At 46.5% G+C, this 60,948-nt stretch overlaps 1 protein-coding gene across 3 annotated transcripts; it reads left to right on the top strand.

Annotated features, from left to right (window-relative positions):
- Positions 1-1,136: 1,136 nt before the first annotated feature.
- FKTN (fukutin) lies at positions 1,137-34,042 on the top strand. Of its 3 annotated transcripts, XM_054031279.1 has the most exons (10): positions 1,137-1,169; positions 4,704-4,892; positions 7,322-7,381; positions 15,972-16,175; positions 18,789-19,066; positions 21,493-21,625; positions 24,117-24,246; positions 25,480-25,613; positions 26,769-26,896; positions 31,089-34,042. In XM_054031279.1, exons 2-10 carry the CDS (start codon positions 4,788-4,790, stop codon positions 31,300-31,302), a joined length of 1,386 nt encoding a protein of 461 aa, XP_053887254.1. In that variant the 5' UTR covers positions 1,137-1,169; positions 4,704-4,787; the 3' UTR covers positions 31,303-34,042. The 3 variants fall into 3 exon arrangements, with proteins under 3 accessions (XP_053887254.1, XP_053887256.1, XP_053887257.1); XM_054031281.1 differs by lacking the exon at positions 7,322-7,381; XM_054031282.1 differs by lacking the exons at positions 1,137-1,169; positions 4,704-4,892; positions 7,322-7,381 and adding an exon at positions 9,005-9,135.
- Positions 34,043-60,948: the final 26,906 nt, after the last annotated feature.

The following is a 60,948-nucleotide window of genomic DNA, read 5'->3' as shown; positions in this document are numbered from 1 at the left end:
ACAGGCATAGAACTGTGTGTGTCATGTACATCTTGATAGAACTACAGCCAACTTGTTTCATTTTCCTCAGCATGACATACAGGAGCAGCACTCAAAATCAGCCTGGCAGAACATGTATGAGAACTGTATCTGGACAGATAAGCAATTGATCAAAGTCACATTCTCTGATCTCTTGGGGCCAAATCCTGTTCCCATTGAAATCAGAAGTTCTGCTATTGAGTTCAATGGCAACAGGCTTTGCCATTTGGAGAGGAAAGAACAAAACCACTCAAGGAAGGGCTGTGTTGCTTATACCACAGGTAGCAAAGACTGCTGACTCTGTGAGCAAGTCAGCAGACATCTGGTGCTAGAACAGTCTTTTTACCATATCCAATTCATAATCCATCTGCAAAGGATCAAGGAAATACAAAGGCTCCAGAGTACCTCAGTATTTGCTTAGAATGATCCCATGGGTATATTATATGCTCATAGGCCAGAGGTTGGAGCAGGAATCAAAAACAGTGTTTAAACACCGAAACAACAAGGGGTCTAGTAGCACCTTAAAGATAAACAGATTTATTAGCGCATAAGCTTTTGTGGATAAAAAACCTCACTTCTACAGCTGAATCAGATGTTTCAACACCTTCCATCCCCCCAGCCCTTCTGCGGACTCTTCACCACCTTAACAGCACAATACAGCTGCTAACAGAGGCTTTAAGTTTAATAGCTCAATGCATATGCTAACAAACTCCTCTAAGGAACTGGGGGGGAGAGGGACTAGCCTCCAAGTCTCTCCGGTACCCTGTACCCCCTAAAAAAATCTCTTGCATGCGTACCCCCCTCCTTGCCCTTCTGCTTGCACGGATACAAACGCTATATCCCCGGCCGCTCGCACACACGCTCCGCAGGGCTCTCTAGAGGCGGGCAAAGGCCATGTCCAGCGCGCCTGCTTTGGGAGGCGAGCTTACCCCGGGCCTGCTGCCCATCGGGAACCCCCGTTCTGCGTCCGGCTCGTGCTGGCGGAGCCGCGCGCAGCGCTCACACGGCCCCCGCCCACCCTGCTCGCCGGCCGGCCGGCCTCGCGCCCTTCCTGGCGCATGCGCAAACTGTCCCACCGCTCTACCAGCCGCAGGCACTCGCTTTACGGCTGCTGCAAACCACGCCCCCTGGCAGACGCGGCGGCGGCCCAGGTAACGGAATGGCGGCCGGCGGGGGCTGCCCACGCCAGCCCGGGGCCCGTGCGGGAGTGGAGGGGTCCTGGCCGGGTCCGGCGCGCCAGGGGCTCCGAGCGACGGGCCGGGGCGGTGGGGGCGGATCCGGGCCCGGGCCGCTGGTGGGGGCAGGGCCCCAGGAGCTGCGGGAGAACCGGCCCCGGCCCCGGCCCCGAGCCGGGCTCTGCAGCCTGCCGGGGAGCGAAGCGCGCTCGCAGCAGCGGTCCCTGCCCGCCTGGGGGTGACTCGGGCAGCCGCGGGTCTCGGCCCGGAGCCGGGTTGCCCCAGTGCGGCTCGTCCCCCGAGGTGGGAAACACCCCCCCCCGCCCGCTCTTCAGAGACGGCTAACACTAGTGCTTAGGGCTGCCGGCTGTCTGAGCACAGACACCCATTCCAGGTCGGCCCCCTGCCCGGACCCCTTCCCCGCCCCCCCCCGAATCTCGCTCGCCCCCCCCCGCACTCATTGGGCTGGGGCAGGGAGTTTGGGGGGAGGGGGCTATGGGTTGAAGCAGGGGGTTGGGGTGCAGGAAGGGGATGGGGCATGGGCTGGGGCAGGGGGCTTGGGGTTCAGGCTCTGACCTCAGAGGGCTCCCAGAAGCAACAGCAGCTCACAGGCGGCCCTGCAGCTCTGTGCCTGTAAGCAGTGCCCCCGCAGCTCCCATTGGCTGCGGTTCCCCATTCCCAGCCAATGGGAGCAGCAGAGTTGGCGCTTAGGGCAGTGCGCAGAGTCCCCCTGGCCGCACCTCCTGCTAGGAGCCGCTGGACATGCCGGCCGCTTCCAGGAGCGGCACAGAACCAGGGCAGGTAGGGTGCCTGGCTTAGCCCCGCTGAACTGCCGGACTTTCTAGCGGCCTAAAATCTCCCAGATTAGTTTCCGGGAGACTCCTGGCCAAAACAGGAGGGTTGGTAACCTTAAATATGCTTAAAGTGCTTTTCAAAGATGAACTCTTCCCCAGAACTTAGAATTCCTCAGAACATAGAATTTAAGGCAAGAAGGGACCATGAGATCATCTAGTCCAGTGCTTTTCAACCTGTGGTCCACGGACTCCTGTGGGTCTGCAGATTATGTCTAAAATTTCAAAAGGGGTCTACACCTCCGTGTGAAATTTTTTAGGGGTCTGCAGATAAAAAAAGGTTGAAAACCACAAATATGACCACCTCTAGATCACAGGTCACTACACTGTACCTGCACAGTAACCGATGACCAAAATGAGACCCAAGTATTACAGTCCACAGGAGACTAGCCTGTTACATGCCCCAGACAGAGAATAGAAGAGTGCACCAGTGTTTAAGGCCCTTACAATGGCAGGGATTACGTGAAATATGGCCAGATAATCTTGGCAAGTGACCTGCACCCACAGTTTGCAGAGGAAGGTGACATCCCCTCACCCCCAGTTACTGCTAATCTGATCTGGGGGAAAATTCTTTCCTGACCCCACATATGATGCTCAGTTAGACCCTGACTATGTGAGCAAAATCTAGCCAGCCAACCACCTGAGAGAATGCTCAGTGCTACCTCAGAGTCCTAGCCCTCCCTGTCCAGTGTCTGATCGCCATGATGCTTCAGAAGAATGAGATTTAAAAAAAAAAAGTAGTTCTCTCAGAATACTTTGGGTGGGGGAATTATTTACAACTGTTACAATAAAACTGACATGCTTAAATTACCTAAAACATAGTGAGTAGCTAACATAGATGAGACTAGAATTTGACTCCCTATCCTGAGCTCAGACCACTATGCCAACCAGACAAATCCTTTACTTTTGAAATCAGACACTGCTTTCATATCATAGGCCTGGTCCACACTAACCCCCCACTTCGAACTAAGATACGCGACTTCAGCTACGTGAATAACGTAGCTGAAGTCGAAGTACCTTAGTTCGAACTTACCGCGGGTCCAGACGCGGCAGGCAGGCTCCCCCATCGACTCCGCATACTCTTCTCGTGTAGCAGGAGTACCGGCGTTGATGGCGAGCACTTCTGGGATCGATTTATCGCGTCTAGACAAGACGCGATAAATCGATCCCAGAAGATCGATTGCTTACCGCTGGACCTGGAGGTAAGTATAGACCTACCCTGTTTGATTATATGCTGGTGTTAGTGCCAGAATAGAATCCAATTTATAAAGTAGCTGAACGCCTTACTAGAGAAGAACTGTAGGTGTTTCCCACCCAGCAGATTTCCCAAATTATGCCAGCTCAGAAGTGACAGATTGAGCTGGAGTTTCAAACTTTGATCCCCCGAATGGTAGTTGCGTTCTACTACTACTGCTATCATTCAATATTGGTGTTCAAACTCACTGTGTTTAAAGCTCTGATTTATGTTTGGTTGACTAGCATCATCAGTACTACTTTAAGAACATCTTATATCAGTTTCAGGGTAGCAGCCATGTTAGTCTGTATCCTCAAAAAGAACAGGAGTACTTGTGGCACCTTAGAGACTAACAAATTTATTAGAGCATAAGCTTTCGTGGGTACAACCCACTTCTTCGGATGCATATCTTATATCAGTGGTTCTCAAACTTTTGTACTGGTGACCCCTTTCACATAGCAAGCCTCCTGAGTGCCACCCCCCATTATAAATTAAAAACACTTTTGTATACATTTAACACTAGTATAAATGCTGGAGGCAAAATGGAGTTTGCGGTGGAGGCTGACAACTTGCAACCCCAGTTTGAGAACCCCTGTCTTATACGGCCAGGGAACCGGAAGCTATTTAGCTAAGGAAGAGCAGGATTGAAGAAAGGAAATGAACCAAATGTTATCACTGTGAACAACACAGTACATGAGACATAATCAGAGATGTAATCACAGTGTAAATGACTGTTCTAATGTCTGGTGTCTCCTCAAATGCAGGATTTTCTCTCACAGAATGAAGTTTCACTGCATTCTCATTAGATGTCCCAATTTCTGGTCAAGTGAAAGGAAAAATAAAACACAAAAGAGGAAAATGTTCTCTTTCCTATCAGTTAATCCTGGTTTCTTGCTCTGATTGTTGTGGATCTGTTTTTCCTCTTTCTCCCATTATAGTTAAATATTTTAAATAACAAAATGGTCTCAATATGAAAATTGTTCCTCTCCCCAGCCAATGAGTCTTTTTAGGTAGTCTCTCTTATTTAGTTGGCATTTCTTCCCCTTCAGTAGGTGATTGTTCCTTATTAAACATGATAGTTGCACTTTGATGGTATTCTCACTCCAGTAGCTTTCCTAGATGTCTAGCTTATATAGTTAGGATTGCATCTAGATTGGCTATAGTTTGAATGGGTTTTATTTGTTTAAAATATGTTTTTTCAAAGATGAGACTAGAAACCCAGCAGTCTCACTGATTAGCTCCCATTTCGTGTGGATTTACTCATAATTTGCATTACTCTTTTTTTCTTCTGTAAGTACTTTATGTTCACACAGTTTACTATAGTTTCAATTAGCTTTTCAGAACTGTTATACCTTGTTATTAAAAAGTAGATTTTGTATGTATTTTTTTTTTTACTTAAACTAAGTGACCTTCCTTTGCTCACAGAAAGCAAAGAAGTCATACGCAATCTGAAAAGATGAAAAAGACTGAGCTGCTTTCAAGTGATAATCAAGTGAGCGCCGAAGACTAATGCAGAGAATTAATAAGAACGTGGTTTTGGCTCTTCTTACTTTGACAAGTTCAGTGTTTCTCCTGTTCCAGTTGTACTATTATAAGTACTACTTATCTCCAAAGGTAAAAAAAAACACTTTAAAGACTTGAATTTGGCCAAAAAAAAAAAAAAAAAAATAGTACTTTTTATGCTCAAGTGCGTTACAGATATTAACTAATTATTACTCAAAAATCCCTGTGGGATTGATAGCTATTACCATAAAATGGACATGCAAAAATTCAATACGTTACCCAACAGGACACAGTGAGCAGGTAGCATAGAACAGATGAGATTAGAATGTTACTCTCAATCCTGAGCCACACTGCCAGCTAGACAAAGACTTTAACCTGTGAAATCAGACACTAGACGGAATTTCCGCAATTCCAGGTTTTGCTGCACATTTGAACTCAGTCTGGTACATCAAAAGATTTTTTTTAAACTTCCTGAGTGCATGCACTTTGACTTAACCCGGACTGATGTATGATTCTGTGTTGAAACTTGAGACAAATGGAGTTTCTGTAAGGCTGTTTAGGGAAGCAAAAAAGTAAAATGCAATTTGTTGTTTGCTGCATCTTCAACAGATGTGTTAAAATTAAAAGAAGCTACTGTTTCTGCAGAATCTGTCACCTTTAACTTGTCTCTGGGGTTCTGTTGTAAAGCTTTCTAGATACCAAATGTAAATTCCTGTAGTTATGATTCTGATTTAGATGTAATCTTTCCATAATGGGAAAATAAAAGCAATAATTAGCTAAAATGCTGCTCGAAGTGAAATCTTGCTTCATGAGGATTAAATGGTTTATCTCTAGATTTCAGTTCACACAGTACAAGAACTGAAGGCAACATTATGTCTTCGCTTTCTCCTTCTTTAGAAGGAGAGTCTGTTGGTATCTAATTTCCTGGCTTAGCTCTTTTGGTGGGGGTAACCCTTATTCAGTCTGAAGTCTTTTTAGTGTTACATGACATTACAGTCTGGCTTCCTCATATGCTGTCCACAGCAAAACTGTGAATTAGAAATCATTATCCACTAGGTAGCTAGGAATCTGAGGCTTTAACACAAATGTTTTCTTATGACACAAATATTTTCCTTCTCAAACTTATCCATCGACAGTCATATCTTTGACAGGCTGCACCACTGAACCTCATGTATGACTTTTCCCCAGTGTTCTGAGGCTACTGGCATTATTTCATCTTCTTTTTTCAGAGTGGATTAATTTAAATCACTGACTTTAATCATGATTTAAATCAACAAATAGGAAACCTTGATTTAAAAAATCAATTTGAATCGTGTTTTGCATTTTAGTTATTTTCCATAAGAGAGCTTGATTTTCATTGGTTAGTAACCATTCAAACATTGATTGCAACTAAATGTAGCCTTTTAACTAAATGTGGTGCTTCTTTTTGCTAACCAGGTGGGTACATTGTATTTATGCACATTTATTTAAGCAAGTATATTGCTTAACTTAAAAGAAGTTACTTAATTTTTATATTTTTTTATGTTAGAAAATGGTGAATGATGCATTTCTTATTCGCTAGATAAATTTTTAACTTGCACTTTGTGTCAAGTTCTAGTTGGATGGAAATTCAAATTAAATTTAAAATGCAGAAAACCAGCATTTTAAATTAAATAAAACTACCTTAAATAGCCTGGATGCATAAGAAAATAATTATCAAAACATATTTTGCCTTTACAACTAATTGATTTATTAAACGAGGTATTATCTGTAGTTAGTGAATTGAACTTATTGTTTCTGGTTACCATGTCTTCATTTAGAAGTAGTAGTTATCATCATCTCACCTTGTTTTTAATCATAGATTGAAAAGCAAGAAAGCTTGTTTTCCTTTTCTAACTCCCAATTACTTTTTTAACTTTGAATGCACTGAACTTGCTGAACAAACTGAAATGAAGGAAGTATTCTTGCTGCAACTGCAGAAGAGGATACTGCTGTCAAAAGCTGGTTTGGCACTTCAGCATACTCTGATTTCAAGTCCTTTGCCAGTGACTTCCACGAGTTCAGTAATTTGACTTTCTTTAATACTTTGGCAGCAAACATGTACCGCTTAATATTATTTTTTGTATTTAATTTAAATGATTTTAATATATTATAATAAGTTTAGGCCTAAACACAGGTTGTCAATTCAAAATGTAAATATGTATATTTTTAAAATAAACCTATATTTAATTTACATTTAAAAAAATTGTTTTGTTTTGATTTTTTTTTTTAATCTATTCTTACCTACTCTGTCCTTTTTTCTTTTACTAATTGGCCTATTGACTTGGAAACATAAGGCTAGATCCAGCAATCCTTGTATGGTCCTTCTAAATATATTAAGTGAATACTACTGGCCATGCTTTTTGCTCCATGTAACATATATAAGTAACTTAAAACTGCAATCCTTGAAATGTAAAGTGTTAATGAAAAAAATATGTAAAATTTCCTTTTATAAATCTAAACAAAACCACCATTTGGGACATCTTAGCTTTCAAAATATCTTTTGTCCTTCTTCTTGCTAGAATGGAGCTGTTTTTTCAAAAGTTAAAGGAAGCCAGTCAGGACAAGATGGCATACAATGGGTATGTACATTGTTACTTATTTATGCAGCATCTCGTGTAAGTATCAATGAACTCTTATAGAATTGCAAATTATGGGTCCACTTCTGCATCCAGTTTAGTCATTGGGAATTTTGTTGTTTTAAATGGAAGCAGCCTTGATCTTACCGCCCTGAACATGACCATTAAAGTAAAGGGGATTTCTGAGTGCTCAGCTGTCTCAGGATCGTGCCCTGTGTGCTGTACACATAGGCATCACTTCTGAAATGCACCTGTTTCTAGAGTGGAACTTAGCCTTGTAGTTGTGGCATCAGGATAACAAAATAGTTGAGATACAGAAAGTGAAGAATAACTTATCCTATTAAAACAGCAGGGACAGGTTAGACAGGCAGCATGTAATTTAACCTGATTAGAATTGAGCCAAAACACTAACACAGAAACTGGAAATCTTTAATTTACTTTTTTTTAAAGTGAATTTAGTGTTTGTGAAAGGTGTCAGATTGATGGATTTGAACACTGAAGTCTTCTGTTTATCCCTAGAATACACTTGGGCATGCTAATGGGAGTGTCTCCGAAGCTCCTGTGCCCCCATCTATAATATACTGGTTTCAAAACCTATTCCGTTGGAACAGTTTAAATTGTTCATTCAACTCTGTTTGACGCTTAATAGAAATGGTGCTTCAGGGCTCAGAGGGAAGTCATTTTCCATGTCTGTTCAATCCTTGGCCCTTTTGATATGAGAACCAGCATTGGTCACAGTTAGAGCCAATTGTGACAGTTAATTTCATGATGTAAACTTCTCTCTAATCAGAATTGGACTGAGGCACATACTCACTTACATACTCACCAACCAACAATTATTTTTACAGTGTGCTCAGAGACATAACTTTCATATTGATTATGGTGGTACCTAATGGGGAGAACAAAGCTGAAGAACTGAAAGTTCCTTACCACTGAATTCCACTCTCTACCATAAAGATTAATCAGATTAAATAGATCATTGGGAGGCCTTGCTCTCCACTTCTCCAGAGGACTTTTTGAACCTTAAAAGAAAAGGTTCAGATTGGTCACTTGCTATTTAAGAGCAGAAAAAATGCAGATCCGTGTGGTGGCATTGTTAAAATGATGGATCATCATCATCGTCATGTTCCTATTACACCTCTGGCGTTTAGGGCAGTGATGAAGTTCCTCCACTCCTGTCTGTTTCTGGTAAGTCTTTCAAGGGTTCCCCAGCTGTGGCCAGGGTTTTTCAGCTCGGCTTCCACAGCTCTTTGCCAGGTTGTTTTCGGGCGGCCTCATTTTCGCTTGCCTTCAGGTGTTCATCTTATTGCTACTCTAGTGATGGAATCAGTTTCCATCCGAAGCACATGACCAATCCGTCTCTGATGCCTCCTGGCAATGATGGTGCTCAGATCCTTTTGGCTGCACTGCGTCAATAGATCTTGGTTTGAAATTGTTCTGGTCCAAAAGATGCAGAGGATTTTTCTGAGGCAGGTTGTGTGGAATGAAGACAGTTTGGACATTTCATACTTTCTCATTCCCCAGGATTCTGCACTATAAAGTAGTGTTGAATGCATGCAGCTCCGATAAATCTTGAGTTTGGTTTTGGTGTTGTATTTTGATGATTTCCAGACTGTCTTTAAGCTCTTGAAGGTGTTCCTGGCTTTATTGATTTTGTTCCGGATGTCCTGGCTTGTTCCACTGTCCTGGCTGATGATGCTGCCCAAGTTATGTGAATGTTTCTACATTGGTGAGAATATAATCCTCTATCAGTGATGGTGAGGCAATATTAAAGTTCATGATATATGTCTTATTGCGGTTGATTTTCAGTCCAATTTGCTGGCTGAATGCGTTGAGTTGTTTTTTCTTGTATATGGTGTTGGGTATGTGCTAGGAGAATGACATGATCTGCAAAGTCCAGGTCTTCAAGGGGTGAGAAGAGTGTCCATTTAATGCCTCTTGGTATGTCTCCTGTTGTACATTGCGTTACCCAGTCGATGGCAATGTTGAAGAGGATTGCAGACATGACACACCCCTGAAGTATTCCTGATTTGACTCCAAACTGAGCTCACTGTGATCAACACTGCATGTAAAGTTGAAATAGAAGTTTTTGATGACGTTAATTATACGGAAAGGAATTCCATATGCCTGCAGAATGCACCATAGGCTGGTCCTGTGAATGCTATCAAAAGCCTTCTCAAAGTCTATGAAATTTATATAGAGTTGCCGTTGCCATTTTAAGCACCGTTCTGTTATGTTTCGTAGAGTGAAGATCTGGTCTGTGCATCCACACCCTTTCCGAAAACCAGCTGAGAACACTATCAACTGCCTCTGATATATGCTAGACTATGATCTTACACAATACTTTGCTTGGCACAGATAAAAATGTAATACCATGCCATTTATTACAATCACTAAGAGTTCCTTTCTTTGGTATCTTCACCATAACCCCATTGGTCCACTCATCTGGCACTTTTTCCCTTTCTTTTGATGTAAATAGAGGGGCCAGGATAGATGCTGCTAATTTAGGATTTACCTTGAACAATTCTGCATTTAAGTTATCCTTGCCAGGAGCTTTCCTATTTTTTAAGGATTTGATGGCTTGAATGATCTCTTCCTTAGTTGGGGTATCTTCTTCCTCCTGGATGTTTGCTTCCTCTTCAGGTGGCTCCCTGTTCAGCAATTCTTTGAAATGCTCTGTCCAGCGCATTTCTTGTTCTTTTTAAATTGTTAGTAGGTGTCCGTGTTTGTTCCTGATGAGTGTTTGTTGGTGTCTGCCATTTACCACTGATAAGCCGCGTCACTTTGTAGACGGTTCCTTGTTCACCAAGAGCAGCTGCATCCTCTGCTTGTGTTGCCAGATTATCACTATGATATTGTTTGTCTGCTCTCACAAGGTGTTTGACCTCCTGGTGTGCCTTGCTGTACTGCTCGGAGTATTTGTCCTTTAGCTTCTGGGATTTTGTGTCTAAAACTTTTTTTTTCAGGGCTCGTCTGGTTTCTGTGGTGTTCCATGTGCTGTGTGTAATCCACTCCTGCCGTCTCTTTTGCCTGTAGCCTAGACAGACTTCCCGGCTCTGTTTATAAATTGCTGTTACTTTGTACCACTTCATGTTGATCTCCTCATCCACATTCCCCTCCTCTTCATCCAGGTCTGCAAGTGCCTGAAACCTGTTCTTTAACTGCAGAACGAAGGCTTTCTGTATTTCAAGGGACTTTAGCTTGTCAATATCATAACGTACCTTGTTTGGTGGACCCACACTTCTCAGTTTTAGCTTGATGGAGGCTGTCAGAAGGTGGTGGTCACTGCCAACATCTGCACCCCTTCTCACTTTCACACCTGTCAGTGAATGTCGCCATTTGCCATTGATCATGATATGGTCAATCTGGTTCTTATCTCTGTCATTTGGAGAACACCATGTCAGCTTGTGAATTTCACTATGTTGAAATAGGGTTCCCCCGATGACTAGGTCATTCATATTACAGAAATCAACAAATCTTTCTCCATTTTCATTCACGGTGCCACACCTATGTCTTCCCATTGCTCTGCCGTTGTTTGTGTTGTCCTTACTGACCTGGGCATTCAGGGCTCCCATGCTGATAGTTAAGTCGTGACGTGGCACTCTCTCTAACTCTGCCTGTAGTATAAGGTAGAATTTGTCCTTTACTTCTTCATCACTGTCATTTGTTGGAGCATAACACTGAATCAGGGTGATATTATTATGTTTCCCTTTCAGTCTGGCTCTCAAGTCTGCTGCTGCTGGATTTCCATTCAAGCAGGGAATCTCCACTCCCTTCTTCGAAAGGATGGCAACACCCTCATAGTGTTGTCCATCATCCCGTCCAGAAAAGAGCAAAGTTTCTCCCAAGGCTGTTGTTAATCTTCCTGATCCCGTCCATCTGCTCTCACTGACACCCAGGATGTGTAAGCTGTAGCATCTCATCTCTGCTGTGACCTGAGCTAGTTTCCTGGTTTCGTATATTGTCAGTACGTTCCAAAAACCAAGTTTGGTTTTTGTCTTGGTGTTGAGCACTTCAGTCTTTATGCCAGTGGCTTCCTTTCGGCTTTCACCACTGGCATTCATATGGGTAATTGACTCCTGAAGGCTATCACACACAGTAATGGTCAATTTCTCCATCGCTGTTTCTGTAACGTATTTTGTTTTTTACAGGCCAGGGTTGTTAGCCCTGTGCCTAACCCCCAACCTGGAGGACCAGGGTGTCTGTTTTGTCTGGCCTCTCCCCCACAGACCAATCCGGGAGCAAAAAACCCCCGCCGACACAGACTCTGGGGATTTGTAGAGCATGCAAGCTGTCCCACCATGACAGGGCATGGACACCAGAGGACAGAAAATGGATGGTCTTGCCAAATTATCTACCTTTTAGGAAATAGTTTATTTTAACTACAGTTCATAATCCTGTGTATATGATACAGTACAGTAAGACTCTCCATAGCTTTCACGAAGAATCCAAAACCGAATATTTAAATAGAGTTTATAGCAAGTGTGGAATTATGCAATGATTTGGATTTGGATTTTTGTCCAGAGTCCTTGCCGTTGCTGGTTAAATTTTATACCAGAAATGTTTGTAGCCATGTTCACCTTTCAAAAATCTGGGTAAAGTAAAAGATGCCTTCTGTCAAATCACCATACCGTGTAATACTTATGTGCACCAAATGATGCCTCTGTGAGATGAGCAAAATTACAAAGCATTTGAAGACATTGGTTGAAATTCCCTATTTTTGAAACAGAAGTATTGAACTAGGGTTGTGGGTTTGGGGACCTGAGAGATTCTTTTGTCTGTGTAGTCCTCAAAACATTTTTCCATCTTTTAAGAAAATTTCTGCAGGACCTGGCTTTGTCTTTCCTTTTCTGATCTAGAAGTTCTGATCCATACCTTTGTGTCCTTCCAAATTGAATATTGAAATGCTTTGCTTATTGGAATTCCAGCTTGTTTAATAGGCTGCCGCTGGCACAAAATCACCAGCTAAAATTTGTACTGGCAGATAGTTACATTACATAATACTGCACACTCTTCCAGTTGTTTGACCTTATTTTGCTTGCTCTCACTCTAGCTTCATGTTAGTAGTTTATGCTGACTTATAAAGCTCTTCACAAACGCGGCAAAGTGACCTTTCTGAGCTACTGCTCCTTACTCCACTGGTTGGAGGCAATGTTGCAGGTCTTATTACTACTTCAATTTCAAGCTATATTTTGGTTGGCTACTTTTTTAAGGGCTTAATCCCGCAGGCTGCTGAGCACTGCTGAAAGAAGCTCAGAGAGCAAAAGGTGTAATGGTTCAGAACCTCTTTAGAAAAGTGGGTTGTGAACAAATCTCTGTGCCTGCATTGAACTCCACACTGGTGGTTATGGAGAAAAGTGGATGTAAGGGGGAGACTCTGTGTAGGGTTGCCAACTTTGTAATCGCACAAAACTGAATACTCTTGCCCCACTCCTTCCCTGAAGCTCCACCCCTTGCCCCATCCCCAAGACCCCAGGGTGCGGGATGGGGCTCTGGTCTGGGGCAAGGAGTTGGGGTGCAGGAGGGGGGTGAGGGCTGCAGCTGGGGGTGTGGGCTCTGGGGTGGAGGTAGAGATGAAGGGTTTGGGGTTCAGAAGGGGGCTGAAGGGTGGGACCGAGGGATTCAGAATGTGGGAGGGGGCTGGGGTTGAGGCAGAGGTTTGTGGTGTGGGAGAGGGTATGGGCTCTGGGCTGGGGCCAGAAATGAGGGCTCTTGGTTTGGAGGGGCTCAGGGCAGGAGGTTGGGGCGCTCCCAGTCAGCGGCATAGCGGGGCTAAGGTAGGCTCCCTGCATATCCTGGCTCCGCGCTGCGCCCTGGAAGCGGCCAGCAGGTCCAGTTTCTAGGTTGGGGGGCCAGGAGGCTCTGCGCGCTGCTCTCACCTGCAGGCACCGCCCTCCCCACCCTGGCCAATGGGAGTGCGGAGCCGGTGCTCAGGGCGGGGGCAGCGTGCGGAGCCCCTTGCCACCCCTTCCCCTCCCCCCCCCCCCCCACCTAGGCGCCGGACCTGCTGGCAGCTTCCAGGGCGCAGCGCAGTGCCAGGACAGATAGGGACCAGCCTGCCTTAGCCCTGCAGCACCGCCGACTGGACTTTTAACGGCCCGCTCAGTGGTGCTGACCGGAGCCACCAGGGTCCCTTTTCAACCGGGGGTTCCAGCCAAAAACCAGACACCTGGCAACCTTAAGAATGTGCCCTGGCTGTGCCCTTTGGTTTAAATACAGTCCTGTGCTTGCAAGTGATGTGCACAGTAGCCATTTTAAAGACGTTTAGGTACTGCCAGCCAGGAATAATGGCTACTCGGGAATGTTCTAGAGCTGTATTTGGGGAAAGTCAAAGCAGGGGCAGCTGCGAGGACTGCCTTCTTACATAGAAATATTTGATGATTCTATGAAGTGGCATTTCTCATAGCCAGCTACTGAGTGCTTCGTGACATGTACTGGATGTGATGTTCTCTCTGGCTCAACAGCCTGCAGGAATAGCTCCCTTGTAGCTTTTACTTTATTGGATTGTTAGTAACAAAGCAGAATACTTATCCTGCTGGTGGCTCATTGCAGTTGTTTCTCAGCTTTCATTCTGCAGGATAAAGCCCTAAATTATTCAACTTCTCTGAATACCTGAAACTTCTTGACTTCAGGACTACCCCTCGGTGCCTCTTGTTTAAGTTTAAACTTGAAGAGCATTTCCTCTGTGAAATACCTTCCTTTTTCCACAGATTTACTCCCTGATATTCAGAGGTAAATCTGCTCACTTCAATGACAAAAGTAATACTTTACCTTCCTCGTAGCTGTATTGGCTCTGCAGAGCTCAGGGAGGGAATGGATTTCATCCCTGCTTGTGAAACTCCTATAGAACTGGTTCCTAAATTCAATTTGCTGAGCTATATTCTGTTGTCACTTACACTTATGCATCCCTGTTAAAGCCAGTCGTGTTCTAGAGGTGGCAGAACATGGCCCACAGAACATATATTATTGGACACAATGTGTGACCCAAACAAAACCATAGCTTGGCATTCAAATGCCAGGTTCAGTTTGCAGGGCTGTAGTTGGAGGGTGGGGCAAAGTCTCTTGACTGAACACATTTGATCTGGAATCATTGAGGTCTGATGAACATGCGACCCTGCAATGCCATTTTTACATTCACTTTCGGAGTAGAACTGCACATTAAGGCATTTGCTTGTAATTGATTTAATCCATCCTGCAGTGTTAAGTTAGATTAACTTTTAATTGTTGTCACAGTACGATAAATTGCTGTAAATGTTTTGTTGATTTTTCATCTTCCGTGGAGATGTGACTGTATCTAATTGAAAGAATACCTGTGTATGAGTCAAGCTAACAAATCACCCTCCTAGAGACTGGATAATCTGGCTGAAGCATCTAGTCCTTACAGTGCTTTTTTGATACTTACAAACATCAGAGTGGTCTAGACCAAACAAAGAGTGCATTACATACAAGCTTGCCTGAACAGTGCACCTTTTGTACATACCAGAAACCATAGCATTACAAAGAGCATACTTGATACAGGATTGATGGCATGAATTGTGCAGTTCCGCTTAACGGAGTGACAAATGTCCAAGTTTGCTCAGGATACTCTTGAAATCCACCTGCTAATTCTTCTCCCTTGCCCCTCAAAAATAAATATGCAAAAATTCCTGATTAGATTTGCCAGTTCCACAGCAAAAGACACTGTGAAATAGTGCTACCATGAACATGTTTTATGACCAGAGATCATTTCCTTCACTCTTCTTGTCAGTTTCACCATTTGTAAAATAGGATAAGAATATTTATCTGTTTCTGTCATATTGATGAGAATTAATTAGTTAATACATGTATAGTGCTTTGAAGACCTAAAGTGGTGAATACATGCTAATTATTATTATGACATGCCATATAGTATCTACTAAGTGTAATAATAAACTCCTCTTCCTCCCAAATTTGAGTGACCATTTTGTAAGATGACTAGCTCACATGATTATATAAACCTGTTGACTGGGATTTTTTAAAAGTAGTCTTGTAAAGAATTTTAATTCTGATTCATATGAATATCACATTTTGTGCTTTCAGGAAAATTATATATTTTTATTAACTTATTTCATAAGTGAAAAAAGCCTGTAAATTTCACTAAACCCACAATTTACTCTTAATTTTGCTGCTGTTGTCTAATGATCATTGTCTCAAAAGCTAGTCTGGCCCTACTTTTTCCAGTAGAGGGCTCTGCTGTACAGCAAGAAGTGCACTGGCCAGAAACATGGAACACAAAACGTGAGCTTAGAGTTCTTGCAAATATATGGACATGAGAGCTCCTATATGTCCACATAAGGACTACGTCACACACATGCTATTGCACATAAAGTATAGCCAGTCAGTGAAGGATTTTGTTCTTAAACATGTGTCACGGGGGAACCCTGTTCTTTTATGTACGCACTTCACTCTGTAATCTCCTTTGGAGCTATCAGGTTTGGTGCTTATTCCACTTTCTGTTCCCATTGCAGAAGTCTTATTGGGAGAGATCAATACCTAATGGATTCATAATTTTAAAAGGTTAACTTTTACACACTTATAGGGTGATCTGATTCTTATTTTTTGCTCTTCCAAACAGCACGTGATTAAGAAATTCCTTGGTTTAGTGTCCAGTCACAATGTACCAGTGTATCTCATTGATCCTTTGGTTCTGGGATTAATTCAGAAAGACTTTGAACAGCTCAGCAGCTCTTCTGATGGCATGAGCCCAGAATGCAAGTATTTGTGTGCTCCCCGGGACTTCACCACATTTGCATTACTGGACAAAACATGGAAACATGAAGTAAGATATTCTCCTTTTTCATTTGTCTGCTGTGATGCATAATGGTTGAACAGAAAATACTTAAAGACTTCCAGGTTTAAAGTTCATGATGTGGAACTGGTCTAAAAGTAGTGGTGTACCTAAATTTTTTTTGTAGAAACCTTGAGGTAAAGGGAAGTCATGCAATGGGCTGTTCAAGATGCATGGCACATGGCAGGGAAGTCCCAAAGAGAGAATAGCTTCTGCCAACACTCTTGAGAAGCTCAGATAAAATGTTTCAAAGGCAGTCTCAGTGAATTGAGAATTCATCAGGTAGCCCAAAGATAGCTGGGCGACTGTCCACAACATACATAGACTGAGGTGAGAGGGGACCAACTTTCAGAAGGAAGAGAGGGAGAGATCTGTTAGAAAGGGAGAAGAAAAAGAAATAGAAATGTATCATACATGTAGCCATAGTAAATTTTGAGTAGTATCCACTGCAGAGGTAGCAGAGCTGTTAATGTGCATTTCTATGAGTGTTTCATAATGTACAGCAACCATATACTGATATGTTTGTTACCTTGTCTTTTGTTTTATATTATAAGATTTTAATTAAACTCTTTCTGACAGAAAAAGCTGGGGCTTTATGATAAAAAGAAAAGTTAGGTGTACAAAATTCCTGTATTCTGGAAATGTGTATTATTTGATTAACTTGCACAAGATGTATGGAGATGACTTCAATAAAAATCTAAATAATTTTATTTAAGAAAGGGGAAAAAATGTGAGACAGGCAGCTGTAAAACTCTTTACTCAAACGCAGTGAAAAGTGGTGGCATTTTGGGCCTGAGTAAAGAAGGTCAGCTGTATTTCTTTCTTTCTCTTTGTCAATACTAATTTTAGCTTACAGAAACTGAGCATGGGGCCATGAGTCAGAACACTATTCTAGGTTTCCCTCTTTGTGCCTCAATAATGCCATCTGTAAAAGGGGAGCTTACAGTTTTGGATTTGCTGTTGAAAAGAGCTGTTTAAGTCTTGAGTGATGATGATCTCTTTAGTCATCATCTTATTCCCCTCCCTTGAGGGATATGTTAAAGCTGATTGGCTTCATGTTAGCCTAAATTTCACAACTTACATTTATGCAGATCATAAAAGAAGGATTTGCAACAGTCAAGTCATGATATAATCAAGGCATAAATAAGGATGTCAGAAGAGTCAGGTTCAATGTAAGGATGAATTCTGGGAGTGATCCAAAGCTGAAGACACGGTGCTATGGGGTGGGAGGAAACAAGTAAATTCAAAGTCAAGGACTCTCTCAAGGTTTCAGCATTGGATGCAAAGTGAAGGTCCAAGTTAAGGAGAGTAATTGAGAGTGGGAAAACAAGGACTTTTTACTCTGTAGAAGGGCTACAGTCTTTGAATCCTTCAGTTTTAGAGGATGTTATGATCTCGCCAGGGCTGATATGGTTGAGACAGGCAAAGATAGATGGGAGACAAAAGGGTCAGAGAGTGAATGGAGAAAGCTGAAGGATGAAGTGATGATCACGATTTAATCTAGCAGTGAAATTATCTAGTCTCTTCAGAAAGAGAAGACTATCTGGAGTCATAAGACTTATCAGAACAAACTCATGACAGATGTTAGTCACGTTGGTTAATGCACTACAGGAAGTCATTTGGATACCACAGTCTGACCATCGTATGACAACCTATGTAGACTAGAATATGAAGCGAATGAAACACTGAACATTTTGAGGTATTTGATAGTGGATGGAAAGATGTGAAGTGTGTGTGTGTGTGTGTGTGTGTGTTTTAATGGCTATTTAGTTTTCAGCAAGTTGGGCTGTGAATCTACCCTGCACTAGCCTGCCATGTGCTGTCAATGTGCACTCCGCTGACGCGCACTAACAGTTCATTAATGCGATTTGATCTCGTCCTTTTTGAAATGGGACTAATCAAAGTGCATTAATGAACTGCTAATGCATGTCAGCAGGATCCACGCTGAGGGTGTGCTGCAAGCTAAGGGCTTGTCTACACGGAGAACGTTTTAGTGAAGAAGCTACTATGCTGACAGGAGAGCTTCTCCTTTTGACGTAGTTAATCCATCTCTGCAAAAGGCAGTAGGTATGTCAACTTAGCACTGTCTACGCCGGGGGTTAGTTCGGTATAACTACTTCGTTCAGGGGTCTGGATTTTTCACCCCCTGAGTGACGTAGTTATACCAATTTGCGTAGTGTAGACCTGCCTTAAACGTTCATGTAGGCAAGCTCTAAGTAGTGGAAGAAGTGTCATATCCCAGTTTGTATTGTATGATTACGGGACTTTCACCAAAAGAGGGAACTCATCATATGGTTTCATTGTGCACTACAAAACTGGGAGGAATGGGGACATTTAAGCTCTTTTTTTTTTTTTAATCTGTTTATTTTGGTATTGCTATGATTTAAGGTAAGTGAAGTGAAAACAAGTAGAAAACAAAAATGTGCATAGATGGTTACCATCCTTTTAAGGTTTAGGAGAAATTCTGGAATAGGTAGGGCCTGATTCTGATCTAATTTGTATGTTGGAAATCAGGAATAACGTATGTGCATGAAGAATTGGCCCTTAGTGTTGAAGTCTTGTTTCTGACCTCTTCACAGTAAGTGTTTTTTCTCTGATGTTCAGGTGAGTTTGATTAGAGCTGCTGAAAAAATGGGGTTCCGGTGGCTAAAGATACAGAACAAAGACCCCCGTTTGGAAGGGATGGATGACCTCTCTGGGATTGAAATTCCCCTCCACTATATCTTCAAACTGGCCGCTCATGCCATCCACCTGGTGGTCTTTTATGAGAGGAGTGGTAACTATGTCTGGCATGGCCCATTGCGGCTGAAACAAAACATAGACAGAAAGTTTGTGCCTTTCCGAAAGCTACACTTTGGTCGCTACCCTGGAGCTTACAACAAGTAAGTTAAAAATGGAGGAAGACAAGGAGGATTTAAGGCTATTATAGCACGTTAAATACTACCACTTTGTCTTAAGATCAGTAATTCATGGTTCTAAAGGGCAAGTTATGAAATTCGTCTTGTGTTCACTAAAATACAGGTGAATCAAAAGTTTAAGGTGACAGATCCCATTATATTAATAGTAAAACAAGTATTTTCCCCAATTTACAGATGGAGAAATTGAGACACAGAGAGGTTAAGTGGCTTAACCTGGGCGTGAGAGATCCAGTAATGGGCCAACCCAGCATTGATTTGTGGTAGGATATTTTGATTTCCAAAGAGGTATGGTAGCACATCTTGCCAGCAGATAATTGAATGACTCTGCTTGTCAGCTTATGTCTGAAATATTTTGAAGTAAATATATGTCAGGAAAGATAGGGGTTGTCATATTAGCAATATCTGATATTAAAGAAGTGTAACCTCTTTCCGTACATTTTGAATTATGCTACAGAGCCAAAACTTGGTCAGAAAACTTCATATGTGACACTCTCAGCATTGAGAAAAGGGGAGGCTACATTTGCAACAAAGGTCATTGTAACAGTACCTAGTGACTAATGTGGAAGAATATTGAAGAGAAACCTCTTTTATGCCAGCATAGCTGGGTCAGAAATGCATTTGAACCCATTGCGTCAAACCCCTCCCCCATATTGGTGCATGCAAATAAGGGAACCCATATTTATGCACAAGTGTGGGGTTTTTCTGATGCAGTAGATTTAGGTCCATTTATTTAGTTGCTTATATATGGACTATTGAAAACCAGTGGTTTTTCAGCCCTGGTTACCTCAGAAATGACCAACTGGAATTTTACCAAAAGCCTCCCCCCAAAAATAAAATTTTGAATGGGCACAAGCAATTTCAGCCGGAATAGGAGTAGTAACATATTATCTGATTCTGCACCATTGAAAACAATGGAAGTGTTGCTATTTACTTAAATGGAACTGGGATCAAGCCTATAGTGCTTTTTATATTCAACGCACTTCACAATGTTAATCCTCACAACACCCCATCAGGTACTTGTATTCTTGCCGTACAAATAGGGAAGCTGAAGCAGCAAGGTTAAGTGAATTGCCTTGTCAGATGTGCAAAGTCTGTGTCAGATCTCGGATGAATTATTTGCCCCCAGTCTTGTGCTTAAACTGTGCTTCTCTTCCATTTTTAAAGTTACTATAAGTGACTGAAATAGGAACTTGGCATGGAAGTGCCTCTACCAAAATTGGTCAAAAACAGGTAGCCTGGCTCTGAACTTCCCCAGAATTCCAGGGTGATCCGATCTGGAGTTTGGGGTGGGTTTTGAGAGAGAATTGACTTCACATTTTCTGTACTGTGACTTTATTTATTTTTTTCATTATAGGGGCCTGATTCTTTTATTCACTTTAGTAAACGTGGTAAAATAGTAGTGTCAGAAATAATTGTACTAAGGTTATAATGGAAGGTTTTAAAAGGAATCCACAGAGAGTAACGTCATTGGGAAATTGATAAAAAGCTCAGTAACGGTTGAGTGGAACTCTTGTAACTTGACTCTTTGCGTCTCAATTTCTCTTTCTAGCTTTCTTTCTATTTTTGCCTTCCCTGAGCAGCATGTACTTTGGTGTTGTAAGCCCAGCCTTCTAAGCCACAACTAGGCTGCCTTCACTTATGCAGTGTTTCAGTAGCATATGAAAAATGGCGAAGCTACACACTTGCTGCAGTCTTGGCAAAGCAAGATGCATACAGCCTGACTGTGAGAATAATATTCCTGCAGTCTACTTGAAATTGTCACAACAACCAGAACAGAAACAAACGCTTGTAGTTTTAAAAAAAAAACTTTTTGCTAAGAATTACTGAGTTACTAAACGTCCCTTCTATACCTTGAACTCTTGTATTTATTATATGCATAAACATTTAAAATCCGGGGCATTAACTATCGAATTGCATTCAACTTTTCAGTTGTCATGAAGGCCTAAACTATTGTTAAATTATTAATATGGGCCAAGGCTTTCAAAATAGGGGCTAATATTAGACTCCTAAATCCATATTTAGGCACTGAATTAAATGGCCTGGTTTTTCAAATGCTCTGAAAATCAGCTCGGTGCGAGCTGCTGGCTATTTGGCACATTTAAAAAATAAGGTGATTTATTCAGTTGTCTAAATATGGATTTAGGAGTCTAATATTAGCCCACATTTTGAAAATCTTTGCCTAGGAGAGTAGTTTGTAGATTTTATTGCACCCAAGAGGTTCTAGTTTTGTGTAACCAGTTGTAATACATTTGGTTATAGGTAGCAACTGCTCAAGTGCGCAACATGTTTTAGATCTTTATAACCTGGGCCAGAGATAGGAGGTGGCGTTTGATTAGTCACCGCTGATGCATTCTTGGCCATGTTAATATAATGTCTTTCTTTCACTGCAGGCCAGAAGTACTACAACTTTCCATTGATGACTTAAAAGTTCAGATTCCAAAAAATCTGTCCCAATTTCTAGAGGAGATGTCACACTCTAGGTTTCTTGAATGTAGGTACAGAGAAGCTCGGGCATTCTTTCAGGTGAGTGGTAATCAGGTAGTGTTTCCACTGAAATGTAAAGTAGATTTCCACTCATAGGCCTCCATCCTGCAAACACTTAGGTATGTGTTTGACTTGAATGGGTCTACTCATAGGCTTAAAAATTAAACTCTTGCATAAGTGCAGCATTGGGGCCTTCGTTCTCAGAAAGTAAAGAAACTAATTTTTTTTTACAATTGAGAGTATAACTAGAACTTTTTTCTCTGAATAACTAAAGATGTTTCATTTGTTTGGTTTTATTCTGGCTGCATTTGTCTCTGCATTTGAAATCATATGGAGAATAAATAAATGGTTATATATAGATTTACACACACTTTAAGACCCCTCTACTCTGTCAGAGTTGTATAAAGCAGCCTTAGAGTAAATGAGAGTCCCAATTTTCTGGTAATTTTTTAATTTTGGTCACAGTAGGATTGACCATGCATTACAGCACGTTTGTAGGGTTATGCTTAAATTTGAGAGTACATTCATTCAAAATCCCCTTTTTCAGGGGCTTGTAACCTTTGAAGTGATTGATTGGGTTGAATCTTTTTAGAGCTTGTTCAGAGTAAAGAAAAAAAAAATTTTTGTTTTGGAAAGTTGGTACCAGAGTTATCCCAGTGGAGACCTTTTGTTGTTAAGATGCTTTTTTGTGCTCTGATAACTTGAAAATGCACTGCTACTTTTAAATGACTGTGCCTCAACTGAAATTAGTGTAAACTTGTAACTTCACTACACTATTTTAACACTTGGTGGCACCAGACAAATTGTAAAAAATGTGCTAAAAATAACCAGAGTGAGCCCAATTCTGTCCCCAGTTGGTATCCATAAGAGTTTTGTAATTGACTTTAGTGAGAGCAGGATCAGGCTCAATATGCATTATTGTTGCAAAGTTGTAAGCTTTGCAGAGGTTTAATCACAGCATTTCCATACACCTCTACCTCGATAGAACGCTGTCCTCGGGAGCCAGAAAATCTTACCGCGTTATATTGAACTTGCTTTGATCCACCGGAGTGCGCAGCCCCGCCCCCCCGGAGCCGCTGCTTTACCGAGTTATATCCGAATTCGTGTTCTATCGAGGTAGAGGTATATTTTGTTTCTTTAATATATACATTCATCTTTTTGGTTTTGGTGTGGATCATTCCAGTAGTACGTTAATACTGACTTTTACATTTTATGAGTTTGGAAAAGATAACAGAGGATGGTTTATTACAGGGGTTCTCAACCTTTTTCTCTCTGAGGCCTCCCTCAATATGCTATAAAAACTGCAGGGCCCCGCGGGGGTGGAGGGGCTTCGGGGCAGGGGCCTTGGGTATAGGCGTAGTTTGACTTCTATTTAGGGGGGAGGCAGGGGCCAGCGGGGCTCGAACAACCTCTGCATGGTGGGGTCCAGGGAGGGAGTGCCACCTCCACCCCGACTCACCTCAGCAGGCCACCCACCTGTCTGGGTTGGTTGGGGAGGGGGAGGGGGGCAAGCAAAAATTATAACTCAAAGGTGGGGAGCTTAGCTCAAAAAATTTGAAAACAGCTTAGGGTGCAGGGAAGGGGTAGCTCAACTTGCAGGAAGGGGGTAGCTGGGGCTGTGTGCACACAGGGTGGCTAGGGGCTGTGTGTAGGCACGGGGGTAACTCACGGTGCAGGGAGAGGGGTACTAGGGGCTGTGTGCTGTGAGGACTCCCCTGCGGTCCCTGTTCCCCAAGGAGTCTGCCAGCCACGGAGCTAGCTCTCCCCGCCTGGGGGGACTCTTACCGACTGCCTCTGCCGGAGCAAATGGTAGCTGAGGAGCATCTTCAACCTGGGGCACCGCAGGAGAGGAAGGAACACTGCTGCTGCCTACTCCGTGGTGCCAGCCAGAGCAGCAGCTGCCCCGCACTGCCCGGCTCCAGCTTCCACCTCCGACCTGGCCAAGGGGCAGGGAGAGGAGATGGGGGGGGGGGGGGGGGAGGTGTGGAACTGCCCCAGGGACTGCCGTAATCTAGTGCTGCAGTTTGGGGGGGAGAGCGCAGATGCCCTCCATGTCCCCAACTCTGCTCATAGGCTCAGGCTTCTGCCTCACAGGGAGCACCAGGCTCGGGGCTCCGGGCTTCAGTCCCACACGGGGTGCTGGGGATCAGGGCTTCAGGCCAGTGAAGCGGGAGCAGGGAGGGGCAGGGATTGGGGCTTCAGCCCTGTGCCGCCCATCTTCAGCCCCACGGGGTGCGCTGGGAATCGGGGCTTCAACCGGCCCCCTTGAAAGGGCTCACGGACCCCCAGGGGGCCCCGGAGCCTCGGTTGAGAACCACTAGTTTATTGTATAGGCACTTAAATTTTACTTTTCTCCTTTCACCGTTTGTATTGCCAAACAGCCACAAGATGGTGGTGTGGACAGTGTCCAGAGACTAATTACGGTCTTGAAAAAAATTGCCCCTTTTTTTTTTTTTTTTAAACTAAGAACATTTTCAAAATTAAGGTGCATTTATGTCTGAAAGTAGTTTCATGTTCCTTAACCCTTTAGCTGTATCCTGATGATGCCTCCCTTGATGCAGTGGAGTTTAGGAAAAAGGCAAAAGCATTGCTTCATCTGGCTGCCCTGACATTAAATAACTTAGGAGTGAGGTTCTGGCTGAGCAGTGGAACATGCCTTGGTAAAGTATTTGAGCTTCTATTGTACTGCTTTTCAACCCCAGTAAAGCGCCTTTTGAAATCTGAAACATTTAATCCTGTTTAGTTCTGGTGCTGGTGGCTGAGATTGTCAGCTGAATGCATCAGGTTAGTAGGGGGTATCTGATAGGTGTGTGAAGCAGTGCGTTAGCACAGTTAAAATAACGTCACTGCTAAGTCAAAATGAGGAATCCACAAATTACAATAAAATAGTATTTGTTTTATTTCCAAGACCCCTTTCAGAAGCCACTTAGAGCCCAGCCATTTGAGATGCTGGACAGGCTTCATATGAAATGTTGAGCGTTTTCATTTAAGTCAGTAGTACTTCAGTACATTGGTCACCTCTCAGGAAACTCTCAGCAGCTTGCAGGACCAGGTCACTAATAATAATTTGTAAAGGTACTTGAAAGAAAATGCAGAGGAATCTTGCTTCTCAGTTATCTTTTATTTTAGATGCAGATTTTTCTCCATCCCACACAAACGTGGTGTTTAGTGTGATAAATTATTTATAAAACTTCAGTATGGGGGGACCGTAGTAACCTATTGACTGTACCAAGGTTGAAAGCAATATCCCAAATTCATTATGGATGAAAGAGAATGTTAAATTCCAAAGTAGATTATAGCCATAGATTTAATAATTCTTGTTAGTATTTCATTAAATGTTAGGGTTTATTTTTGCCTTAAAATGGAGTATTATTTTCGTGATGTGCCATTACCTACGATGTGGCTTAAACAAAAGGGGGTAGGAGGGAGGCATATCTGGTTTCTAGTCTCACCATTTCCCAACAGCAGCACGTAGGCAGTTTACATCCCAGAAATAACTAGTATTTGAAGTGAAGTAATCCATTTTTAAAAATAGAATTGTGACTCCATAAATATTAGATTAAACTTGGCATAAAGGGCTCAGATCAGGAATAGTTTTCTTTTAAAAATGTAAGTTAGAAAACAATGTAAGTTAGGAGAGAGAGAGGGACCGTTTTTTAAGTGGTGGTAGGCTCCTTCACAGTACTCACTTTTCCAGAGGAGACAGCTGGCCACAAGTGGAGTAGCTCCCTATGCTCTTCCTTTTCCAATCCAGGTGTCTCTGTAGAGGGCAGCTGAGTGGCTTCCCCCAAAGATATCTCAGCTAGTGGCACATGAAACTTCATTCTTACTTAGTTTCAGCTCTAGCTGTATATTCACCATGTCTCTGATTTCGTGTTTTCTCCATTTTTTAGGCTGGTATAGACAGTGTAATATTATTCCCTATAGCAAAGACGTGGATTTGGGGGTCTTCATACAAGACTATAAATCTGATATTATTCCAGCATTTCAGAAAGCAGGACTACCACTGAAGCACAAGTTTGGCAAGGTTAGTAAGTAACAAATCTGAACTGTGAACTTTATCTTCATTATAGACACCATCATTTTTCTCAAGGTTCTAGTTGGCTGAAGGTGTTTAAAAACAGTTTTCATAAGAGAGGATCTTGTGGGCCTTGATCGTGCAAATGTTTGTGCACATTTAATTTACCCATATGTAAACTCATTGACGTCATACACTTTCTGGGGCTAGGGGAAATGTGTGTTTTGTACAATACCTTTCATAATGGAATAATGATCCTGCCCCTGAATTCTACTCTGTATGTGGGTTTCTAGCTGTGTGTTAGTGTCACTAGAGAACCTTAAATATGAAGGTGGATTGTGTTCTTTTGGTATTGATTTGGCCTGCTTATAGGGGTATCATTCTGCATAGGCTTGTGCTTACAGCCAGGAGGGGCTGGAAGGGCTGCAAGAGAAGTGCCTCAGGGTGCCCATCAGTGACCCCCAGATGGTTCAAGAAATAGCATTGTTAGACTCCAAAGAGTTGATGGCTACAGTGCAGGATCACAAGGGTGGGGTGAAGAGACAAAATCACAGGTCTCGGACAGAGATGCGGAAGACCTCAGAATTAAAAAAAAACATTGTTGATTAAATGTAATTACAAGTGTTTTATCAGGGCTATATACAGCCCCTATGTCAGTGTGTGATCTCACAAACAGTCTTAGTTTAGCTTGGATTCAGGAGATTCATCATTAACTGGTGCTAATGGAAATATAAAATGAAAAGGAAGGAATGTTAATAAAATTAATTGAGGTTATTCTGCTCTTTTATGTGACTCTCAAACTGGAGTCAGTTTTTTGCATTTTGCGTTCTAATAAAATACTCCTGCTGTGAGATCTGGCTAAAGAAATGTGGTTACACTTGCATTGTTGCCAATATGTATACAGAATAGAGTATGGAAACTGGTCTTCTGTGGTCTTAGAGAGCAGTTGTTTTCTTGGAGAGGGCTTGTTAAAGGGTTTCCTTGCTGACCAGATTCTTTTTTCTCTTTTTACCCTTCAGGTGTCCCCCACTGAGGGGGACACCCAAGATTGTAAGAAGGCAATTACTCCCCTGTAACATGTCAGCACAAATAAATCACAGGCAACCTCTTGGTTTTTTCCTGATTGTTTTATGAGGATATGAAGTGTATTTGTCTGTCTCACAGGTAGAAGACAGCTTGGAACTCTCCTTTCAGGGAGAAGATGATGTGAAACTTGATATTTTTTTCTTCTATGAAGATGACGACCACATATGGAATGGAGGAACTCAAGCCAAATCGGGCAAGAAATTTAAGTATGAATTCATTTCAAGTCTATAGAAGGGAAAACTAGTTGAACAAGTTGTTACAGCATTAGATGCTGTTATTAAGTACGATGTGTTACTGTAATGGCAAAGTTTTAGAAATAGTAGTTACAACAGTTGGTATTTAGCTTTATCCTCCAAGCAAGAAGGTGCTTCAGGAAGAGAAGAATTTGTAGAGATTTTGCACAGTGAGGGCTGGAGAAATGGGAAGAGAAACAGTGACATTTAAGTGTCTCATCAAATTGGTGTTATATTCAGCATTGTCAGCGTGCTCTTTGAAAATCTGCAGTAACCTTGGAATCTAATTGTTAAACAGATGTCATCTGGACTAAGACAAGCACTAGTTTAATAAAAAGGGAAAAGGGGACTCAAGCTACAATTTTTTTCTTTCAAGTGCTTGTTTTTATGTATTTTGTAGCACTGAGGGTTCAGTCATCTATTTGTGTGATTAGAGATTATGGCACAGGGGCTCACCAGTCCTTGCAAAATAACCCAACTCATTGAGATTCTGCAGAATGGTCCACAACAATACATTTCACAGTAGCATTTCTGCAGTGATATGGGCCGTTACTCTCAAATGCCTTTGGTATTTTTTAAAGTATGTTCCTGTTATTAAAGTGGTTTAGGAAACATGGAACACCATTTACAGTATCTTGCTCTTTTCTGTATCAGATATGCAGGTAAATGTAGATTTAAGCATGCAGGTTAAGTTCATGGAGGACAGGTCCATCAATAGCGGTTAACGAGGAGAGTCAGGGAGGCAACCCAATGCTCTGGGTGTCCCTAAACTTCTGACTGCCAGAAGCTGGGACTGAATGACAGGGGATGGATCACTCGATAATTGCCATGTTCTGTTCATTCCCTCTGAAGCATCTGGTGGTGGCCACTGTCAGGAACAGGATACTGGGCTAGATGGACCCTTGGGTCTGACCCAGTGTGGTCATTCTTATATTCTTAGGTAAACAGTCAGCTGAGCAAACTCAGCCTGGGTTCTGAGAGTTAGACTGGGTTCTTTCCATCTGATACCTCATCTCCAGTGATAAAGGTTGTGCGGGCCAAAGGTTGTGCCATACCTATGTTGTGACATCTAGTTCTTTGCCAAAAGAGCTGACATTCTCTTCCAAAATTATATGTGTGTACCAGTCATTATGGGCATGAAAGCAGCGTTTTTTCTCCCTGCACAAGGCAGAATGCCTCCCATGTGTGAGAATGGATGTTGGCTTTGAATTCATGCTCCAATGTTGTGCCCAAGGTGCTGCACTCTTGGATATGGTACAGATGTTCTAATCCTTTTTATTTATTTATTTTATTTTTGCTTGTTAAGCAGTATTGGAGAAAGGCCGGTATGGAAGTTTGGTCTGTGATAGTCAGGTGGGGTTAGAAAGTAGTCAATATAATAAAAACTTGAAATCCTAAAGAGGTGCTTCCTAGGTATAGTAAACTATATCTAATATATATCAAAAAGGAGCATGGAGATTAGTCCTCTTGATCAGTAACAGAATGTACCTGTTTAGGATGTCCTAACCTAGCTTCCATTGTATTAAATACCTTCTTAAAAGGAGAGATACAAGGAGAGAGGTTTTTTTTAAACAGTTAAACCTTATTATTAACCACTCTTGACTTTAAAGGTTGGGATACCCACCACCATTAGGTGCTTTCACTTTGTTCTTTCAAAATGATTGTGGAACGTGGGAGGAAATGAGGTTGGTCAGCCAAGACAGAAGTTATTCTGTTTAAGTCGTGCTAGAATCTAATTCTTCAGCTTGGAGTGAGTTTCTAAGAATTATCACCTTAAAAACAGAGCTTTCTACTGTACGAGGCTGCAGATGGGAGAGTTTCTAAACATCAAAGTGACAACTATAGAGTTTAGAAGCGATAGAGTTACTGCTGCAGAAATTAGAAGCTCTGTCATAAGTACATACGGAGCTCATGTGAACTTTTTATATTGTCGTATCTCGAAGTGACCTCAACTAGGTCTGAGCCCCTGATCTCTGGATTGACTGTTCTTCAAGAATAAATGGTGATAATACAGTAGAAGCTCAGAGTTACGGACACCTTGGGAATGGAGGTTGTCTGTAACTCTGAACAAAGCGCAGTTCGGGCTCCAAATCCAACAGCTGACACTCCAAGCAGCAGCCGCACGCAGCCCTGGCATGAGTTTGCAAGCTTGTCCCCTTCGGCCAGGGACGTGTGTGAGAGAAAACAGCATGTCCCCTTCCTGGCGGGGAGGGGAAGGGAAGGAGGGGAGAAAGCTGCGCAGACCCCAGCGTTGCTCCTTCACTGCAGACTATAGCTGCCTTGGGCTGGCAGCCCCAATGTCTTGCTGTAAGTGGCTGCCCTGAAGGTGGGGGTGGGGTGGGGACAAGCAGCCCAGGTGTGCCTACCTTTAAGATGCAATACAGGCACAGTAGAGTACTTGCTTTTTTTTTCCCCTCCCCTTTCTCTCTGCTGCTGCCTGATTGGTTACTTCCGGTTTCACCTGGTGTCCAATTGTCTGGTCAGTGCATAACTCTGGTGTTCATATCTTTGTGGTTCTACTGTACCAGAATTTCTATGCTTGGGAGCGAATGCTGCAGAATTTAGAAGCTCTGAAGTTACTGTGGTGTAGCAACAACTTAATATTTCACAGTAGAAACAATAAGATATATTAGATTTAAATCAACCAACTAAACAAACAAATCACCTTGGGAAATAAACAAAAAACTTAGCAATAGGGTAAATAGTATTAGTATAGGAACACTATGAATTTCTTCATTTTCGAACATTAATTTAGTAAAATTTTATTGGAATAATGATAGTCGTATAATTATTTACAACTATAAGTATTTTAACAACGTTTTTGCTTCTGAATTATAAGGACAATGCAGCTGGTTGATCAGCAGACACTTTTATGCTGGCATTTGAGAGACTGTTAATTTGACATCATAGGAGTGTTGTGCCTTAACTAGTGTGTAGTAAGGTTTGTTGCAGACTTCTGTTACGGAACTGGTGTGATCAGATCAAAGCCTTTTTACCAGGGCTTTGGAGCAGAGCCTGGAGCTGGAGCGCGGAGCAGTAGGTTTTTGCCTGGAGCCGGAGCGGACCAGTTCAAAAATTTGATTGCTCCAAATCTCTGATTTTTACCACACAGAGTAAATGCCCAGTGTAGAATGCTCGCCAGTTATGTACTTCATACTAGAAGTGATCTTAATGCTTTACAGTCATGAATAAAAGCAGGGTCCCTACTCCAAGAAATGTATAATTTGAATAACCAAAATATAGATGAAGGATGTGGGAAAGGAAAGCAAAGTATCTGAGCAGTTACGTTTGGCACATGTTGTTTTAATTTTTTAGAATTGTATCTATTTTTCTCTTTTGTTCTTGTGGAGCTGGTTTCATAACTTCCTCAAGAGATGCCTTGAATAGACACTTTTGTGAGTATGGCCCTAGTCCTGCAAACACATATATTGTGATTAATTTTACGCACAGGAATATATATATGCATGTGCACGGCACATGTGCTGCTCCTGGGGCTGCTCGACTACTATTTGTCCAGGTCAGCATGTAGGGTTACAGTCTAACCTGAAGTAACTTGTCCTGGGTTTGCATCACAAGTCAGTGACAAAGTTGGAAGTAGATCCTAAGCTCCCTGTCCTGTATCTTCTCCATTGGATCACCTGGGCATTGCTGGTATGTCTCATTCTACCACAGGTGTGAGAAGAGGGAGGGACATTCTGCATAGGTCTGGCAACTTGTATTACTTCGATGCCCCATGGCAGGTTTGGTTTTCTTTGTGATTTATATTTTTAAGGGCATTGCATCTGCAGCGAAGCAGTCAGGGAGAGTGTATTGAGCATGTAGCCATAATAAAACTCCAACTTCAAAGCACTTGACAGCCATTAACTAGTTAATACTCACAACATCCCTGTAAGGTAGATAAGTCATTATTACCCCTATTTCACAGATAGGAAACAGAAGTGGGGAGGTTAAGTCACTCGCCCAAAGTCATGCAGCAAGTCATGGGCAGGGAAAGAATTGAAATGCAGGTGTCCCTGACTCTGTCTTATGCTCTGGCCACAATACACAATCTGTACTCCTTCATAATTTTAAAAATCAAATGGTGTAGTGGTTGCCAAGGTTTTGTTTACTAAATATCATACCTATCTTTGAGTCTTAACTATTGTGTTCTCTTATTGTAACATAGGTACCTGTTTCCTAAGTTTACACTGTGTTGGACTGAGTTTGTAGAACTCAAGGTACATGTGCCTTGTGAAACCCTCCGATATGTCGAAGCCAACTACGGCAAGGACTGGAAGGTACCTGTGAAGGTGTGGGACTGGAAAAGCTCTCCATCCAATGTGCAGTACAATGGGATGTGGCCTGTTGATGAATGGGATGATGTCATTCAAGTCTACTGATCACATGGATGTAACCAGGATTTGTTTGGTACCATCGGACCTATCCATGCTCAAATTCCCTCACCCCAAGATGTCGAGATCAGTTTTCTGATCAGTTTTCATACATTTCCTAAGGAGAGCTTGAATCTTTATTGGTATAATAGGTGGTGTGTGTACTTCTAACGGCACTTGTATCTGACATTCTCTGTGACAGCTAAAGGAAGAGAATGAAGGTAACGTGTGAACTCAGAAGACTAGCTGAGAGGAAAGAGGTACAAAAGGAATGTAAGAAAGATTGAAGTGGGAATATAGGCAGGAAAAAATTAAACTTGAACCCAGACCAAATGGTTCAGCATGCTTTGTCTCGTGGGGGGGGAAATTCAGCACTGAAATACTAGAGTGGAGATAGATAAATTGATCTAAAGCATCCCCTAGTGGTTGTGGCAGTCAGTCTGACTTCAGAGGTTACTGGAATGTTGTCCAGTTACTCAGAGCAGGAGTGACTGCTTTGTGAAAGGGCACAACTAAGATAACGAGGGATACAAAGGTAGCCCTGGATGAAAAGGTGGATTAAGACACTGAAGAGTCCTATTCCCATCAGAGGAGGTGTGGGCTTTCCTAATATGTCCTTGGGAAAATCTGAGCTTGGGGCTCAGTTAACAAAAGTAGAGATGTTTTCTATTAACCACTTTATGTAGATATGTCAGGGAATGCTATCTACTGTTTATTTTTTTAACATGGAGCCATATGCTACAGGGGGACACTTTGTATAAAAGGAGAATCCAGAATTCTGATCGTTGATGCTCTAAACCATGGGTCTCAAGTAACCTGGGAGTTGTAAACAGTTAGATACTTTCTTTACAGTTAGATAGGAGTGGAGTCCTGAAACTTCTTTGTTGTTGTTGTAACCTGGGGTCATGGTATGGACGAGGTTGAGAATCACTACCCTCATCTTTTAAGTGTAAACCCCAGGCTGTTAATTTGTAGACAGCTGCCAACTCCTTCCTCAGATTTACAATAGTGTAATCTAAAGGCCACTGCTGGTGTGTCACTGGGTTTAAAAACCTCACAGCTGTATCTCCTCTCATTGCTACTTGCATTTTTGGTCAGTACAGTAAACTTCCTTGTATTTCATTTAGGGGAGGGATTGCTGAATAATAGCTTCTGTCTGAACCTGTGCTTGAATCCATTTAGCAAGATGGATCTAGAGTATTCCCAAAGTGAAGTCAGTGAAGCCAAATGACCCTGATTTGTTCAGCTCCTTCTCAGTGGGCAAGTCAAGAGCTTGGGGTTGTTAATGAAATATGAATACCAAATGTACTGGCGCTAACCCTGGAGCACTCATGGTGCCAATGTCAAGGAGTTAAGCAGTTTTGATGCTTTCATATCTGTGTATAATAAGGCTGTAGTCCAGATTTCTTTCCTGGAGTATGATGGTTCGCTACAAGTCACAGCTTTTTTGTTACTGGCTACAAATAAGACAATTTTTTTTTTTTGTATTCAGTTGATACATAAATACTGAATTTTTCAGGTATTTGTATCCAAGTTAATACTGTTTTGAGTAGCTAACACAGCTGCATCTGAGTGACTGTTTTACTGCTGTACCATTCCAGGTGCACTCTGGGGCTTCCCTGGTATTTACAGAGTGCACAACACACTGTATTCCTGCCAACCCTCCTAGTTCCAGAACTCTCCTGCCACTGAATACTGCAGTAAATAATTCAGAATTTGGCAAGTACTTAAAAAAATGGATTTGTCACATCCTTAATTACTACTGGCTTTTTAAACACTACAAAAACATTGGTGTTTTTTGTCAAATTGGGGAGGGGAAAAGGTTAAATCCTAGTAATGTTTTTACTTGATGAGGTGAAGCACTGAGTCTGGGAAGGATGAGTTTTCACGTGGTACTTTTTGCATTCTTTTTTGTTGCGTACGGCCTAAAGCTAATCTCCTTTTGATGGTTTTATTATTCAGAGCTCTGTGTTAAGCAGCACTATGCTATTAAATAAGGTACAGTTGCTCTCTGTTTTTACAATGTGATAGAACTTTGGAATGGAAAGATAAGATAGTGTCAGGATAGAAAATGTGCAATCCTGTCACAAGTTTGTGATTTTATATTTGTAAATGGAAAGGACAAACAAAGCAAAAACAAAAATGCTCATCCCCTAAGCAGAATAGAATGTTTGAAATATCTGACTGCAATACTGTATATGTGTGCGTGTGTTTAACTTATTGTCCAGGCTGTTAAAATCCTCAGAAGAAATGTATTCTTTAACACTGACTAAGGCCGTGTCTACACTACCACTTATGTCACTCAGGTTGTGAAAAAAACATCCCCAGGAGCAACAGAAGTTTCACTGGCCGAAGTGCCAGTGTGCACGGTGCTATGTTGGCGGAGAGCTTTTCCCGATGACATTGCTGCTGCCGCTCGTTGAGGTAGTTTTAGATGTCTCTGGGAGAGGTCTCTTCCGTCGGCAGAGAGCAGCTACTCGAGCACTCTTACAGTGGTGCAACTGCATCGGCACAGCTGTGCTGCTCTAAGCTCACTAGTTTAGACGTGGCCTGAATGAATGAGTTTAATTTTCCACTCAGTCTGCTAACGTACAATTACGTTTTGTTATCTAGGGCAGCATTTTTAACATACGGTTCAGTGTTACTGTGGACTAATTCGAAGAGGAATGTTTTTGATCTTTGTTTTTTTAAATTGTTTATTGACCATGTTTACCTGAAGCTGTTATTTTAATAAACTCTATGAAAACAGTGTTGTTGTACAGAGTACCAGAAGTGATTTACTGTATCTGAGAAATAGGTGGCATGGATTAGATTCTTCCTTTACTTACACGGGTTCAATCCCACTGACTTCACTGTGGTTGCACAGGTGTAAGTGAGGGAAAAATTTGTGCCACCTTACCCAGCTCCTGCTGCAAACCTTTCTGACATTCCCTGGTTTATTTACCCACTCTTGTCACTTACCTGCATCCCTTTCTTTCTGTAGTTGCTATGCCCACACGAGAACGCAGAAGGGTAACAGCAAGAGTAACAGATTCCTCACATTTGTCAGAAATGTAGTAGTTTTTTAGCGACATCTACACACTTCGCTCCACCTCTAGAACTCTGCTGGTCTGCTTTCTTTACTTGTGAGCCTAGTTTTTGCTTCCACCAATATAAAATCTAAACTTATTACAACAAATGCCACATGGTGAAACAACATAAGGAAAGAGGCAGAAGATTCTGGAGGAAGGATGAGCAAAACCAAAAGCAGCAAACAAATATACCAGGGCAGGTTTGAACCCAGGATGTAGTTGTATCCATTTTGCAGAATATTTCTAGGGGTCTTCCTTGAGAAATCGCTTATTGCAGCTTCCCCTTCAGAAAATGGTTCCTCTGCTGATAGATCAGATCATGTCTTCAACAGACACACAGTAAGATAGAAAAGTAGAAAATTAATGATACATTATACTCAAACTGGAATCATTTCCTGCTGCCTTATCCTGTTATGCATCTGGCTCACCCTGTCATGCTGGAGATGATTTGTAGCTGTGCTCAGATCACCCCACGCGGTGTGTTGCTCTTGCTGTCGCTTAAGCTTGACAACCAGAGCCAGCGTGACAAAATTAATTCCTTGATACTGGAAGTCACATTTTCTGATGTTAGTGCTCTATGCAAACGCCAAATGCAGACCGTGGACTATTGTAATAGTATTTTTCATCACTACTGAGTAAATGGCAGACTTAAAAATCTCCATTGGTTCTGTTATGAAGCACTGAATTGTGGGGGAGGCACACACAATCTAAGCCCAGATGCATTTTTGACTTTGCAGATTTGTTCTCTCTAACTAAAAAACCCACCTTATTTTTGAAAATGAAAATTTTTGTAGGCTGCATGGTGTAGTTCTGATCTCACTGCAACAGTGTGAGTGCTTAATCCTGCAAGGTGCCAAGTACTCTGGGCCCCGATCTAGCAAAGCATTTAGGCACAGCTTAACTTTAAGCATATGAATAGTCCTGTTGAAGATGTAGCCCGGTGGGATTCTTGGACAAGAAACAGGTGGGTTTTTTGTTTGTTTGTTAACTGTGCAAGGCCATCCATCGTGAGATCTTACACCAGCCTGTGCTAATTAGAAGTCATTAGTGGGTTACTGATATTGGGTTGAAAATATAAATAAAAAGGGATATAGAAATAATGTGCAGAAGTTGATAAATACAAAGAAAATCACTATTTATCTTTTAAAATATTTAAGTAAATTTAACTGTTGCACCTGTTCATATAAATGGATATCTATCTACAGGATGAGTCTAGTATTGACAACAGGATGTATGTCTCAGCTCTAACTTCAAGGAGGCTACTCATGTGAGTAAAGTGAAACGTTCTGGATCTAGTCAGAAAGAATCTTGTGTGTAGAATCTGGGTCTTAGTTTGATATAAATTTAATGCACAAATATTTTGATATAATCTTTTGTTCAATCCCTGATTTTGGATGTCATTTCTTCACACTTTATTCCATTTCCGGATGAGTTAGCTGCATTTTGATCAACATTTGAAACTGCAGCAGTGTGTGACTTATAGATATTTGTTTTTATTTTATTTGTGTTACGTACACTCCTAGAGACCCCAACCAAGATTGGAGCCGGATTGTGTTAGGTGCACTGTACAAACAAGTAGTCAGAAACAGGCTGCTGCAATCTAACTAGACAAGTCAGAAAAAGATGGAGGGGGAAAGAGGCACAGAAAGGTGAAGCCACTTGCCCATGGTCACACAACAGGTCAGTGACAGCTGGGAATAGACCCTGGGCCTGGGTCCCAGTCCAATGGAGTCCACTTTCCTTACCTGGCTCTAGAAGAGTTATTCTGAGAATTCCACACGGCCATTTTGAAAAGATTGTGCTATTTAGTTTATTCTCCCTGTTGGCTGAAAGTTAGTATTTGTCATTAAATGATGGCCTGTGTTTGTTTTACTGTACATTTTGACTGATTCTCTAAATGTGTCTTATTTCGGCTGTCTTTCATTTCAGTTTTACTGATAAAGTCATAGCATAATTTTTTGCAAAGAGGATTATTAAAAAGGAACTATTTTGCTTGTTGATTAACCACTGCCACCCTAACTTTCCAATGAGTTGAAGAAAAGCTGCATGTGAAGGGCCAGCGGTTTAAAAAAGCTCACCCCCAACAGCTCCCATTCTGGTGCTTGAATAGTGGGGCAAGATTTTAAAACACGCTTGGTACCCAGCAGCTCCCATTAGGAACAATGGAGAATCCCCGTCACCCACCTTGGGAGTACTAGGAGTTGCAGGGTTTTGAGCACGCTTGAAGATCTAGTCCATTTAGGTGCTAAAGCGAGAGCTCAGCTTTTTGAAAATCTGGCCCCAATTGAGGGTGCTGAGCACGTTGGGAAATCTGGCCTGCAATCGATGATGGGCTGGATCCTGTATCTCTTGGGAGGCGCTGAGCACCTCCATTTGTCATGGACAGTGCTCAGCATCTTGCAGGAAAAGGCCCTTTGAGTTGTCCCTCCACCCCCAAGCTTTTAAAAATATGACTGGGAAGGCGTGATTGGTGGCTGCTGCTTTCCAGTCACCTGTCCTGCTAGCAAAGACAGGAAGAAGTCACACTAATAAATCCAACTTTCTCTGCCATCCACATAAAGAAGTGCAGGTGCTTTGTATTATGCGTTTCCCTTGGAACAGTGTCGGTGATGGAGACACGGTTCATGGCCTTAAAAACAAGTGAACTTTAACTTCTGCTACTTCAGAAATCTTTCTGTTTATGGTGCGTGTCCCGTATTTTTTTACGTAAAATTGCAAGGAAGACAAAATTCTGTATTTTAGCTGCCAATTTCTCCACAGTCAGGGAGTCTATCAGGTTTTTTTTTTGTTCTTGTGTATGTGATATTACAGTGATCAGGTCTGTATAAAAACACAGACAACGTTCCAAAGATCAGATTGTCAGGGTAACGCCCATTTTCACTACTCGTGCCTGTCTTTTATTAGTTATTTGTGGAATGCTGTAAGTGTATGAGCCATCTCACAAGATTCTTGACAAACACCTCTGACTGGAGAGGCTTAACCAGACCAATACGAAGCCAGAGACAACCGTTCACATGTAAGTAGGTGTGAAAATGTTATCTGTGTCCTGCATAACAGCAGAGCAGATCCCCTCACCTAGTACAGAGACAGCTTCAATGACAGCTGATTTACACCAGCTGTGGCTCTAACCTAATAGCATCCAGCCTCTACCGTGATTCAGTGTTATACACAGATGTACTATTGACTTAGGCTGTAGCAGGGTACAGTAGTTAAAATCTGAATAAGAGTTTCAGAATCATCCAGGTCAGATCCATAACTAAGGAGGTTTGGGTAAAAGCTCTTCCCAAGGAAACAGTGCCAATGAAAGGTTCGCTTTTGAAGGAGGGATATAATAAACACTACTGAATTATAAATCCTTCCTCCTGTCACTCAAACAGAAGCTATGGGCTGAGTGAGATTCTCTGCCCTGTGTGGTGGATAAGGGTGAACATCTCAACACAACCCTCGATCACTTTACCTGCTCTGCCTAATGCAGTCTTACAGAATAGCAATCAGATCCTACACTTGGGCCCAGCTTGGATGCTGGCGGGCCGACATCTGAAAGGAGCTGTCTAGCTGAAGTTCAAAACATTCCGTACCAAAGCAGGAAAGCCTCAACCAGACTGACTTAGAAAGGTAAGTGGAAGAGGTTTTCTATCTCAGCTGTCTCCCACAACACCACCCATTTCAGCAATATCGGACTACTTGCCTTGAAATAATCTGGACTTTGTCATCTCCATAATGGTCCATTTAGCAGCAATATCTGCACATCACCGTCCTATCCAGGGCCACATTGTATTTACTCTCCCTACAGTGGCTAGATTCCTTAAGGGCATTACTCATTTTTCCCTCTGTTCTAGAGCCCCCTTTCTTTTGGGACCTCAATGTAGTATTAACGAGGTTGGTGCATCCCCTCTCTTTTAGCCCTTAACAGCTTGTTCCCTTTTTTCCTTCTGTCAATGAAGAGTGCCTTTCTAGGAGCCATTACATCAGCTCAAAGGTAGGGAAGATTCAGGACCTCACGGTGAGTTGACATGATACAGTGTTTTATAAGGACAGGGTCACTGTAACGGGTGAGACTCACCGCTATGGCGCCTCCTGCTGTCGTCCTGGGAATTCGCTCTTTCACAGCCTTGGATCGCACGCTGCAGGCCCCTATCTTGCCTCGACGGGCCCCCGTGTCTCTCCCGGACCCCGGTGCCCCTTTCCACTGGGGTTCTGCCCCTGGCAGTACCCCCAGTCTCAGTGGGTCTCCCTTCCCCAGAGAACCTTACCCCCACCTTGCCTCAGTCTTGGCTACCCCTAACCCCCATTCACTGGGGCAGACTACAGTATGATTGCCACTCATCACTGGCAAGGAGGGTATGGGCCTGCTGCCTCTGCCTACCTGTGGGCTGCCCTCTGCAACCCCAGTACCTTTCTAGCGGGCCCTTCCTTCGGCCTGCAGCCTGGGGCTCTGCTAGGCTGGAGCTCCCCGGCCCTTTCCCAGCACTGCTCTACCCTCAGTACCTTCCTCAGCTCCCCAGGCAGCCTGGTCCCTCCCTCTCCAAAGGCAAGAGAGCGAGCGAGCGGCTGTGCTCCTGGCCCACTGCCCTCTTATAAGGGCCAGCTGAGCCCTGATTGGGGCATGGCCACAGCTGAGGCTGCTTCCCCAATCAGCCTGGGAGCTACTTACTCCAGCAACAGCCCTCCCCTGGGCTGTTTTAAGCCGCTCCGGGCCGGAGCCGGTGACCACCCTGTGAACCAATTGATCTCCCAGGTTTTTTCCCCAACCCTAGGGGAAGCAGAACATCACACACAATGTCATACTACTGTAACAGGACAAAATTGTTGACGGGTTCAGTCAGAGACCCCATTGGGACTGTTACCTGACATGCTGAAATTACCTCTGAGCCTGTTTTCCCTGCTAGCTTGGGACTCCAGAACCCTGCCTTGTTGAGCCAGGCACGCTAGCCTGCTGCAACACAGACCCAGGGTCTGGGCCACGCCCCCAAAGCTGCAGACTTTGAGCATAGCTACACTTGCAAATGTCGAACGCTTTGAGTTAAACCAGTCTTTGGAGAGCACAGTAGGGAAAACGCTGCAGTCGGTCCACATTGACAGCTGACAGCGCACTGGCGTGGCCACATTTGTGGCACTTGCAGCAGCATTGGGAGCGGTGCATTGTGGGCAACTATCCCACAGAGCACCTCTTCCCATTCTGGCGCTGTGGCATGTGGGAAGCAGGTGGAGGGTGCGGGGCATTCTGGGTCCTGTCCCAACGCCCCGTGATGCATCGGTTCGGATCCCAGCAACCCCTCTGCTTCCATCCACAATTGGCGCCATTGTCAACGTTTTTTGTACTGCACGCTCGGTCTTCCCTTTCGGTCTGCGGGAATGGAGCCCAAACTGCTGAGGAATATGCTGACGAGTCTCGCCAGCACGTCACGTTTGGCAGTCGAGTTATTCCTTAAGAAACAAAATGACAGCGAGGAGTCCGAGGATATCTACTCAAGTAATGCATATGACACGAGATTGCTTGTGGCATTCACAGACATGCTCACCACCGTGGAACGGCGCTTTTGGGCTCAGGAAACAAGCACTGAGTGCAAGTCTGGGATGACTAGCAGTGGCTGCAGAGCTTTTGGATGAGAAAAGCCACTTTCATAGGACTGTGTGATGAGCTCGCCCCCACCCTACGGCACAAGGACACGAGATTGAGAGCTGCCCTGATGGTGGAGAAAGCGGGTGGCTATTGCAAGCTGGAATCTGACAGCCACCGATCAGTCATAGAATCATAGAATATCAGAGTTGGAAGGGACCTCAAGAGGTCATCTAGTCCAACCCCCTGCTCAAAGCAGGACCAGTTCCCAGCTAAATCATCCCAGCCAGGGCTTTGTCAAGCCTGACCTTAAAAACCTCTAAGGAAGGAGATTCCACCACCTCCCTAAGTAACGCATTCCAGTGTTTCACCACCCTCCTAGTGAAATAGTTTTTCCTGATATCCAACCTGGACCTCCCCCACTGCAACTTGAGACCATTGCTCCTTGTTCTGTCGTCTGCCACCACTGAGAACAGCCGAGCTCCATCCTCTTTGGAACCCCCCTTCAGGTAGTTGAAGGCTGCTATCAAATCCCCCCTCATTCTTCTCTTCTGGAGACTAAACAATCCCAGTTCCCTCAGCCTCTCCTCATAAGTCATGTGCTCCAGACCCCTAATCATTTTTGTTGCCCTCCGCTGGACTCTTTCCAATTTTTCCACATCCTTCTTGTAGTGTGGGGCCCAAAACTGGACACAGTATTCCAGATGAGGCCTCACCAATGTCGAATAAAGGGGAACGATCACGTCCCTCGATCTGCTGGCAATGCCCCTACTTATACAGCCCAAAATGCCGTTAGCCTTCTTGGCAACAAGAGCACACTGTTGACTCAGTCGCTAACCAGTTTGGAGTGGGGAAGTCGACCGTTGGAATCGTGTTGATGCAAGTTTGCTGGGCCATTAATCGCATCCTGCTCAGAAGAACCGTGACTCTGGGTAACGTGCATGACATTGTGGCTGGCTTTGCACAAATGCATTTCCCTAATTGCAGAGGGACGATAGATTGCACGCATATTCCAATTCTGGCACCAGCCCACCCAGCCTCTGAATACGTTAATCGGAAGGGGTATTTCTCTATGGTTCTCCAGGCGCTTGTGGATCACCATGGGCATTTCATTAACATTAACACAGGCTGGCCCGGAAAGGTGCATGACGCATACATCTTTCGGAACACAGGCCTGTTCAGGAAGCTGCAAGTCGGGACTTTTTTCCCAGCTTATCAGCCACTCCGTGCTTTGGTGCCGGTGATCCTCATTCTGCTGGCGGACCCTCCTCTCACTCTCCCGCCACTCCTGCACTTTTTGATTTTCATTAAGGGAGTGTTGCATGACTTCATGCAGCATGTCCTCTTTGCTTCTACGTGGCAGCTTCCTGATTCTTTGCAGCCTCTCGACCGGTGATAACACGGACGGCTGAGATCTCAAGATTGCATCTGTAAAGGCAAAATGCAACACTTAACAGAGGCAGCATTGTTCATACCAGACAAAGCAGTGATTCCCCCGTACTTAAGGAGGGCCAGCACAGTCTACACAATAGCATAATTTGCCCATCCCAAAGCGAGCGCACATAACCCACGGGAGCCCCAAAAATGGTGAGTAAGCACAGGGTCAAGGGGGACTGATTGTTTCAGGGCTGTACTGTCCTCTGGGGTTCTGTGCCTTGGGGAGAGCCAACAGCTGCAGGGGGCCCCTATACTGAACACTCTCCCCACATTTTCCACAGGAGTTCGTCCTGGAAGATTTTGCTGTTGAGGGTGACCTGGAAGCAAGGGAGAGTCGTCTTCTACAATGCGGCTTCTGCCCTGGCCCATATGCAGCTTGCCTGTGTGCAGCAATGGTCCCTCCGCCCCTCCCGGCACAGTGGCGCGGACATGTTAGCCTGACTGGGACAAAGACCACAGAGGCTCTCCCAAGAAACCCTGCGCAAGCGCATTGCCCAAGTTCTGGCTGAGACCTTTGAAGAGATCACTGAGGCCGATTACCACAATGTGAGAGAGCACATCAACGCCCTATTCCACATCTAGGCATGCATGCAGCCCTAACCCTCCTCGCCCCAAGAGCCCGCACCGAATAACTTCCTTCCCAAAATAAAAGCCGCTTACCGGGAACCTCCTCTGGTGTTTGTCCTTCCCCAAGCACCAGCTGCCATGACTGGCTATCTTCCTCCTGGCTGCATGCATCTAAGGATACTGGGGTGTCTTCCTCCTCCTCAGCACCCTCACTCCCGCTTTGCTGCTCCTCCTCTTTCTCCTCCTCCTGCCTTGTTGGACTGGGCTCTGAAGTGTCCATGGTGGTGCTCGGAGTGGAGGTGGGGTCACCCCCAAGTATCGCGTCCAGCTCTTTGTAAAAACGGCAGGTCGCTGGGGCAGCACTGGAGTGGCTGTTTGCCTTGCGGGCTTTGTGGTAGGCATTCTGCAGCTCCTTCACTTTAACCCCGCACTGTATGGCCCCTTTCCATCGTGGCCCTTGATCTCGTAATTCTTACAGCCGGAGCGCAGCTGGGACTGGACAGCTTCCTCCCCCAAACACTGATGAGGTCCAGCACCTCGCCATTGCTCCATACTGGGGATCACCAGGCGCGTGGAGGCATGGTCACCTGGAAAGATGCGCTGAGAACACTCCATGCCTGGCTGAGCAAACAGGAAGGGGATTTTCAAAATTCCCAGAGAATTTAAAGGGCGGGTCTGATGGTTGGTTACCTAAGGGCAGGGCAGTAGAGTTCAAAGTGATGACCAGAGTGGCTAGAACAGGCATTGTGGGACACCTTCTGGAGACCAATCAGAGCGCATAAACAGACCAGGGCGTCCACACTGGTGCCGCGGCGCTCCAGCGGGGGCGCATCAAACGTTATTCCAGTCGCCGAGGTGGAGAACCAGGAGCGCTCTAGCCGCGGAGTCAGAGCGCTCTACGTGCCTTGCCAGTGTGGATGGGTCATGAGTTAGAGCGTATGGGGCTGCTTTAATGCGCTCTAACTCGCAGGTGTAGCCATGCCCTTTAACCAAAAACAGCTCAGCAAGTTACTTCTCCAGCTCCCAGACACCCAGTTCCCAATGGGATCCAAACCCCAAATAAATCCATTTTACTCTGTATAAAGCTTATACAGGGTAAATTCATAAATTGCAAGTAAACAGAGCCATTTACAGTTCATTGATTCTGAAGCATCCTTAATGGCTTCCACTTAATATGTTTACATCAGTAATACAAGTTTCTGTCTTATTCTCCTAACTCCAGATATAGAAATAAAATTTTTATTAAAGTTAATAAATGTATACAAATAGGATGACCACACTCAGTAGATTATAAGCTTTGTAATGACACTTTACAAGAGACCTTTTGCATAAAGCATATTCCAGTTACATTATATTCACATTTGCAAGCATATTTTCATAAAGCATATGGAGTGCAACGTCACACCCACCTAGAGTGTTCGTGGCCCTTGCTGATAGGCTTAGGAGTCAGCTTCACAGAGATAACAAAGTGGGTCTCCTACTGTATACGAATAGGTTACGAGTTCATCATGTGAGAGCTCATTCCACTGGCGCTCAAGCAATGTCTGCTGCCTGTTTGAAGAACGTCCCTGTTTCTAGCTAGGCGGAGCTTGAGCTGCATATTTATAAGACACTTATTTGGTAGAGTTTTCCAGATTGGATGCCTGTTTCGGTAGCGCTGTCCTGCAGTCATTGTTTAGTTAGGACTTTTACTACCCATCTCTGAGCAAGTAGACATTTGCTTGTTAGTCACTAAGTATGGAATCCATATGGACAATCTCTTGAAGAAGAAAGCCAATTGCTTACCTTACAGTAAGTGTGGTTCTTTGAGATGTATTGTCCACGTAGATGACCACTCTTCTTCCCGATCACTACGAAGTCCCTCTATGGGAGTCTGTATTGGCAATGGAACTGAGGGATGGTTGGGCTCACTCTGCCCTTTGTGCCCTCATGTGGGGGAGCATGGCAAAGGCACGGCACCAACCAGACACTGCTGGCCAAAATCATCCAATGTCACACACACGGGGCCCTGGAATCTGTGTGGACAACACATCTCAAAAACATAGTTACTGTGAGATAAGTAACTTTTCTGTTCCTGGCACTACAGTGCGACTTTCGGCAAGTCACGTCACCTTTCTGTGTCTCGGTTTCCCCCCACCTTTTCTCTGTCTTGTCTATTAAGATTGTAAACTCTTCAGGGCAGGGATTATCTCTAACTGTGTTTGTATGATGTTTAGCACAATGGAGCCCTTATCTCAGGTGTGGTCTCTAGGTGTTGCAGTAATACATAAAACTAATAATGTCAAAACCTATTTGAGAAACTTGATCCAAAGTTTAAAAAAAAGCAGTTATAATTTACATAATTAAAAAGGCAGGAATACCCGAGTATTCAAGTGCTCCAGATTTCAGCCATGTCTAATCCATATGCCATGCCGCCTCCACTCTGAGCACCATGTCACTGATGGATGCATAACTATCTGATGTTGGTGATTTCAATATGAAATTCTAAATGTGTGTTCAGTGAGTCAACTGTTGAGAAAGTGGGAAAAATCTGGTGTATAAATTCATTTTTTTTAAATTTCTCTTAAGAAGTGCCACACTCAGGAATATACAAATACTACAGGCCAAATTTTCAAACAGGAGCACTGTGACAAAGTTCCTCCTCTACCTTGGTGGGTCCTGCGCTTATTGGCCGATTTGCTTGCCTCAAAGATCTTCCCCTCTGGTGGAATCCACAGTCCAGGTCAACTCCTCCTGTGTTGGATCAGGAGTTGGGAGGTTTGGGGGGAACCCGGGCCCGCCCTCTACTCCGGGTTCCAGCCCAGGGCCCTGTGGACTGCAGCTGTCTGACAGCTACAACTCCCTGGGCTACTTCCCCATGGCCTCCTCCAAACACCTTCCTTATTCTCACCACAGGACCTTCCTCCTGGTGTCTGATAACGCTTGTGCTCCTCAGTCCTCCAGCAGCAGCACACCCTCTCACTCTCAGCTCCTTGCGCCTCTTGCTCCCAGCTCCTCACACTCCTGCCACAAATTGAAGTGAGCTCCTTTTAAAACCCAGGTGCCCTGATTAGACTGTAGGGTTACCATATTTAAAAAATAAAAAAAGAGGACACTCCACGGGCCCTGGCCCTGCCCCTTTCCCACCCCCGGCCCCGCCCCAACTCCACCCCTACTCCGCCCATTCCCCCAAAGTCCCCACCCTAACTCCCCCTCCTCCCTCCCCGCCACGCGAAAAAGGCTGCCCAAGCACTACCGGCTTCACGGTTTGCCGGGCAGCCGCCAGACCCTGCGCCCCCGGCCGGCGCTTCCCCAGCACAGCTGGAGCCCGGGAGGGGAAGAGCCCAGCCAGGGGCGCAGGGGCTGGAGGCTGCCCGGCAAACCCGTGAAGCCGGTAGCGCTCGGGCTTTGGGCAGCCCCTATGTCTCCGGACCCTGCGTCCCCGGCCGGTCACTTTCCCTCCCGGGCTCTGGCTGCTCTGCTCCTCCCCTGACTCTTTGGCTCTGTTTAAGAGCCAAGCTGCCCGAGCCAGCGCTACCGGCTTCGGGCAGCCCCCATGCCTCCAGACCCTGCGCCGCCGGAGCAGAGCAGCTGGAGCCCGGGAAGGGAAGTGCCCGGCCGGCGGCTCGGGGTCCGGAGGCACGGGGGCTGCCCGAAGCCGGTAGCGCTGGCTCGGGCAGCTTGGCTCTTAAACAGAGCCGAAGTCTGAGTCCGGCGAGGAGCAGAGGAGCCGTGGGAGAGGAAGTGCCCGTCCGGTATTTTTCCCGGACATGTTCGGCTATTTGGCAATTCCCCCTGGACGGGGGTTTGATTGCGGAAAAACCGGACGTATCAGTAACCCTACGTGACTGGTGCCCGGGGCCGGGGGTGCAGCTCCAGCCCCAGGGGGACGCAAATCCCCACAGTGCCGGCTCCCCGCAACGCGCTGGCGTCCACAACCCCCGGAGGGCTGCTCTCAGCTGTAGAAGCCATTGGAATGAGCCAGGTCGGAATGAGCCAGGCCCTCAGAGCCTTCTGCCACCAATCGCCCCAGCAGTCACTGATCCACACCAAACCACGTCCTTCCAGTCAGGCAGTTTCATATGCACACATCAAACCCTTGGTTTGCCACTCAGACACCACGGTGATGGGCACAGTAAGGACCGAGAGACGCTAAACAGGCAGACAGACAAGGAAATAGTGGCCCTGCCTACAGGTATGTGTGTGGTGGAAACGGACGAACACCAGTTGCTGGCTGAAGGCACAACCTTAATTCCCGCATCTCCTGTCTGTCAGCTATCGTTCGCTTGGCAGCCTGAGCTCCGATTTCTAACGCAGCGTTTTGCTCTGGCCTATTGTGGTTCTCATGTCTGGGGGCGCCTTGGCCCCTGGTATCAGGAGCGGTGCTAAGGAGACTGCTTTTCAAAGGTCCTTAAGTAGAGTTGCCAACTTTCTACTTGCACAAAACCAAACGCACTTGACCCAACCCCTTTCATGCCCTTCTCCAAGGCCCCACCCCCACTCACTCCAGCCCAGCCCACCTCCCTCAGTCGCTCACTCTCACACCCTCACTCACTTTCACTGGGCTGGAGCTGGGGGTTGGAGTGCAAGGAGAGGTGAGGGCTCCGGTGGGGATGTGGGCTCTGGGATTGGGCTGGAGATTAGGGGTTTGGGGTGCCAGAGGGGGATCCGGGCTGGGGCAGAGGGTTGGAGTGCGGACTCTGGGAGGGAGTTTGGGTGCAGGAGGGGGCTCAGGGCTAGGGTAGGAGATTGGGGTGCGGGTGGGGGTGTGGGGTCTGGGAGGGATTAGGGTACAGGAGGGGGTTCCGACCTGGGGTAGGGGATTGGGGTGCGGGTGAGGGGTCTGGGAGGGATTAGGGTACAGGAGGGGGTTCCAACCTGGGGCAGGGGGTTGGGGTGCCGGGTGTGAGATCTGGGAGGGAATTTGGGTGTGGGAGGGGGTTCCGACCTGGGGCAGGGTTTCTGGGTGCGAGCTCCGGCCAGGCGGCGCTTACCTCAGCCAGCTCCTGGTCAATGGCACACGGGTGCTAATGCAGGCTCCTGACCCCTGGTCTCCCTCCGCTGGCAGGCTCTGAGCAAGGCCTGCCCAGAGAACATGGATGACGAGCTCTCGATCCTGCTGACAGCACCCCCCAGCACAGACAAACTCCAGCACATCTTGGAGGTGAGCAGAATGGGGAGGGGCAGCAGGGGTTTTACCTTAGCCCTGGGGACTCCTAGAAAGAAGAGACTGGAAAATCCATGTTTCTATTGGATCCTTCCGAGTATGCATTCGTGATATAAACTCACTGGGTGACCTTGGGGTAACTCACTTCCCCCTTACGGCATCAGTCTTCTCCACTATCAAATCTACACTGGGGAAGAAGGACAGAAGCCCCGACAATCACCTTCACCTCTGGGTATCTGGTCCTGGGAGCCGAAACCAACTGGACTATCTGCCCCATCTCCTAAACTGCCCTGTCTTTCCCTCCTAGGGCCTGGTCCTTAGTGCTCAACCAGGCCCCTTCCCAGCTTGTCCCTGACCTTTAAAGGACTCTCCAAGCCCCTCCCATGCCTTCTTCCCTTGGGGTCTCTCTCCTGGCTGAGCACAGGCTGCCCTTCTATCTCTCAGCAGGCCTGGGTCCTAGTCACAGGCTGCGTCTTGTCACGTGACCCCCACACTTATTCCCTTCACCCTAGGGAGCTGCATCACCTGGGCCAGGTGCAGTTGAGCTCCTGGCCATCTCACCCTGGGACAGGTTGAAACTGGAAACCTGTGGGTAACAGTAACTGGTTGCTCCCAAAGGTGCTGAAGACACAATGGAAGAGGAAATCCTTTGGCCTGGATTGAAATTATTGCGACTGAAAGTGAATGAGAGAAAATAGGTTCAGAGTTCTCTTCCTAGCAGCAGAAAATGTAGCGATTGATAGAGATTCAGGTCAGAAAGGACCATTATGTGCATCTAGTCGCCCCTCCTGTATAACTCAGGGCCTAGAATGTGACCAAGTGGTTCCTTCAGCCAACCATAGCATGGGACTGAGCCAGAGCACGTCTTTTGGAACGACATCCACATGCAGGAGAGCCAGCTGGCTACCAGAAAATCTCTCTTCTGCAGTGACGTGGGGTTAAGGGACACGGGGGAAAAGACATGGAGGCTGTGACTAAACTTAGAGCAGCAAGGCCAGGAAAACCAGGGTTAGGTCCCAGGCCTGGCTATCAGATCTGCTGTTTTCTATTCCTGGCTTTGGGACCATGAGCGAGTCTCTGCACCGCTGGGTGCCTCGGTTTCCCCAGCGATCAAATGGAGCTAATCAAGGTTTTGATTGTTCTCCCCATTTTACAGGGTGGGAAACCGAGACAAAGTTGGGACCTGTCTACACTACAGGTCTGTCGTGCATTTGTAATCTGCTGACCCCCACATGTTGTTCAGAGCCTATGGACAACACAGCTCCTAAAGGTACGTTTGTTCTGTGCTTATCCCCTTTGTACCAGCAGGGCTGGACAGCATTTCTCACTGTGATGTGGGGAGCAGGTCCTGAGTACTAAGGGTCTGAAGAAGCTCTCAAGGACTAATTTTTTAAAATAATTGTTATCAATGAATTGGGAGAAAACATACAATCACTGCGGATAAGATTGGGGGGTGAGAAAATACAGGCAGAGTGGTAATACCTGATGGGGAGAGGGCAGTGATACAGAGCGATCTGGCTCATTCGGCCAGCTGGACCCATTCAAAGAAAACAAGTTTGAGCAGAGCCCAACGCAAGGCCCTATGTGTGGCAACAAGGCACGCCGGCCACACCTCCAGAATGGGGACGTGTATCCAGGAAAGCAGTGACTCTGAAAAGGATTTAGGGGCCATAGTGGAGAAGCCACTCAACATGAGCTCCCAGTGTGATGCTGTGGTGAACAGGGCTAAAGCCATCATTAGACGTAGGAGCAGAGCCGTGAGTAGGATAGGGAGGTGACACAGCAGCAGTGAGACTGCTATTGGAATACTGCCTCCAGTGTTGGTGTCCTCCTTTGAAAAAGATGGTCCTAGAAATTGGAGCTGGGGCAGCAAAGAGCCACCAAATGTTCTGAGGGCTGGAGAAAAATGCCTTCTAGTGAGCTATTGAAAGAGCTCAACCTCTTTAGCTTATCAAAAGAAGATTGAAGGGGACTTCATTGAAGTGTTGAAGTGCCTTAATGGAGAGAAAATACTGGGTATTAAAGGGCTCTCTAGTCTAGCAGAGAAAGACAGAACAAGACCCAATGGCTGGAAGGTGAAAAGAGACAAATTCCTATGACAAATAAGGCACAAATATTCAACAGCGAGGATGATTGACCACAGGAAGAAGCTACCAAGGAAAGTGGTGGATTCTCCATCTCTTGATGTCATTAATAAAGACTAGATGCCTTTCCGGAATGTGTTTGCCCCAAAAGTAGCTATTGTGGTAGACAGGAGGCCTGTGATATGCAGGGGGTCAGATTAGATGCTCTAACTGTCTCTTCTGGCCATAAAGTCTACTCATTTCTGAGAAACCGAGTGTAGCATTGGGAGCAGCTTGTGATGTTTCACTGTCTAGCCGGCTTGCTTCCTAGAATGAACACTCATTGAGCGGGGTGATCCCCAGAGAGTAGCTCAAACCTCCAAAGTGTCTGCCCTGTGGCAGGACATTAACACTCCAGGGGAGGGGTGGGTGTGGCAGTGACATCACAAAGGCGTTTTGCAGGACCTCAGCCTATTGGCCAAAGGTGCTGGGGAGGTGGTGACCTCACAGAGGGATGCTGACATCAGCCAGGCAGGACAGGGGTGCAGGGCCAAGGAAACCTCAGAGACCCCTGTGGCTTTGCTTCAGCAAGTCTCCTCTCGAGATCTCTCTTTGAGGTCTGAGAGAGTATTTGGGTTCATGTATGTGACCACCAGGAGGAACCTCTTTTGAGTTTTCTCCTTTCTTTTTCCTGATTTCATTAGAAATCTGACGTCCCTGTTTAGAAGGTAAGAGCCTCCGAGAGGTTTGGAACCTGTTCAGTCTGCTGCATCTGGTGCCAGCTGAATTTTAGGCATGGAAAACACTAGCTTAAGGTGGCCAAATTTTATTCCCCACCTGGGATTTTGTCCCTTAGAATCTCTGGGGACATTAAGGTTTGTCCTTTTTCTTTTACCTTTTCCTCCATCCCTCCCTCCTTTCTTTTCATCTCTTACTTCTTTTGTCCTTTCCCTGTTCCCCTCCCACCACTGGGAGGGGGGTGTGTGTGTCGTGGGGGGTGCTCTACAACTCCCATTGTGGGAGGTCCACCGAAAAATGTGGGGCTGAAATAGTGCTCAGACAGTGATCCCCAGCGGTGACCTGGGCCATCCTTTGGGCTCTCTGGTGAGAACCCTCATCCTCCCGCACCTCGGTCTCTACCCTGATTGGCTGAGCAGGGGGTTATTGACAGGGAGGAGACTCAGGTCCCTGTTGTTTTCTTTTAAGACCAAGTAAATAGTCATAACCAGTCATATGTTTGACAAATTTTGCTGCGTCTCTGCAGTTCATTATTTTCTCTAACATTCCAGTTCTCCTAAAATACTTGCTGAATAATTGCTAAGAACTCTTGCTGGTCTGGAACTCACTTGAGAGCACTTTATTCGGGTCATTCAATGTCTGAAATTCAAGATCCGATGGTTAGTTTGAAAATCAGGGTTCTTGGGTCCTATTCCCAACTCTGCCACGGACTGGCTGTGTGACCTAAGACAAGTCAATTCTCCTTTCTCAGCCTCAGCTTCTCCCTCTTTCAAGTAGGGATAACAATCCGCCCCTATCTACCTCCCGGCAGGTGGAGGATGGGGATCTATTGGAGAGTGTCACTAGGAGCAGTGCATAAGATGAGGTGTCCTATCATGTTTACTCAGATCAGATTAGGACATAATAGAATGGCTGAAATAGTCTATTTTATTTGTATTTTATTATGTTGCAATTGTTAAAAGCAGCAACTACTTAGCTCAGACTGAAACATCTTATCTAATTTTTGAGATCTAAGTGTCTCCTCTTTGTGTAGCTCAAACCTCCAAAGTGTCTGCCCTTTGGCAGGACATTAACACTGCAGGGGAGGAGTGGGTGTGGCAGTGACATCACAAAGGCGTTTTGCAGGACCTCAGCCTATTGGCCAAAGGTGCTGGGGAGGTGGTGACCTCACAGAGAGATGCTGACATCAGCCAGGCAGGACAGGGGCGCAGGGCCAGGGAAACCTCAGAGTCCCCTGTAGCTTTGCTTCAGCAAGTCTCCTTCTCGAGGTCTCTCTTTGAGGACTGAGAGAGTATTTAGGTTCATGTACATGAGCGCCAGGAGGAACCTCTTTTGAGTTTTCTCTTTTCTTTTTCCTGATTTTACTAGAAAACAGACGTCCCTGTTTAGAAGGTAAGAGCCTCCGAGAGGTTTGGAACCTGTTCAGTCTGATGCATCTGGCGCCAGCTGAATTCTAGGCATGGAAAACACTAGCTTAAGGTGGTCGAATTTTGTTCCTCACCTGGGATTTTGTCCCTTAGAATCACTGGGGACATTAGGGTTTGTCCTTTTTGTTTTACCTTTTCCTCCATCCCTTCCTCCTTTCTCTTCATGTCTTACGTCTTCTGTCCTTTCCTCTGTTCCCCTCCCACCACCAGGAGGACTCTGTGTGTGTGTCGTGGGGGGTGCTCTGCAGTGCGAACAGGGACAATGCTCCAACTTTGGGCAGTCGAGAGCCTGGGTGAGATAAGGGGCGTTAAAGCCCTTTGTGAAGGAGAAAGGGGAGTTTCACGGTGTTGAGCACCAAGGAATTCTAAACTTTGCTAAAACATCTAGTCTGCAGAAACCAGAAATGGTTGGGGCCACATTGTAACCATTGTCTTTTTTAAGCCCATTGAGGGATGTGAGTCCCACCCTTTTAGGTATCTGGGGTGCTGGGAGAAGAGAAGAGGTGCCTGTCTCCATTTTATGGCCTCAACAAACTAAGTGCTGTGCCCCAGTTCTTGTCAGAGATCCCTGAAAAAGAACATCTTCCCATCCATTAACATACCTGGAAAGACACTGGAACTCCTTATTAAACAATCAGTTTGTCAGCACCTACAGGATAATTTGGTTCTTAGGACTAGTGAGCATGGACTTGTCAAGAACAAATCATTCCAAACCAATCCTAGCTCCTTCTTTGGCAGGGTTACGGGCCTAGTGGAGGTGGGTAAACAGTAGATGTGATCCATCTTGGTGTTAATAAGGACATTCTCACAAACAAACTAGGGAGATGTGGTCTAGATGCAATTAGTATAATATGTGTGCACAGATGGTTGCAAGCCCGTACTCCAACAGCCCAGAACCAAACACTCCTCCTCCTGGGCAGTGCGCTCCGACCTCTAATGGTCAGATGCTGCTTAGCACTGTCAGAGCAGCTTTTGCTGGGGGATTCTCCCAGCACTTTCCAATAGTGGGAAAGTATGAAATCCCCATTTGACTGCTTGGGACAGAGCCTAGAGCGGGGAGCAACTTACCCAAAGTCCCACAGGTCAATAGGAAACCAGCAATGGAACCCAGGAGTCCTGACTCCCAGTTCCCTGCTCCAATCACTCCAGCGGAGCACACTCCCTCTCAAAGCAGGGGGACCGGACATGAGGGCCTGGTTGTAATTGCCAGCTGTGGGAGGGAGTGTGCAGCAGTGGTTAGTGAAGGGGCCTGGAAATAAGGACTGCTGGGTCCCATCCCTGGCTCTGACACTTGGTGTGACCCTGAGCCAGTAGCTTCCCCGCCCCAGGCCTGGTTCTCATCAGTGGGGTTGGGGTCGCAGCCCCTACAGACCAGGGCGGTTGGGAGGCTCCAGGAAGGTGTGTAAAGTACCGGGATGTCAGGATCCCGGAGGCGCTGTCACCCCCGCACTAGGCCAGTGTTCTGCACCCCCGGCTGCTGGCCGAGTTTCTCTGTCCCTTGGCAATAAGACAGACTCTTGTTTTCACAGCCAGTCGATCGCCCAGTGCTATCACATTGCCTGCTGGCTGGGCAGGGTAACTCCTCAGGTCACCACCACCCTCTCCAGCCTGCCTTGGCTTTGGGGAGTGAGGAGAAGGGCGAGGGATGACACTGAACATCCTCCATCCATCGCTCCGTCAGCAGAGCAAGTGAGTGGCATTAGGGTTCCCCGTTGGCGTCCCCTGTCTGTCTGGGGAGAGGCAGAAAGAGGGGGAAAGAATCTCTCCCAAAGGAGATTGGATTTGCAAACCGCCCCCAGGAGCCCCTCGCTCTCAGACCGGGGAGGGGCTTCTCCAGAGCCGTCTCCAGTGTGTTTGGAAAGGTCCCAGCAATGGGGCTCCCAGCCCTTCCCTTGTGGGAGACCATTCCCCAGGCTGAGCGTCTCTGAGCTGGGCCAGACCCTGTGAGCTGCTGAGCATGGAAATCAATGGGAAAGGCGGGGGTCCTGGCCTTGCTCTGCCTCGGGACTTTGACGTGGGGAATGGTTTCCCAGGAGAAGTCCAGACTCCTGGGTTCTGTTCCTTCTCTAGCCTGGCGGGGAGTGTGGCCTGGGACGGCAGGAGGGAGCTGCTTATCCAAAGTGACTGAGCCCAGTGATGGAAAAGGAGGAGACTCCCCGGGCATTGCAGCCCCAGGGGTGACGAGAGGGAACGCTGGGAGCAGATCATGCAGTGAACTCCTGCCAGTGCGTGTAGATTGCATTACATGCACCCCTGTGCGGGGAGGAAGAGCTGCTCTGGCTGGGGCAGGGATGGGGAGGGACCAAACAGGCTGGTTAGTGAGAGGCTGCCTTGACCCCAGACTCACGCCCGCTCCCCGCTCGGTTCCAGGATGGCCAGGCTCATGAGGATGTTCAGGAAGAAGGCTCTGCAGGTGGCCCCAGAGCCTGAGGGAAGCAGCTGCCATCTTCCCCCGGAGCAGAGCGGCTCCTCCGTCCCCACTGGCGGGGAAGGAGCTCCCGGCCAGGCCAGGAGGTGGAAGTGCCCAGCCTTCTGGCGGAGAAAACCCGCTCCCAGCGCAGGCGCCGAGGTGGGAGAGGCCAGGTCGAAATGGAGCTGGGCCAGGATGCGGCTGGGCAGGCAGGACCCAGCGCAGGAGGGGAGCCGGGCAGGGTGACTCTGGGGCTTGTTGTGTGGGCAGCAGCGGCCCCAGGAGCCCAGCCCTGATTCCCAGCAGGAGGCATCGCCCTGCCCGGTCAGTGAGGACCTTCCAGCCTCCCCAGGGCAGGAGGTGGAGGATCCCTGTCCCACCACCAGCAGCTCGGCCCGCTCCCCATGGGACAGCAGCAGTGCCTGGGACTCGGGCAGCAGCGAGGCCGATGGGTGCCGCAGCTTTGTTCCAGGTGAGGAGTCAGGCTGGGCTCAGGGAGAGGTGAGGGCGGGGCCGTGAACACCCTGGGCCCAGGCCCTCCATCAGTGCTATGGGGGCGGGTCCCCAGCCCAGGGGTCTGGCCTGAGCCACATGAACCCCACTGACACTAGATGCTGCCACTTTGGTCCTTGGTGCTCCAGTTGGGGGGAGGTACCTCTCAGGGAGTCCAGGACAGTCTGGAGGGGTCTCTTTGCTATGGGCTCCTGAAGGAGTTGGGGGCTGAAGGCATCACTGAGAGGGGGAGTGTGGGGCCCGATCTGCCCTGGATCCCAGTCGTGGGAAGGGGACACATTGCCCCACCGTGCCTCTGTCCTTCCCCCGAGTGGCAGCAGGCGTCACCCTGTCCCCTTCTCTCCCTGGTGCAGGGACAGCCAGGGACTCAGGGGATGAGGAGGAGAAATTCGGAGAGTGGTCACTATTGGGCAGGAATCGGAGGAGCGGGGGCAGGTGTGGGGATCCTGCTGGCTGTGTAGGGCCCTGGCTGTGTAATCTCCTCACTGGGAAGTGTCCGTGAGGCCCGAATCTCACACGCTCCTTTGTCTCCTTTGGGTCTCACAGGAGCTCATTGAGGAGCTGCCTGATAACTCTCCACCCGGCGCCATCCTCGCTAACTCCCTGATTGCTGTGGGCAACCTCAGGTACCGAGACCCTCCGGCCCGGTTCCCCTAACCCCAGTGTTGCTCAGGCCCAGGGCTGGGAGTCACTGCCCCTCCCACTCCCAGGTCACCGCCCAAGGGTGGCTCCTCTGGCAGGGGTGGGGGGAAGGGTCACTCTCTCCTGGCTGGGCTGTTCTTTTCACTCCAGTAACATTGCAACGGCTTTGGGGAGAGGCTCACACCCAGGATCAGATACAGGAGGGGCAGCAGGGTGCAGGGAACAGGGGATATTCCTGCCCTGCCACTGTCTGTCTGAGAAACCTTGGCCTTGTCATTCCCTGGCTTGGTGCCTCAGTTTCCATTCTCGCCAGCCTGTGCCTATTTCCCTGCAGTTTCACCTGCGTGTTGGTGCCAGTCCCATCCCCGTACTGCACAGTCTAATACCGGCTCCTCTCTCTTGCCAGCACCATGACGCCTGCCCTGGAGCCAGAGCTGGAGACCCACCTCCTCCGAGCTGCCCTGCACGCCGTCTTCACCCTGGGCATGGAGAAGGGCACCACCCAAGTGCAGGTAGATCATGCTAAAGTCATGGATTGAAGAGCCAGCTGTCATCCTGCCATGAATCCTTGCTAATTGTCTGCAGTGGGATGTGAATGAGAGAGACCAGGATATGTGTTTGGGGGTCTCACCAGTGCTTCCCAGAGACCCCACTTGCCATCCTGTGGCAGGTGTAGCCCCAGTTTCCCTAACTCTGACCTATGGCTCTCCCTTGCTTTCAGGATCTGCCTAGGATCTTGCCAGACCTCCTGGACACCATGCTGGGGAACCTGCTGGCAGAGTCCCCAGACACCGACAGGCTCCAGTACATCTTGGAGGTGAGCCCGATGAGAGGGGTGGGGGCAATTTTACCTTCACTCTTAGATCCATTTTCCAGTCTGTCCTCCTAGCCGGGCCCCAAGTGGGCATCCTTGGTCAGGGCAGTCAGTGCAATGCCTCCTTTCCCCACAGCACATTAACTACTGGATCGTGTCCATGGTGCCGCAAGAGAGAGCCAGGGCCGTTAAGAGCAGCGCGGCCCTGCTCAGATTCACCATCACCCTCCCTGAGTTTGACGTAAGTGACCTCTGACCCCAGCTTCCTGACTCCAGGCGTAGGTGATCTGGCTCCGACGGGCTGTAGGATCTGCTGCTGCAGGGGCTGTGGGTTAGGGGTGTTCCTCTTGGGGAGGCAGAGTCAGAGCAGAGAGGGAGCCTGGCTTGAGTCAAGTTCTTCTTGTCCTAGTTAAGTGGTGACTCTGGGCTTTTAAGGGGACTGTGCTCCAGGTTCATGCCTCCCTGTCATCCTGGAGCAGCTGGGGAAGCAAGTCCTCATGGAGGGCCCTGTCCATAGCCCTGTGCTCCAGGCTTCCTTGGGGGCAGAGGAAATTAAGGTCTGGCTCTAGCTCCTATCCTCTAGCATCTCCTGCAGAGGGGCTGAGGGGAAGGAGAGTCCTGGCCCGGGGGGGACTGGGAGCTGACAGGAAGATGCTGATGGAGTCCCCTCTCCCTCTCCCGTCCATTAGAACTCAGCGGAATTCCCCAGGATGGGTCACCACATGGCACAGCTAGCTCTGTCCGTCAGTGACCCAGCCAAGGACATCAGCCGGCAGGCCAGGGAGGGGGTTTACCGGCTCTACCAGCTGCTGCTGCACCAGAGGGGTAAGGAACCCAGCTGGGAAATGGCACCCGCTAGAAGAGTGAGACTGGGACCCCAGCCAATTTCTCTCAGACTGACCCCGGCTGGAGGATGAGTCTCTCTATCTCTTTCTGTGTTCCACACCATGCCCTGCAATTCTGTTGGGCCGGGCACGCAGCGAGGACTCTGCCCACTGTGCAGCCACCAATGGGATTGGAAGGACACAAGCCCTGCAACCAGAAGGACAAATGTGTGTGTGTCTCTCTCCCTGTCACCTACTCCCTCCTGGGGGAAACCCAGCAGCTGATGGGGGACAAGGTGAGCAGCTGCATTAGACTCAGGAGATTGGGGCGGGGCCCAGGCCTCATTCCCATCCTGTGGCCATTCGCTGGCCTGGCACAAGGAGCCTGGTGGGGAATGAAAGGGAGAGCAGGTGCTCCTGGGAAGGGAGATGAATTCACCTCCATGAGCAGGAGCGAACCAGCTTGTCCCCGGAGCAGCTCCACCCAGCTCTTTAGCCAGGCTAATTAATGAGAAGCTTTGCCTCATCCCAGACTTATGTTCTTAGGGCAGGGTGCTATCGCTCTTGGGAAGGGCAGGAGAGTCCCCCAAGTGCCCTCTGCGAGACTCTCCTGTCCCACAGGGCCGCACCCAATTCCTAGTGGTCTGGTGTCTGTGTCACCCGAGCCACCACCCAGAGTTGCTCCCATCACTGGCAGCCTGGGAGGCCAAGGACTGACGGGTGATGGCGTCTGACCAGGCAGGGCTGAGGCACATGGGCAGAGGACGCTTGCCCTGCTGCTGGCAAGGCTGGACCCGTTTTGGAGAGAACAGGAGGATTCAGTCAGCAGTAGGGTTACCATGTCTAATAAATAAAAAAAGAGGACCCTCCACGGGCCCTGGCCCCGCCCATTTCCCCACCCCTAGCCCCGCCCCAACTCCGCTCCTTCCCCGCCCTAACTCCGCCCCCTCCTCCCTCCCACTCCCAGCCATGGGGAGAGGGCTGCCCCAGCGCTACCGGCTTCACGATTTGCCAGGCAGCCCCCAGACCCTGCACCCCCGGCCGGCACTTCCCCAGCGCAGCTGGAGCCCGGGAGGGGAAGCGCTCAGCCGGTAGTGCTGGCTCGTGCGGCTCGGCTTTTAAAGTCTGAGAGGGGAGGAGCGGAGCAGAGCAGTCGCAGGAGGGGAAGTGCCCGGTCGGCATTTTCCCGGACATGTTTGGCTTTTTGGCAATTCCCCCCCGGACGAGGGTTTGATTGCCGAAAAGCAGGACATGTCCGGGAAAAAACGGACGTATGGTAACCCTAGTCAGCAGGGGCTGCCGATCCGTCCCATTCACCAGGGCTGCCATCCTGCGGCTTCAGCATTAGTGGCTGGGGTGACTTGGGGAAAGGTCTCAACCTCCCCACATCCCATTTCACTGCTGCCAGAATCCCTCCTGCCCCCCCGCTACAGTCCCCTCCCTACCCAACCTGGGTGGGGCTGGAGGAGAGGGGTCTGAGAACTTGAGCTGTGGATTGGAGGTGGAACAGCTGTCAGGGGCACTGAGGGGGAAGTGGCAGGAGCTCCCCGTACAAGGAAGGGGGTTGCCACTGGAGGTCACTAGGAAGGACAACAAGACTCCATCCTGGGGTCAGGAGGGGAAATCCATCCCTCAGAGGTGGGCAGGGGCTGGGTGGAAATGCTGCTGGTTCCAGGGGCCGTTAATCCCCCCTGATTCCTCGGAGGCGTCTGAGTCTCAGACAGGTTCTCGTTCCCTTGCAGCAGGAGGACGTCACAGCCAATATGATGCACCAGCTCCGTATCATGCGGCACTTGCGCCAGGTGCCCGAGGCGCTGCAGGGCCTGTGCCTCTGAGGCCACCAGCAACTCCCGCTCTCTGCTGCAGGTACTGCTCTGGCTCTCTGTAAATGGGGAGCTAGTGGAAGGGGAAATGGAGCCCCCTGGCACTCACAGAAACCCTCTCCCCTCTCTGTGGAGCAGGGTCCTTTCCTCTGCCCCCAAATTCCTTCATCTGGGACAGGAGCTCTTTCCCTCACACCCATTCCCCTCCCCTCTTTCCTTGATCTAACCCCATCCCATTCCCCCTGCTCCCAGGCAGAGCTCTGCCTGCCCCATATGGTGCAGAAAGGCCTGTGATATGCAGGGGGTCAGATTAGATGCTCTAACTGTCTCTTCTGCCCATAAAGTCTACTCATTTCTGAGAAACCGAGTGTAGCACTGGGAGCAGCCTCTGCTGTTTTACTGTCTAGCCGGCTTGCTTCCTAGAATGAACACTCATTGAGTGGGGTGATCCACAGAGAGTAGCTCAAACCTCCAAAGGGTCTGGCCTGCGGCAGAACATTAGCACTGTAGGGGAGGGGTGGGTGTGACAGTGACATCACAAAGGCCTTTTGCAGGACCTCAGCCTATTGGTCAAAGGTGCTTGGGAGGTGGTGACCTCACAGAGAGATGCTGACATCAGCCAGGCAGGACAGGGGCTCAGGGCCAGGGAAACCTCTGAGTCCCCTGTAGCTTTCTTTCAGCAAGTCTCATTCTCGAGGTCTCTCTTTGAGGTCTGAGAGAGAATTTGGGTTCATGTATGTGACCACCAGGAGGAACCTCTTTTGAGTTTTCTCCTTTCTTTTTCCTGATTTTACTAGAAAACTGACGTCCCTGTTTAGAAGGTAAGAGAGGTTTGGAACCTGTTCAGTCTGATCCATCTGTTCCACAAGTCCTTCAGTCCAATCCACTTCCCTAACTAATTTCCTTAATCTTTTAAAGTTAGCCCTTTTGAAAAAAAAACCCTAGTCACAGATCTATTTTTGTTTACCCTTCCATTTAGTTTAAACTGAATTAGCTCACGATCGCTCAAACGAAGGCTGTCCCCGACAACCATTTCTTCTAAGAGATCCTCATTACTCACTATGGCATCCCCTCTTGTTGATTCAGCAACTACTTGGTGAAGGAATCCATCAGCTATCACATCTAGGAAAATCTGAGCCCTATTATATTACTAGCACTTGTCCTCAAGTCTATATCTGGGAAGTTAAAGTCTCCCATGATCACACAATTCCCATTATTATTTACTTCATTAAAAACATTGAAGAGGTCTCTATCCCAATCCAAATCAGACTCCTGTTCTAACAGACAGCAACCCCCCCCCCCGCCCCCGAAAGGCAGAGATAGAGCCCAGGAATCGAGATGGTGGGGAAATTTCATTGAAACCGTTTCTGACCGAAAATCCTATTCAAACTAAACCAGTTTGTTTCTTGAAATCATAACAAGTGGCAATGAAAATTCTTTGTCACAATGTGTTAAATTGTCTCATCGCACTCAAAGAGGAGACACTTAGATCTCAAAAATTAGATAAGATGCTTCAGTCTGAGCTAAGTAGATGCTGATCTTAACAATTGCAAAATAATACAATACAAATAAAATAAACTATTTCAGCCATTCTATTATGTCCTAATCTGATCTGAGTAAACATGATAGGACACCTCATCTTATGCACTGCTCCTAGTGACACTCTCCAATAGACCCAGCAGTCCTTATTTCCAGACCCCTTCACTAACCACTGCTGCACACTCCCTCCCACAGCTGGCAATTACAACCAGGCCCTCATGTCTGGTCCCCCTGCTTTGAGAGGGAGTGTGCTCCGCTGGAGTGATTGGAGCAGGGAACTGGGAGTCAGGACTCCTGGGTTCCATTGCTGGTTTCCTATTGACCTGTGGGACTTGGGGTAAATTGCTGCCCCCTCTAGACTCTGTCCCCAGCAGTCAAATGGGGATTTCATACTTTCCCACTATTGGAAAGTGCTGGGAGAATCCCCCAGCAAAAGCTGCTCTGACAGTGCTAAGCAGCATCTGTTTGCCTGTGAGAATGTCCTATGGGACTGTGTCAAAAGCCTTATTAACACCAAGATAGATCACATCTACTGTTTACCCACCTCCACTAGGCCCCGAACCCTGCCAAAGAAGGAGCTAGGATTGGTCTGGAATGATTAGTTCTTGACAAGTCCATGCTCACTAGTCCTAAGAACCAAATTGTCCTGCAGGTGCTGACAAACTGATTGTTTAATAAGCAGAGGCTGCTCCCAATGCTACACTCGGTTTCTCAGAAATGAGTAGACTTTATGGGCAGCAGAGACCGTTAGAGCATCTAATCTGACCCCCTGCATATCACAGGCCTCCTGTCTACCACAATAGCTACTTTTGGGGCAAACACATTCCGGAAAGGCATCTAGTCTTTATTAAATGACATCAAGAAATGGAGAATCCACCACTTTCCATGCTAGCTTCTTCCTGCGGTCAATCATCCTCGCTGTTGAATATTTGTGCCTTATTTGTCATAGGAATTTGTCTCTTTTCACCTTCCAGCCATTGGGTCTTGTTCTGCCTTTTTCAGCTTGATTAAAGAGCCCTTTAATACCCAATATTTTCTCTCCATTAAGGCATTTCAACACTTCAGTGAAGTCACCTTTCAA

Source organism: Malaclemys terrapin, chromosome 6 (genome assembly GCF_027887155.1).
Source record: "Malaclemys terrapin pileata isolate rMalTer1 chromosome 6, rMalTer1.hap1, whole genome shotgun sequence".
NCBI lineage: Eukaryota > Metazoa > Chordata > Testudines > Emydidae > Malaclemys > Malaclemys terrapin.
This window is presented reverse-complemented; position numbering and strand designations above follow the sequence as displayed.

Bases quoted from the DNA above. Each gene is read 5' to 3' on its own strand.
- FKTN (XM_054031279.1), top strand. From the start codon at position 4,788: ATGCAGAGAATTAATAAGAACGTGGTTTTGGCTCTTCTTACTTTGACA. The intron at 7,382-15,971 runs GTATGTACATTG...TCTTCCAAACAG, and splicing joins GACAAGATGGCATACAATGG to CACGTGATTAAGAAATTCCT. The intron at 24,247-25,479 runs GTAAAGTATTTG...TCCATTTTTTAG, and splicing joins GAGCAGTGGAACATGCCTTG to GCTGGTATAGACAGTGTAAT.